The 72,089-nt window shown below is 30.6% G+C and overlaps 2 protein-coding genes and 1 non-coding gene across 31 annotated transcripts; 2 read left to right on the forward strand and 1 right to left on the reverse strand.

Annotated features, from left to right (window-relative positions):
• Nucleotides 1-12,985: 12,985 nt before the first annotated feature.
• On the forward strand, nt 12,986-13,092 carry LOC149516803 (small nucleolar RNA R71). The gene has a single exon (XR_016345450.1). It is a non-coding gene; the product is annotated as a small nucleolar RNA R71 (small nucleolar RNA).
• Nucleotides 13,093-21,834: 8,742 nt separating this feature from the next.
• On the forward strand, nt 21,835-24,724 carry LOC111317079 (mediator of RNA polymerase II transcription subunit 23-like). Of its 21 annotated transcripts, XM_089765851.1 has the most exons (8): nt 21,835-22,093; nt 22,186-22,216; nt 22,504-22,559; nt 22,649-22,666; nt 22,747-22,870; nt 23,543-23,691; nt 24,263-24,313; nt 24,388-24,724. In XM_089765851.1, the coding sequence occupies exons 6-8, from the start codon at nt 23,601-23,603 to the stop codon at nt 24,564-24,566; spliced, it is 321 nt and encodes a 106-aa protein (XP_089621977.1). In that variant the 5' UTR covers nt 21,835-22,093; nt 22,186-22,216; nt 22,504-22,559; nt 22,649-22,666; nt 22,747-22,870; nt 23,543-23,600; the 3' UTR covers nt 24,567-24,724. The 21 variants fall into 21 exon arrangements, 16 of the variants coding, with proteins under 16 accessions (XP_089621977.1, XP_089621972.1, XP_089621974.1 ...); XM_089765846.1 differs by having other exon boundaries at nt 21,835-22,216; XM_089765848.1 differs by having other exon boundaries at nt 21,835-22,203.
• A 7,013-nt stretch (nt 24,725-31,737) lies between these two features.
• LOC111311340 (uncharacterized) lies at nt 31,738-60,121 on the reverse strand. Of its 9 annotated transcripts, none has more exons than XM_022910718.2 (11): nt 59,735-60,121; nt 56,691-56,759; nt 55,351-55,446; nt 55,011-55,135; nt 50,381-50,576; nt 47,103-47,278; nt 46,226-46,355; nt 36,075-36,235; nt 33,268-33,338; nt 33,069-33,162; nt 31,738-32,183 (listed from the first exon to the last, which is right to left on the reverse strand). In XM_022910718.2, the coding sequence occupies exons 1-11, from the start codon at nt 60,026-60,028 to the stop codon at nt 31,988-31,990; spliced, it is 1,608 nt and encodes a 535-aa protein (XP_022766453.1). In that variant the 5' UTR covers nt 60,029-60,121; the 3' UTR covers nt 31,738-31,987. The 9 variants fall into 9 exon arrangements, with proteins under 9 accessions (XP_022766453.1, XP_089621982.1, XP_089621983.1 ...); XM_089765856.1 differs by having other exon boundaries at nt 33,042-33,162; XM_089765857.1 differs by lacking the exon at nt 56,691-56,759 and having other exon boundaries at nt 33,042-33,162.
• Between the last annotated feature and the right edge of the window lie 11,968 nt (nt 60,122-72,089).

Genomic DNA, 72,089 nt, shown 5'->3' on the forward strand with positions numbered 1-72,089 from the left:
CAAAAGTCTAAGTTCTTATATCTAAATGAATGATTACTTGGAGTGAATTGCAAAACAAAGAAAAAAAAAGATTGAAAACAATATAGGCTTAGATCTTACTCAACCAACTATCACTTGGTAAGTAAAAAGATGGTGATCGAATCAACAAGATCTAAAAGAAAATAAGATTTGAAACTCGAAAACAATGAATAGAATTGAAGCATAAGAGAAAGTTTAAGGCAAAGAACATGAAAACCAAAAATTAAGATAAAAGAGTAACTATAGCCGAAACTTGTATTGCTTAAAAGAAAGACTTGAAAACAAACATAGCATGAAACCAAAAATATAGTGAGAATATGGAAGTGATTGTCGAAACTTGGAAGTAACAAAAAAATATTGAAATTGAAAGGAATGTATAAAAGCTTTAAAGAAAGCTAAAGCTTGAATGCAAAAGTACTTCTATTAAAAGAAAGTTTAGAACACAACTTTGTTATTGGCAAATTGGTCACCTAAGGCAATAACTAAGAAAACATTAAGAGAAAACTAAAGAGAAGTGAGAGAGAAGAATAGTGAGAAGTGGAATTTTTTTACAAGTGAAGAGACCTAGCCTATTTATAGGCATAGGTTCAGCAATGAGAGGATAGGATTATAAGAGTTTGAATTTAATTTAAATACTAAAAGATGAGGTTCATTTTCATCTTTAAAGAGCTTGACTGGTCATGGACTCTTCATGCTTGAAATGCTTGTTTGAATAAAGGTATTGGGATATCATTTAGACCATTTGATCTTCCTTAAAGTTCATCATGCTTCAACATCCTTAGTAGGTTCGACTAAGGTAGGATTGCAAGACAAAGTATTTAAGTTTGATCCAAACTCCTACAATTCAAATAGCTAAAATCCTTGTCCATGTATAACTTTTCAAAGAGTAAGCAAAATAGTCCACTTTGAGCATAAACACCTTTGGTCGAATCTATCTAGTGTCCATGTAAGCTTGATCTTTTTCATTCGAGCTTATCTCCTCCAAACAAATGTAATGAAGAAATGAAAGTCCTTGTGTGCTTGAAATTGCATGAAATCCTCTTTGAATCTTGATCTAGCCAAATGGATATGTCTTAATGCAAGTGAAATTTTCCAAATGTACATGCTATGACTTAGCCAAATGATGAAAGACTCTTTTGATCATGCAAACTCTTCATTTTGGCTTAATGGATCAAGTGTTTGAAGACCAACAAGGTTCAACTACATCTTTGCATTGCATGGCCAAAAATCAACTTTACATGTGAGCTTGCATAGCCTATATAACATTCATATTACATGGTCTTAAACCCTAAAGAATCAAGAAAACATCATTAAGGCACCAAAAATCAACCAAATTTTAAAAAATTTCACCTATTTTAACTTGTAAAATCACTATATAATTAGGTGTTATTATACCCTCACACTTGAATCTTTGCAAAACTCTGAAATCAACAATACTAAAAATCACTATACATTCTCTCAAAGTCAAAAATTACATAAATTTTCATTCATGCTCTATCGCATAATACAAAGTTAATTACAAATATAAATTCACAAGAAATTCCTTCAAAAAGTAAACTCTCAGTGTTTTATGTTCTCCATACATATGCAATTAATCCATCTTCAATTCATGCATACAACTTAAGTAAAAAGAATGTAAAACATTTCATCACATTTCAACTTAAAGATAAAATAAACTTCATAGGTTCATCTTCCCATTCCCTTTCCATTAATGTTAGACTTACATACTTAAATCAAAATCAAAAGATCTTTAAGGCTTGTAATGTAAGGATTGGGTTAAGATAGGAAGAAGGAATTTTAGGCTTAATAACCCTAAACTTACTTTCTTGAAATTTCTTGGACTTTGAATTAAACATTTGAGAACTTTTCTAAACTTTTGAACTTTAAGGCATCATTTATTTATTCATTTATTTTTTGAAACACAACCTTTTTCAGCTTTATTAGGCTTTGTCTTGCTTTCATTGTTTCTTTTCTTTCATTCTTTGCACCTCTCGTTCTCCGAAATACATAAATGTGTCCAACAATATGAGTAAGCACATTTAGGTTAGGTCATAACAAAAAGAAGGGATAATAATCGAAGAAAAAGATTTTGGCTTCATTATGAGGTTAAGATAAACAAAAAAAATGATAAATATAAAGGCTCAAAATAAAGGTACTAGGGATGTCTCAAAATAGTGGGCTTAAAAAGCTCAAATGGTCCAAAGAAATGCTTAGATTATCTTTTAAGTCAAACACAGCCTAGGATTTCACCTCGAGGGGTGAGTAGATAAATTCTAAATTAATATTCATATCCTCAAACTTTCATGCAACTTAACATTTCATAAAACTTTCACAAGAATCATAAAATTTCATTGAAAAAGAATAATATCACTTACATAAAAACCATATCCAAAGAAATGCATACTTTAGAATTCATTCCAAGCTTTACCATACTCATAACTATCTTATATCATACTTAAGTCAATCTTTGAAAATCTATGCCAAACTCACTAAGTTTGCAAAATAATGAAATCTAGCATGTCAACTTGCTTTGAAAGCAAAAATGGGTCAAAATTTTCAAAAATCTTTTAAGTTCCAAAAAGCATTCTATTTTCACCCCCCCTCACACTTACTTTAAACAATATATCAATAAAATAAGTACAAAAGAAAAGAAATACTCCTTAAATTTACTTCAAGGTCGAATCTTCTTTATGATCTTCATGAGGCATTATCCTTGTAGCACTTTCATCCCTACAAAACTTAAAACACAAAAACAATTAAAGCATACCTATCCTAATAAAATAAAAACAAAGAAAACATGAAACGTTAAAGTAAAACTTGGGCTACTTCCTAAGCAGTGTTAGTTTCAGTCAATCTTGATCATCCCTAAATCGATTATTTAATCAAGTACATAACTTTCACAACTTGTTTCATTGGTTCCCCTTGGTAAATCTTCAATCAATGCCCATTAAATTAAAAGGTTACTTTTCTTCCTCAACCATAATTTCCATAGCTCCATAAGGTAAAACTTAAGTCATAATATAGGGTCCACTCTATCTTGATTTCAATTTATAAGGAAATAGTTTTAATCATAAATTTAATAGCAACACTCTTTGATCATGCTCAACGTTTTTTTTTATGATCTTTTTATCATGCCATCTATTCACTTGTTCTTTGTATAGCTTGAAGTTTTCATAAGCTCGCAATCTAAATTCATCCAACTCATTTTAATGTAGTAGCCTCCTTTCGCTAGCTAATTTCTTATTAAGGTTAAGGTTTTTTATCGCCCAATATGCTCTATACTCCAATTCCACAAGTAGATGACAAGCTTTACCGTAAACTAGTTGGTATGATGACATTGCTAAAAGGGTTTTAAATGTTGTTCTATATACCCATAAAGAATCATCTAACTTAGCAACCCAGTCTTTTATAGAGGGATTTATAATCTTCTCAAGGATCATTTTATCTCCTTATTGGAAACTTTGACTTGCCCATTGGTTGAGGGGTAGTATGCAGTAGCTACCTTATAGGTCACTCCATATTTAGTTAACAATTTTTTAAAAATCTTATTACAAAAATGGGTACCTTCATCACTTATAATAGCTCTAGGTGTACCAAAGCTTGAGAAAATATTTTTCTTCAAAAATCTAAGTACCACCTTAGCATCATTAGAAGGTGAGAGTATTGCTTTAACCAATTTTGAAACATAATCTACTATTAGCAAAATATAAAGATTCCATAAGATGACACTAATGCTCCCATAAAATCTATTCCCTAAACATTGAAGATTTCAACCTCTAGAATACTATTAAGTGGCATCTCATGTCTTTTAGTTAGATTTCCAACCCTTTGACATCTATCATACTGAGCAACAAATCTATATGCATCCTTAAATAAGGTATGCCAATAAAAACCACATTATAATACATTTGCTACCATTCTTTCCCTTTTATAGTGTCCTTCATACTTCAATGCATGGCATTGTCATGAGATACTCTCCATTTCTTCCTTAGGGACACATCTTCTTTGTACCTGGTCTTTACATTGCTTGAACAAAAAACATTTCTTGTACATAATATTTAACATCATGCAAAATTTTTTTCTTTTGTTCATAATTCAAATTAAGTGGAAGGATATTACTTATAAGGTAGTTAACTAAGTTGGCATACCATGACGGTTCTTAGATCATAAAAAGTTGTTCATCTAGGAAAGACTTCTGAATAACCTCTTCATCAATTACTTCCCTTATTATCCTTGACAGGTGATTTGCCATATAGTTTCACAACCTTCTTTTCTTTAATTTTCATATCGAATTCTTGTAAAAGCAGGATCCATTTAATCAATCATGGTTTTGCATCTTTTCTATGATCAAATATGTAATAGCAATACAATCTATGTACATAATCACTTTTGTTCCCATCTAGTAAGATATGAATTTTTCAAGGTAAAGACAACAGCAAGCAATTCTTTTTCTATTATGGAAAAATTGAGTTGGGCATCATTGAAGGTTTTATTGGCATAGTGGATAGAATGAAAGATTTTTTCTTTACATTATCCTAAGATAGCTCCCACTGCAAAATCACTTGCATCGTACATCAGTTCAAAGGATTGCTTCTAATTGGGCCATGAAAGAATAGGTGCCATGATCAACTTGTCTTTTAAAGTTTGAAATGCCTTTGCACAATTTTGGTTAAACTCCAACTTGGCATCTTTTTCTAATAGTTTGCATAATGGCTTAGAGATTTTTAAGAAATCATGGATGAATCTCTTATAAAAGCCAACGTGCCCCAAGAAACTTCTAATCTTTTTTACCAAATTTGGTAGGGATAATCTTTCATTGACATTTATTTTTGCTTGATCAACCTTAATCCCCTTTGTAAATACTTTGTGTCTAAGTATAATTCCTTCTTGCACCATTAAATGGCACTTCTCCCAGTTTAGCACTAAATTGGTCCATATTGTTAGCTTTATAGGTGAGATGGTGATCCAAGAGGGGGGTGATTGGATTTCTCCAAATTCTTCCCAAACAAATGATTTCAATATAATTGAATGAAAATTAAAACAATAAGCACTTTTGATGAAAATATAATGCTAACAATAACAATTAATGAACCTAAAATCAAATATAAACAACAATAAATTGTAAGGAGATAGCGATAGAGAAATCAAACACAAAGATTTATAAAGGTTCGATCCTTCTTTACAAGGTACTTACGCCATCTCTCTTAGTTGTCCACACCATGGTTTCAATCCACTAATTGAAGAAAATTTGTTACAGGATACAAGCTTATCTTGTACTAAATATCTATCTTTTTCTCAAGGCTTAGATAGCAACCTCTACCCTTACAATATCAAGAGGATACCTCACCTCTTATTCTCTTCCACCCTTGTATATCAAAGGTAATTTTGCAAACAATTGAACAACCTCTCTAAGGCTAAGTGTTTGCTAAGTTTAAGTACAAAAAAATGATGAATGAGCAACAAATATAATTTGGATACAATAAATACAAAGATATGGACTTTAAAGCTCTAAAAACTCTTGATTCTTTAAAAGAATGAAAATATGGCTTATTGGTTCTTGCTCTTTTGATTCATCAATCCTTTTGGTGTGTTGGAGTGCCCAATTTATAGAGAAATTGAAGAAGTAGCCATTGGGGAAGCTTGGGAAGTGAAAATAGTTGTTGAATGCCTGAAAAAAATAGCCACTGGTGTAATTCCGCCCAGACCCAATCAATCCTTTCCTTGAGGGGATCGATCCTGTCAATGGTTAGGTGGTTGTCTCCTATTTTATACTCTACTCACTAATTTGATCATATCATGCATTATATAAATCCAAATCATAAACTATTTAAAGATTTAGAAACTAGACTTAAAGAGCTTTCTATCCATATAAAATTCACCACCTAATTGATTAAGTACGAATTATAGTGAATTTTCAAATTTACCCTTTGTGCAATTTTTATGATGACTACAGAGTGTCTAGTAAAAATTCAAAATCTTTTCTTAGAATGATGTGCAATATACTCATAAATCATGCTATCATAAAATGTGCTTAGAACCTAAAAGATCAATAGTAATTAATCATAAATTCAAGCACATGCATACAAGCTTATACCAATTGTTAAAGATATGTTATGGTAAAGCATACCAATTGTTATCACAAAACAAATCAAACAAAATTGTATTATAAGATTTCTCCTCAATTTCAAAATAAGGATTAATCAATATAAGGCACACATAATTTTGCATGAGAGGTACAAGCTATATCAAGGATAGGCACATAAATATCTATGAAAAAAAAATCTTTAGCAATTTTAATATCAATTGTTACTACTTGTTAGCAATTTTATTCAACAACTTTTATAGAAAAAACATACTTTAAGCATATGAAATATTCATTCAATACATGCATAAATAGTAATCTTTCATAAGCTATCCTATCCAAACAAGAACCAAAAGCTCATATGTATATAATAAATCATAAGCACTAATGAGCAATGAGGTTTAATTATCATCATGTCATAATAAAAATTATTCAAGCATATTCCAAACATGATGAGCACATAAGCTATAGCAAAGAAATAATAAAAGTATAATTATTCAAATATATTTCAAATTATTTCAATGCATAGCAAAGTACTTAACTCAAACATATACAAGTATTCAATCATATATTTCAATCAAAATCATATAAGCATATGCAAAATGCATAAGCAATAGACCTAATTAAAAAATTATGCAAGCATTTAGGCATAATTTGGTACATGCCATCTCAATGATCTCAATCAATGAACATGTATATAAATTTCAAATTTATAATTCATAATCTATGAGTCAAATCAATTTAAAGATCAACAAATCAACATTTCTAACTCATAGGCATGTTCAAAGATTCATCTTAAACAAATATTCATGCAATGAAAACTATTAATCAAAGCAATCAAGAACTAGGCATGAATATCAATGAAGGTGAGTTAATCAATACAAGCTTTCAAAAATATTAGAACAATATCTACCAAGTGGCTTGGTGATTAATTTGTGCAATGTGTTCATATGTTCTAGCAAAAAATCATATATTTTCACATATCAAAGCAAGCATGTATATGTATCCAAACTCATACATCATGCCATAAAGTCGATACATTTACCTTTATCCATGTCAAGCTTTGTTGTTGCGCTCATTGTAGTTGAGTGAGGCTTTGAATCCTCTATTTCGCATCATTTAAGCTAGTCTTTGGGCTTGATTGATGAGGATAACATGATTTGCTTGCTATGCTTGAATTTCCAAAAATATAGGCTCATTCATGCTCATTTTAAGTTCTCCTAGCATAGACTTCGAGATATTTCTTGATAAAGGATTTTCATTAGAAGCACCAAGAAAATCAATTGATAAAAATTATACCAATTGTTCGAAAATAATTCCATATTCTAAGTCATTATAGGCAAAAAAAAATTTATTCTCTAAGCACAAGTTGCCAATTGCAAGGCAGATATACATACTTAAGCTAGAGGCCATATATCAAGTTAAGCATCAAATATCACAATATTGGCACTAAAGCTAAAGTTCTCATGTAATGTGCAAAACATGAATCCTTTCTAGATCATTTAGAAATATTGAACACAAAGAAGACATATTCAATATTCATATATATTCAATAAATCACCAAAAATATGCCAAAATAAATTTTAGGCCATATAAAAACTAAAAACTCAAGGAAAACATATTTATCATAAAAAAAATTCAAGAAAATTTTAGCATAAAAGCATAAATATGTCTACATAAATTATAGACCATAATCAACAATGATTTAAGCTAAAAATAAGCATCATAAGAAAATCACTCACTAAGTCATGTTGCAAGCATGTTAAGTAAAGCTTAATCATATTTATATAGGCACACACTTGACAAGAGTAATAGATGAACCAACAACACACATTTAAAAAAAAATAGTCCATCAATTTAAAACACAAAACAAGAGATAAAAAATTTAAGCACAAGAGCAAGCATATTACAAGGGTGTTTCACAAATTAAGAAATAAACAATTAAAGTACTTTCAAATCATAAGTATTAAGGACAAGTTGAATCAATCATCATATGAGCACATATCTTGACCAAAAACATAGATGAACAAAGAATCAATATATATCTTTTAAGCACATAAAGTTCATCAATTTGTCAACACAAAAGAAGAAATAAATCTTGAACTAATAAGGATAAAGAATTAAAGTATATTTCAAGATTAAAAAAAAAATCAAAAGATGAACAATCAAACATCAATATTTATGATTTAAGCACAAGACGATCATCAATTTCTAAAATCACAAATCAAGAGTTAAATCAATTATGTATAACACAATCAAGTTTAAAAAATTCACAATATTCAAGCATTGTAAACAAATTGAGCAATTTTAAACATCATGGTCATATTGGCATGTTTAACAATTACAAATCAATATGTATAAAAATCATAAAATCATTTTCATCATGCTAAAACCATTCAAACAAATATATTTATATAGAATACTATAGGATAAATCATTCAAAACTTAATATGTCTAGGATTTGATTTTTGCTTGAAAAAATCCTTAAAAGATCTCATAACTAGTCAAGCTCATATATATAAAATAAAATTGGTATATTCAAGATATATCAACAAAGCATATACCAATATCCATTAAGCATTCTATGTTCAACAAGAATAGGCAACCAATTTCATATTCACTTAAAATAAAAGTTTAGATGTTACCCTTCTCTATTGTGTGTCTAGAGTATTCAATCTTCAATCTCACATTGTAGCTCCTTGCTCTAGCACACCTACATGAGACAATCTCATTTGATTTTTGGTACCCAAATTGGTTTGTGTCCTTGGAAGTTAGTCACCAAGTCTCTTGTTCCTTTTCGAACCCAAACTTGCTTAATTCTAAATGAAACTTTTCTTCTAATAGGATAAGTATGCATAGTGTGACCATGAAAATTATAAAAATTGCATTTAATGATTTTAGAACTTAATGAACTCTTTAAAAGCTTTTGTTTTTCATTTATCAATTCATCAAATTTCTTTTTCAAATCAAAATTTTCTTTTTCTAAAAATTATTTCTACTTTGAAAGGTTTTTAAATCTATTTTCAACCTTTCATTTTCCTTTTCTAAAACATTTTTTGCATTCTTCAAAAGATCATTTTCAACATTCAATTTTGAAATCATTTTCTTATGTTTCAAATGCAAATTTTCAAACTCAATTACTAAATCATTATAAGCATCTTGTAACTCATTAAAAGTATAAGAATTTGAATCATAAGAGTTAGAGGTTACCTTTGGTTCCTCAATAGCCATGAGACATGATGACTGTTGGTTGGAAATTAGTCTTTCATGTAGCTCATCCAACTTCTCCATATCTCATTTGAGGTTGAGCATTTTGAGACCAAATTAAAGTTATAATCATCTAAAGCTCCATAGAGAATGCACTTGGCCTTTGCATCATCTATTATTTGCTTCATATATTTTGCATCTTTGGAAGGAGAATTAAGCCCTTTTTTCCATCACATTCCATACTCTAAAATCTTGGGCCATTATGAACATCTTCATCCTCTTTTTCCATTCATAAAATTCAAATTTATCAAACATAGGAGCTTTGAGGACTTCCTCACCATCTTGAAACATAAGTTGAGCCATAGGATCTTTACTCAAGATGGTTAAACCTACCAAAAAAAAAGAGACCAAAGCTTTGATACCAATTGTTAGCTTTATAGGTGAGATGGTGATCCAAGAGGAGGGGTGAATTGAATTTTTCCAAATTCTTCTCAAACAAATGATTTCAATATAATTGAATGAAAATTAAAATAATAAGTACTTTTGATGAAAATATAATGCTAACGATAACAATTAATGAACTTAAAATCAAATATAAACAACAATAAATTGTAAGGAGATAGGATAGAGAAATTAAACATAATGATTCATAGAGGTTCGGTCCTTTTCCACAAGGCACCTACATTTTCTTTCTTGGTTGTCCACACCAAGGCTTCAATCCACTAATTGAAGAAAAATTCTTACAAGATACAAGCCTATCTTGTACTAAATCTCTATCTTTTTCTCAAGGCTTAGATAGTAACCTCTACCCTTACAATATCAAGAGGATACCTCACCTCTTGTTCTTTTCCACCCTTGTATATCAAAGGTAATTTTGTAAACAATTCAACAACCTCTCTAAGGCAAAGTGTTTGCTAAGTTTAAATACAAGAAAATGATAAATGAACAACAAATATAATTTAGATACAATAAATACAAAGATATGGACTTTAAAGCTTTAAAAACTCTTGATTCTTTGAGAGAATGAAAATATGGCTTATTGGCTCTTGCTTTCTTGATTCATCAATCCTCTTGGTGTGTTGGAGTGCCCAATTTATAGAGAAATTGAAGAAGTAGCCGTTGGGGAAGCTTGGGAAGTGAAAATAGCCATTGAATGCATGAAAAAAATAATTGTTGGTGTGATTTCGCCTAGACCCGATTGATCCCTTCCTTAAGGGGATCAATTGGTTCAAGTTTTATGCCATTTCATGCTTAAAAAACATGACCCGATCGATCCCTTCCATGAGGGGATCGATCTTGTTAATGGCTGGGTGGTTGTCACCTATTTTGTACTCTACTCACTAATTTGATTATATCTTGAGTTATATAAATCCAAATTACAAACCATTTGAAGATTTAGAAACTAGACTTAAAGGGCTTTCTATTCTTTAAAATGCATCACCTAATTGATTGAGTTTGAATTATAATGAATTTTCAAATTTACCCATTGTGCAGTTTTTCTTACAACTGTAAAATGTCTAGCAAAAATTCAAAATCTTTTCTTACAAAATTTAGATTTAGATTTTGTTTAATCCATTAGAAAGTAGACTCCAAGAGCTTTCCAACCATATAAAATTCAAATATTAAAACTTTGTGAATTAATACAAAAAAATAAAATAAGTTCAATGTTGAAAAACTTTGTTCTTGTAAAACAGCTTTCTTAAGTTAATCTTTTTCCCAAAACCAATATTATCAAAATTGTATTAAGTCCAAAATAAGTAAATTCACTTTAAAAACAACAATTGGACTTTCATTTAAGCTCAAATAAATAATCTTTAAAGATATATTTGGTTTGAGAAATATGAAACCAACAAAGGTTTCTTTAAACTTTGAAAATCATATTATTTATTTAGTATCAAAATACAAAACTTAAGAAAATGTACTAAATAAATCTTTTTCAAAATTTTGATCAAGTTTATTTATCTTTAATGTTTTGTCATTTCAAAATAAGGATTAATTCAAGGCTAGCACATATTCACCTTTAAAGTACCTTAGATATAAATCGACAAGACATAAGTCAAAATTATCTCTAAAGACTAAGAAGTCATCCATAAATACCTCCAAAATATCTTCCACCATGTCTAAGAAAATTGCCATGATACAACATTGAAATCTTGCAAGGGCATTACAATGGCCAAAAGGCATTCTTCTAAAAGCAAATGTGCCATAAGGACAAGTAAAAGTGGTTTTTTTTTTTGTCTTACGGGGTGATGGTTATTTGATTATAATCGAATTAGCCATTAAAGAGGCAGTAATACGCTTGTCTGGCCAACCTATCAAGCATCTGCTCCATAAATGATAATGAGAAATGATCTTTGTGAGTTGCTTTATTCAATTTCTATAATCCATGCAAACCTTTCATCTAATAACTATTCAAGTTAGAATCAACTCATTATTCTCATTGATGACCACTGTTATGCCTCCCTTTTTTAGTACACATTAAATTGGGCTTACCAATGAACTATTCGAAATATGATAAATGCTTCTCGCATCTGACCACACCACTTTATAACTTTTTTTTACTACTCATTTCATAGCAAGATTCAAATGTCTTTGTTGTTCAATTGTTGCCTTGTAAACATATTCCAATAAGATCTTATGCATGCATATGGTGGGACTAATACCTTTAATGTTTGTTATCAACCAAGTAAATGCCTTTTTATGTTTTTTCAACACTGCTAACAACTTATCCTCTTGCTCCCTACTCAAGGTTGTAAAGAGGACAACCATGAAAGTAGATGCTTCGCAAAGGAACTCATACCTAAGGTGAAACGACAATGGCTTCAACTTCAAAACTAGGGGTTCCTTAACGGATGGTTTGAAACTTAAATTAGCTATTTTTACTTTGCAATATGGTTTTTAGCACAATTTTATGAATCTAACTTCCTTTCAATTTGCTCAAACATTTACATCTTTAGATGTCTTCATGTTGAAAATTTTTTTTTGATCATGCACTCTTATTGTCAGTTCCCCTTTTTACATATTGATTATGACCTTTCTAACCCTTAAAAAAAGGGTCTCCCTAATATAACTAGTACTTTGACACTTTTGTTGACATCTAAAACCACAAAATCAATTGAGAACTTTAGTTTTCCCACTCATACCATTAGATTTTCAACTATACCCTCAGGATGTTTGATAAACCCATTGGCTTATTGGATAGTCATCATGGTTGGTTCAGGATTTACCTCACCAAGTTTCTTGAAGATAAAGCATGACATTAATATTTGCCCAATATCATATAATGCTTTATCAAAATATTGATTACTAATAATGCAAAAAGTAGTAATAGTCCTTTGATCCCTAAGTTTTGGTGGAATTTCTTTATATATAATGGTGCTACATTCTTGAGTCACTACTACAATTTCATAGTCCTCTAAATGCCACTTCTTGGACAAAATCGCTTTAAAAAACTTAGCATACTTAGGCATACATTCTATGGCTTCAGCAAAAGGAATGGTGACTTGTAGGTTTTTTAATAACTCAACAAATCTGACAAATTGTCTTTCCTCTTTTAGCCACTAAAATCTTTATGCAAATTAACTTTCCTTTTTTTTAGTGCAATGTTTCGAATCTAAAGTGGTTTTCATGGATGGAGTGAGACCATTGTAAAAGATTTGTATCTAAAGCCATTGGAGAAGGTCATGGTGTAGGCACTTTTTTAGCAATTCTTTAAATCTCTCCCAAGCATCATATAGATTTTTTCCTCCCACTTGTATGAATATAGTGATTTCATTCCTCAATTTGGTAGTTTTGGTTGGTGGAAAGAACTTAGCTAAGAATTTATGCACTAAATCCTCACAAGTTATAACGAAGCTAGATATTAGTGAAGACAACCAACTCTTCGCCTTGTCCCTAAGAGAAAAAAAAATCTTAGTCATATTGCATCATTTAAAACACCATTGTATTTGAAAGTATCACACAATTTTAAGAAATTAGATAGATGAAGTTTAGGGTCATCGCTTGGTAGCCCTCTAAATTATACAAAAATCTAGACCATCTAAATTATTAAAGGCTTAATCTAGAAGTTGTTTGCTTGAATGGATGGCCTCTGAATGAATGGTTGGAAACCATCTTGATTAGGGATTGCATAATCCTTCAAGGTTCTTTATCCTTCACTATATGTAGTTGTCACTAGTGTAGGTGCAAGTGGTGTTAATTGCTTTTCCCTTCAACATTAAAAGTACTTTCAATCTCTTAATCAACTAAAGCTAAGTCACACTTTTAGATCGTGCATACAAATAAGAAAAGATCAAAATAAATAAAAACAAATGAAAATAAATGTTTAGATTATAAAAGAGTAGAGATTCCTTATTGATATTGAGTCGAAACACCACTATAATCTTCGACAACGATACTAAAAACTTGACTATCTATTTTTGTAATAACTGTAAGTGCATAGATCAAATTAAGTAATAAAGTGATAAGTATTAGAGTATCATCTCCCATAAGGATTATAGAATGAATTGGTAGGTGGATTCAAGTACCAAAAGTAAAAGTCTAAGCTGTTATATCTAAATGAATGAATACTTAGAGTGAATGGCGAAACAAAGAAAAAGAAAGATTGAAAATAATATAAGCCTAGATCTTACTCACTCAATTGTCACTTGGTAAGCAAAAGATGGTGGCCAAATGAATATGATTTAAAACTTGGAAACAATGAATAGAGTGGAAGCATAAGGAAAAGTTTAGGGCAAAGTACTTGAAAATAAAAAATTAAGATGAAAAAGTAATTATGGCCAAAACCTATATTGCTTAAACGAAAGACTTGAAAACAAAGATTGTATGAAACCAAAAATAAAATGAGAATATGAAAGTGATTGTCGAAACTTTGAAGTAACAAAACAATATTAAAACAAAAAAAATTTGCATAAAAGCTTTAAAGAAAACTAAAGGTTGAATGCAAAAGTACTTTTATTAAAAGAAAGTTTAGAAAACAATTTTATTATTAGCAAATTTGTCATCTAAGCTAATAACTAAGAAAACTAAGAAAACTTTTAAGAGAAAACTAAAGAGAATTAGGGGAGCAGAATGGTTAGAAATGGGATTTTTTTGCAAGTGAAAAGACCTAGCCTATTTGTAGGCATAGGTTTAACTATAGGGGATAAGATTACAAGAGTTTAAATTTAATTCAAATGCTTAAAGATAAGGTTCATCTTAATCATCAAGGAATTTGGCCAATCAAATATTCTTCATGCTTAAGAGGCTTAGTTGAACAGGGATCTTAGGATACCATATGGGTTGTTTGATCTTGCTTGGAGTCCATCATGCTTCAATCTCCTTGTTCTAACCTTGAATTGATCCTTATTTTAAAATGACAAAACATTAAGCTAAATAAACTTGATCAAAATTTTGAAAAAGATTTATTAAGTACATGTTCTTAAGTTTTATATTTTGGTACTAAATAAATAATTTGTTTTTCATAATGTAAACAAACCTTTCTTTGTTTTTATATTTCTAAAACTAAATCTATCTTTAAAGATTATTTATTTGAGCTTAAATGAAAGTCCAATTCTTGTTTTTAAAGTGAACTTATTCATTTTAGACTTAATACAATTTTAATAATATTAGTTTTGAGAAATAGATTAACTTAAGAAAGTTGTTTTACAAGAACAAAGTTTTCCAATATTGAACTTGTTATATTTTTCTGTATTAATTCACAAAGCTTTAATATTTGAATTTTATATGGTTGGAAAGCTCTTTGAGTCTACTTTCTAATGGATAAACAAAATCAAAATCCAAATTCTCTAACAAAAAGATTTTGAATTTTTACTAGACACTTTGTAGTTATTTAAAAACTTTATAAGAGATAGTTTTAAAAATTCACTATAATTCGTACACAATGAATTAGATAATGAATTTTATATGGACAAAAAGCCCTTTAAGTATAGTTTCTAAATCTTTAAGCAATTTTTTATTTGGATTTGTATAACTTAAGATAAGATTAAATTAGTGAGCAGAGTGCAAAATAGGAGACAATCACCTAGCTTTGACAGAATCGATCCCCTCAAGAAGGGATTGATTGATTTTTTACCTATAATGCATCTTTTTGCTCTAGGTTAAAGAAAGAATCGATCACCCTATGTAAAGGATCAATCAACCCCTTGATAGAATCGATCCCCTACATAAAGAGATTGATCGAGTCGTGCATTTGCAAGGCGTGAAATGGCATAAAACATGAACCAATCAATCCTCTTAGGGAAGGGATTGATCGAGTCTACCCAAAAGCATCTCCAACTACTAGTTTATCATCCTTCAATGGTTATTTTCTCTTTCCTAGCTTCCTCAATGGCTAGTTTTTTAATTTCTTTATATATTGGCCATTCTAACACACCAAGCAGATTGATGAATCAAGAGAGCAAGAACCAACAAGCTATATTTTCATTCTCTCAAAGAACTCAAGAGTTTTAAAGCTTTAAAGTCTATATCTTTGTATTTATCATATCCAAATCATATTTGTTATTCATTTTATCATTTTCTTGTATTTAAACTTAGCAAACACTTAACCTTAGAGAGGTTGTTCTATTGTTTGTAAAATTACCTTTGATATACTATGGTGGAAGAGAACAATAGGTGAGGTATCCTTTTGAGAGCTTTATAGTGAGATTGGGTAAAATACTATAAAAGGTAAAGATTTCTATCTTAAGTTTAGAGAGAAAAAATAAGTTTGTATTTTTAATTCAAGATTAGTGGATTGAAGTCTTAGTGTAGACAACCAAGAAAAGAGGACGTAGGTCCCTTATGGAGAATGACCAAACCTTTATAAATCTTTATGTTTGATTTCTCTATCCTTATCTTTTTATTTTCATTATTGATTATATACACTTCTAGATACATAAATTTATTGTTATTTGCATTATATTTTGATATTGGTTTTAATTTCAAATCAATTATTTTGAAATCACTGTTTGGGAAGAATTTAAAAAAATCCAATTTACCCCCCTCTTGGATCACCATCTCACCTAAAAAGCTAACACCTTGGTAGGTTCAACTAAGTAGGATTACAAGACAATGTTGTTAAGTTTGACCCAAACTTTTGTAATTCAAATAGCTAAAATCTTTCTCCATGTATAACTCTTCAAAGGGTAAGCAAAAGAGTCTTCCTTGAGCACAAACACCTTTGGCCAAATTTATCTAGTGCCTTTGAGAGCTTGAACTTCTTCATTTGAGCTTATTCTCCTCCAGTCGAATGTGATGAAAAAAATGAGAGTCTTTGTGTGCTTGAAATTGCATGAAAACCTTTTTGAATCTTGATCTAGCTGAATAGATACATCTTAATGTAAGTGAAATACTCTAAATGTACATGCTATAACTTAACCGAATGCTGAAAGACTCATTTGATCATGCAAACTCTTCTTTTTGGCCAAATGGATCAAGTGTTTAAAGGCCAACAAGGTTTGGCTACATCCTTACATTTCATGGTTGAAAATCAACTTTGCATGTGGGCATGCATAGCTTGCATGGAAATCATATTCCATGATCTTAAACCCTAAATAATCAAGAAAACATCATTAAGGCACCAAAAATTAACCAAATTTTAAAATTTTGCAACTATTTTAACATGTAAAATCATTATATAATTAGGTGCTATTAGTGCACTTGGTTGTATGACTAGTTGCTAAACATAAGGATTTTGACATATGATATTTATGGATGGATGTTAAGGTGGGTACATTGGATAAGGATTGTATGGGGTAAAACCTTCAACTTTTTACATTTGATGCATTATAGCTTGAACATCTCATTTTTTTCTTTTTTTTCTTTTTTTGTTGTAGCTTTTTTCTTTGCATTAGTTGCATCATCTCTTTCAAGTTTCCCATTCTTCCTGGTGTTTTCAATTATTTTCCTAAAAATCACCATATCAACAAAATTCTTGATGGTGTTCCTAATCATCTGTTTATAATAAGGAGTTTTAAGAGTATTGACAAACAAATTTGTAGTCTCCTTCTCAATGAAAAATGGTTGGACCTAAGCAACAACAACCCTCCATGTCAGACATATTCTTTGAAGCTTTTAAAATCTTTTTTCTCCATATTTGGCAAAGATAACTAATCTTGAGCCTAATCTATAATATGCTTATATTGAATAATGAATGCCCTTGCCAATTCTTTCCAAGAATAAAGTGGGTTATGTTTAATTAAACATACTACCTAGCAGTAGAGCTAGTGAGACTATCTTAAAACATATGGATCACAAACTTTTCATCATGGCTATGAACAATTAATTTATGGTAATACATAGTAACATGAGTCATAGGTAATTTTGTCCTATTATACTTTTCAAATTCAAAAACCTTGAATTTAGGCGGAATTACCACACTAGGTACCAAGCACAGCTCAAATGCATCCATAGAGTCACAAAAGTTTATTCTTTAGGCTACCCAAATTCTTTTCTTTATTAAATTCATATTTTAAATGGATGAGTCATCTGTGGCATTAAAAATTCTTATTGTTAGTTTTTCTTGTTCGTTAGGGTCATCCAAACTAGGAACTTGAACATGATCAAATGCTTTCTTACTAATGGTAGGATTAGTGTAAGTTTGGAACAATCCTTGGGAAGTATGGAATGATCTTTGGGGAGTTACAGATAGTATTCCAAGATATGGATATAGATATGCCTAGAAAAAAGAAGCTATTATGCTTGTGCCCTTTAAGATATTTGGACTTGGTATAGGCTAAACCTAAGAGAAGAATATAAGAGGTCCTCAACATCTTGGAATGGATGATCTTACAAACTGAGAGATTTTTCAATGACTTTTCCTTTGTTTATCTTATTGAGCATCTCTCATAATCTTTTCTAACTCTCCTTTGATTTCTATTTAGGCTTTTTCAACCTTTTCAATTCGACTAACTTGTTCTTACTCCATAAGCTTTGCTTACACTAAATGTTATATGGATGTCAGGTAGGCTACTCGGGATTTTTTTATGATTGAGCTATCTTTAAACCTTTTGTTGCCACAATTAGAATGATAGTTACATAGATATTCAAGCTAAGATTCATCCTATATGCATGAATGTACAAATAAATGCATGCATTGAATGTTAGCAATTTAATGATGCATGAAAGCTTTGAATGAATATACGCACAAATCTAATGATGCATAAATGAATGTGTTAATGTTTGCCACTTAATAATAAATGACTAAATGAATGTGTGCATTAATGTTCACCACATGATGATTTAATGATGCATGTGTTAATTTTTGGCACATAATAATAATGAATGAATGAAGTAATAAATGCATTTAATAATTTAATGGTGCATGATTGCATGTACTAATGTTTGGCATATAAAAGCACACAATAATGATGAATGAATGAAGGAATAAAAGCACATAATAATTCAATGATGCATGAAAGACTAAATAACAACAAGGTCTTTTCAAATTTATCATAGAATTCATACAAATGACATTGGAAATGTCTTTTCATGTGTCCAAACTTGGGCAACATGTTAAATAATGGGTGGATATGGTTATAACCTAGGGTTAACTTTTTATGGTTCACTACATGCTTAGTTTGGATTCTTTAAACTAAAATGTCTCCAAATTGTCTCTTACTGTCATTCATGTAAGACTAGTAAGGTATTCTAATCCTCACCCCTAACATGCTACAAGCAAAAAATGTTCAATTTTAGTGAGAGTGATTGGCTAGCCATTTTTGAGGTTAACACTTCACAAAACTTAGGTACTTTACCCTATCCTAAAAAGGATAAAACTGAGGTGTAAAGTTTATGCTATGTACATGTATGTGCTAATGTGTGTAAAAGAACAACTCATTAAATGCCCAATAATTGTATACAGAATTAAATGAAAAACAACAAAATAAAAATTAATATACAATTAAAAAATCAAAACCATTCAATCAAAACATAATGTAATATAAAAACAATTACTAGCTTTACTTTCAAAAGTCTTCAGTGGAGTTGTTAAACTATTATAATGTCCAAGTTCGAAAATTCAACCATTAGATACAAAACTAGGAGTCATCACCAAATTTTTTTTTTAATTAGATGTGATTGGTCACCTAATAAATCTATCCTTTTAAAGAGGTCTAAAGCTTCACTAAAGGTCCCTAAAAAAGTAAGTTTTGGTCTACGTTTTAAATTTAAGTTTGAGAGTAAAGTTACGTGTGGGAAAGATTTAACACCGCACAATACCTATTCTAAAAATAGTGCCAATTAATCTTATATTATCCTAATATTGGTCTTAATTTAATGGTTTTATTTATTTATCTTTACTGTTGATTATTAATTAATCTAAATTTTATTTTATAAAAATTCTTTTATTGGAAAATTCTAAAAAGTCCTCCCAATAAGCTTGATAAAATTAATTTAAAAAATTCCTCACTTATGAATTCTTAAGGTGATCATTATTATGTTTCCTACTTAATTTCATTATAGGAATTCAACTTACAATTAAAAGTTATTATTTATTTAAATTTATTTTAGAAAAAATAAATATAATTCCATACATTAGAAAATCTCCAAAAAAAAAAAAAATCTTTCCAATATGCTTGGTAAATTTGGAAAGATTCCTCACCTAAAAATTCTCGAAATGATCACCTTCATGTTTTCCTCTTAATTTTATGACAGGGAGAATTTTATTTATGATTTAGTTAATTAAAGTTATTTAAATTACATGATAAAAATACAAAAAAAATCAATTCATTAATTATTATCTAACCTATATCTTTTTTTTTTTACCTATAAAATAATTAGAAACATTCCTAAATTGAAGAATTTAAATCTATACAAAAAGAAACAAATAAACAAGTAAAATATATATAATAACAAAGAAAATAAATAAATAAAAAGCAATCAAAACTAAAAAAAAAAAGTAAAAATAAAATAAACAAAATTATAAAAATGAAAAAAAAAAAGTGGGTCGACTTATAACTGCGAGAAGACACACAAGTTATCAGGTTAGATGCGCATACCTTCTACCTTAAACGATAGCATTTCTTTAATGCTATAAAAGACCAAAATTTTTTGAATCCTTACTTTCCTTGACTACTTCTCTCACTAGAGTGCCAAACCTTTGCCTTCTCTAAACATTCAACCAAAAAACCAAAGAAATCTAGAAACCGCCGCTAATACCAGATTCTTATTGCCGCCATCTACGCCATACATTGTCCCTCATCAAAAACCTAATACCAAAAGAAATCTCTTTTCTAAAAAATCTCAACCTTTCCTTCCTCTTTTTCAAATCCAAATTCTCTAAAGCTCTATAGTCACGCCTAAATCTAAAACCAAACCCAATAATTCCTCCACAAAAAAAAAAATTGAAAAACACCTTTAGCTATTGTTTAAAACTCCAAAACCACCTACTAAATTATACTTTTCTTCTGCTTGAACTAGAAATCCGAGAATACCTCAATCTCAAACAAATGCAAAACCAATACCCATTACTAGAACAATTTTTTTTTTTTTTTGCAAACTCTTGTGATTTGCTTGTGTTTTATTGCTGTCTGTTTATCATGGCTATTGTTGCATATTTTATTCTTGTTGCATAGTATGAATTGAAATTATGATTTTTCTAGGCTTCTTACAACTGGAATTTTGGCCGATGGTTGTAATTAAAATTGTGGATGAATTCTGGTTTTTCTTTTTTTTTTTTTTTTCAATGTGTTTTTGGTGATCAAATTTTATAGGGAATTAATCCCAATTCTAAGATGACTAAATCAGTAGGAATTTTAATCTTAATAAAAATTAATCTTCTTACTCCATTCAATTTTCTCATTTTGTAAAAGATTCAATTCAAAACAATTTATTGTTCTTATATCATTGAAGTTTTGGTGCATGAGAGAGTCTTTGATTCACCATGACTCAATCCAAAAAAACTCTATTCCTCAAGAATTTAAAATCGAACCCCTTTTGTTTCTTCTCTTAGATTTTTCAAAATTTCCTTTTTTATTGAAAATAAGAAAGTAAATAATAAAAGATCAAGAAATTAAAATGAAACAAAAAAAAAAAAAACAAAGAACAAAAAAAAGGATAAAAATGGATCAAACATTTGAATTAGATTTACCCTTATTAGCTAATTAAAGCCTAAAACTAAAAGTGAATTTCAGGGCTCAAAAATATTTTAAAATACCTAAAATAAAATGAGATGTTTACATAATATTGTTATGTACCTCATATGTGTGTATAAATATATTTATATTGTTATAAACAAAAATCATGTTTGAAGCGTAGAATTATTAATAAGATAAGATGATAATCAATTTATATCAAATTTAATTTGTATTTAAATATACAAATAAAGATTATAAGTATGATTAATATCTTTTTTGCATGTAATTATTCAATTCTCTTTAAATGAAAAAAAATATTTTTAATTTATAAAATTAAATTTATATATTTAATTATATTTTTAAAAATTATATTAATAATTTTTTTTTTAAATCTCGTTTCATGTTTCAAATTGTCACGTTTTTTTTTTTTTTGAAAAATCTCTTTGTCTCACTCTCACAACTCTCCATCTCTTCGATCTCTCTCACTCTTCACTTTTTTTTTTTTGAAATCTCTCTCACTCTCACTCTGATCACTCTCCATCTCTTCGATCTCTCTCACTCTCTGCACTGTCTTCGATCTCTCTTCGATTGCTACAAACTCTGCTACAATCTCTGCTACAGACTACCAATCTCTGCTACAAGCTTGATTTGCTAAAACTTCGATTTCCTCTGCTTGTAGCTAGTTAAACACGATTTCCTCTGCATTTCTTCGATTTCGAGCTAATCACTCTCTGTAAATCACTTTTTTCATCTATTGTTTTTCAAATCCGACTAATCTTTTCTTAATTTTTTAAAATCCCTAATTTTTTTCCTCTCTAGTTTCAGCTCAATCGTTGTGCTAAAGTTCGTCAATGCCGTACTTCCTCTCTTTCTTCATTTTGATTCTGATTTTGTAATGAACGATATGTTTTTGTGTATATGTTTGCTAGAGTTATTTGGTTCAAATTAATGGTGTCTGAGTTGTAAGAAGAGGATTTGGCTTATGCTGCAGTAGTAGAAATTGTGTAGATTGAAAATGGAAAGGGTGTATCACATGGGTTTCCTGTCAACTGCTAATATCTGTTGATATCTCAATGGCTTTATAGTCACAAAATTCATGTAAAATTTAGATACTGAAATTTGATGCTTTTGCTCATGTTGCAGCCACTGAACTTGTTACCAGATCAATTAGAATGATGATGGAATCAGGCTGTGAAGAGGTACACGAATTTTTATTACTTGTCTTACTTCATCAAATATTTATACAATGGTGGATGTATTACTTCATCACATTCATATGGAGCTTCAGCATGGGCATTCCTTGCAGGTTTTCTAGCCATTTTCTCCGTAGTTTCATTAACTAAATTATTGTTTTGTTAAGTATTTCACCCGAATTGCCTTTTCCAGGACCTTATATTGAAAACTTGTGCAAACCTTGCCTTTTTTGTTTGGACCCATGAGCTAATTCCTGGATATATTGCTTCTAGCACTCAGTGACTGTGATGATGATCCCCATGCCCTGTGTATTGTGGTATGCTCCGCTGAAATATTTTACTACTTTTCTCATGAAACTTTTGTTCATATATGCAGTTGTCTGAATTGATTGTTGTGCATAACAATTGGCCTCATATAAGTTCCTGTCTTTGTCGTAGTTTTGTTTCTGGTCTCAATCCTCAGGAAGCATGACTAACTTGGTCATCAATGAGCAGTAGCAATGGTTTTTGAAGTCTTGTATTATACATGAATTTAACTGGCCTTTTATCCTTCTCTTTGGATCTTTAATATGGAGACTACTATTTTTTTTTATTACTGTCTATGAGGAATCTGTAACTTTTTTACTGCAACTTTGGTCTTTTGCAAGGCCTTTTCTTTAATACTGAGTAGCATCGTACTTTAATGTCATTGAGTCAGATTATTGTGTTCACATGAGGTTCTGATAGCAGTTCGTTTACTTCCTATATTTTTCTTTTATTCTTCTATCTCGACTCTTGATTTCATTTTCATTCTCCATTATACCATGCTGACTATTTATTTGATGTCATCTTGGAGATTTTTGAAATAAATTAATTTTTATCTTGCTTGAGTTTATCTAAAAGTTTGTAAAGTTTAATGCCGCAGATTCTTACTACTTCTAATTAAGGTAAACTCTTGACTTGTTATTGTTACTGCATTGATGTTCTGATAACATAATTATAAATTGCAGATAAGCCTACTTGACGGGCAAGAACTTCAACAAAAGGTGAAATTATATTGTTTGAGTCATGGGCCTCTTGAGCATTGGCTTTACACTGGAATGTTTAAGCGCACTGACTTGCAAATGGCCCTTCGCAATCATCTCTCATGGAAGGACAGGTGAAATTTTTTTTGAAACTTGAAACACTCCAAGGTGGAGTCTAAAATTTTATTTATCTGGTGATATGTAGAGCGTTGTACTTAAACTAATATATACACTAATATATAATATATATGGTTAGGAATGGATTATGCTATGTGCCCTGTTGAGATAGATACTTAGTAGAGTATGTTGCTCTGTATTTTCTGTTTTGTTATTGATGTTTAGCATTATAATTGACACTGCTCTTTCTACGCTTTACAGGTATCCTACATTCTTCGATGATATTGCAGCACATTTGCTTCTAGTCATCCCATTAATTGTTTACAGACTTATTGAGAATGATGCTACTAACCAGCTGACAAGATTTTGGTGATGTGTTCTCTATTTTTAGCTTACACCCGTTAAGATTTACATTTGTTTGTGACATTCTTGCATATTTCCATGGTCATCTACCTGGAAAACTCATTGTTCAAATATTGAATGTATTAGATCTTAGCAAGGTAATTACACTTTCTGCTCCCTGCTCTTTCCATTTACCTTGTATACCCACTGGTTTCTCGAAGCTTATTGGCTTCAAATTTGTTTCAGATTCCTTTTTCCGAATCATTCCTGCAGCACATTGGTTCATCAAATCCTACGGTATGCCCACCTCCAGAATATTTTGCAACTCTTTTATTGGCTTTTGTGAATAATGTAATACCCCCATTAAACAGCAACTCAAGAAGTGGACCAATGGGAGATGCTTCCAATAATTCTGTCTGTGGTCCGCATAACAAAGCTGCAGCAACACCGCAGTCTGGGCCAGCAAATGCTTCTGAGGGTCAAAAAGCATTCTATCAATTTCAGGACTCTGGGACATAGTCTCAGCTGGTTCTCGAACCAGATGTCATAGAATTTCTCTCTTCCAATATCTGCTTCTCAGATTGTGTCATCTCTAGTTCAAATTGTTGTTAACATACAACCAACACTGATTCAGTCAAGGCCTGTGAATTCCCATAATTTGTTTTGTGTTGAATTCTAATATCAAATACTGAAAATGAGCGTGGTTAATGTTGTGTTTCTGGTTGTACTCTCACTAGCTCTGGTTCTCGGTTCAATGTGTTCAAGCAATATGTTTTCCATGTGTACAACACTAACAATAAGGACAAACCTTATAAATTGAAGATGAACAAGTTTGTAGACATAACAATAACAACTAAAGGGATTTGGCATTTTTTTCTTTTTGGGAATATGAAAAATTTATTAAAAAAATAGACTGTTAAGGGGAGTTATAAGTGATAATATAGTTCACTTAATAAATATAAAAATTTAAAATAAAATGTGATTTTTATTAGCATTTTAAAAAGCATTTAAAAGCTTTTTTACTTATAAAAGTAATTTAAAGTGTTGTAAAAAGTCATATTGACAAATACATGTATAACTTTGGCATAAGTGGTTTGATTGTTGGAAAATTTTCACTGACATTTATCTAAATGATGGTCAACCGGCAGTTAAATAACTATCGGCAATAATAATATCAACACTTTTTTAAAATTTTTATAGGGACTTATAAGTGTTAGTAAAAATAAATTTTCTTCTTATGTGATCTTTCAAACATCCTTTACAGGGTAATTAATATCCCAATACCAATATCTTTTAGGAGATTTCTATGCATATACAAATTGTCTATCATGCTCGAAATACTCAATTGCTAGATTTCATTCAAGTTAGCAAGGTTGCATCATAACCTATGTGGGGAAAATATCAAGTGGGGTATGTATCTCTTTTTTATGGTCAAAATTGATGGTGATATCCATCTAGATTTATGGTTTAGGTAGGATCAAAGTTTTGAATAGTTTCATCTTGTTCTCAAAGTTTTCCACATGTCACCCATGATTCAGTAATTAGGGCAATGAATTCTTTAGTTGAAATTTGTATTAGGATGTTGATGCATTTAGAGATTTTGTTTGCGGTTTCAAACTTGACAAAAACACTTTCACTAGAGTTGCACATTGGTAGATTTGTGGCATGATCATAGATTTTGTATGCCATCTAATAGTGGCCTGTTGTTTTATGCTATTTTCATCTGTGTTCTAACAATTTGAATTTGGACTTTGAGAGCATCCAAGAGAATGGGGTCATGGAAGGATATGTAGTTTGAAAATACTATGCAAAATAGTTCTTGCATTGAAAGTTGTTTAAAAAATTCTTAGGACAACAATTTTGTTCTTTGAATCTTTTGCTAAGATGAGGGATAAGGAAAGTAGAGATCTTAATGGCATTAGATGCATCAAAAGCATTGACGAAAGACTTTTAGTAAAAGATAAGGAGATTAAAAAGAGATAGAGAGATTATTTTGATAATCCTTCTAATACCAATTTTGAGCATGATATGGTGGGTTGAACAAACCTTTTCAAGATATAAATCATCCGTATAAGTGTAATATTAAAAGCTACAAGGTTAAAGAGGTTTTGAGAAGGATGAGATTAAAAAAAGTTGTAGGATCAGATGGAATCTCGATTGAAGTTTGGAAATGCTTGGATAAAATAGGAATAAAATGATTGACGGATCTTTTCAACAAAATTTAATGTATCCAAAAGATGCCAAAAGAATGGAGGAATAGCACTCTTATGCCTTTATATAAGAATAAAGGTGATATACAAGATTGTTCAAACTATCGAGGAATAAAACTTATGAGTCATATTTTGAAACTTTGGAAGAGAGTAATTGAATGTAAGTTGCGACTTAATATCACTATTTTCAAAAATCAATTTGGGTTTATGCCAGAACGTTCCACAACAAAGGCGATCCACCATTTAAGGCTTTTATTAGAGGGTTTTCAAGTGAGAAAAAAAGATCTATATATGGCATTTATTGACTTAGAAAAAGCATATGATAGAGTTTTTCGAGAGGTGCTTTGATAGGCCTTAATGAAGAAAAGTCCCTTTAAAGTACATCAATATAGTTATAGATATGTATGAAGGAGTGGTAAAGAATGTGAAGACAATTAGGGGCATGACAAATAGTTTCCCTATTACCTCAGGATTACATTAAAGCTTAGCAGTAAGTCTTTTCCTTTTTGCATTAGTTATAGACGAGTCCATTGGACGCATCCAAGATAAGATGTCATGTTGTATATTATTTGCCGATAATATAATCTTAGTTATGGAAACTTATGATGCCCATAATGCGAAATTAGAATTATGGAGAAGTACATTGAAGCCTAGAGGTTTTAAATTGAGTAGATCTAAAGTTGAATATATAAAATGCAAGTTTAGCAATCACAAGAAAGTGGGTACTAATGTGATTAAATTAGATGGTAAGGGATTACCAAAAAGTAGCTAGTTTTGACATTTGAGATCAATTATTCAGAATGATACTGAGATAGAAGCAGATGTCAAATAAAAGATTCAAGTAAAATGGGCAAAGTGACAAAATGTGTCGAGTGTGTTGTGTAATCGTAACATCTCTTTAAAGTTAAAAGCAAATTTGTTTAAAGCAACTGTAAGGCTTGCATTACTATATAAAACTAAATGTTAGGCTGTTAAGAAATAATATGAAAAGAAAATGAACATAGTGGAGATAAAGATGCTTAAATAGATGTTTAGTAAGACTAGAAGAGACAAAATTAGAAATGAAAATATTCTAAAAAAATTAGGAATAATCCGAATTGAATAGAAGATGAGAGAGGGTTGTTTGTAAGGGTTTAGACATGTGAAACATAGACCTAATTGTGCATTGGTTAAGAGAATTAAATCTCTAAATCTAGAAGAGATCAAAAACATTTAGAGGTCAACCACGAAAGATTGGATGCAAGTAATAAAAATCGATATGATAGTTAAGGAATTAGATGAAAAGGTCCTTATTGATACAAATAAGTAGCGTAATAGGATTCAAACTACAACTTAATTTGATTATCTTATTAGGTTTTTCATATAACCAACCTTAGAATATACTATATAGAGCTTAGTGTGTTGTTATTGTTGAATCTTGTATTCAATAAGGTCATTTTGGTGCAAACAAAAATATTGTTTCTTCATTGAAATTTAATGCAAATCTAATAGCATTAAAGTGGATATGAGTATATGCTTGAGTTATCTATTATTAAAAAAATTCTAAAAGAGTTTAAAGATTAACAAAATGTTCTTGAGTTTTTACTTAAAGTACCAATAATAAAAATTTGAGAATTGCACATTCTTTTAAAACTTCTTGTTTATGGTGGACAAGAGTTTTTTATGAATCTAACAAAAAAAAAAGTCAAATATTTGGAGAGTGTTTTAAGGATTCATAAAAGGAAATTTTATTTCTTGGATTTTCTTATCATGCCATGTAATTTATTTCACAAAAGAAATCTAGCTTAAAAGCTCGACATTTTCTAAGTATAAGAGAATGCAAAGAGAAAGAGAATCTAAAAGAAGGTTGAACCGGATTTTGCATCATGATTGCTAAGCAGCCTAATAACATCATCACAACTAACTTACTCGTAGTTCAAGCTTTTGTACCACAATGAGGAATTGGCTACCTTTCATAAAAAGATACCATAAACAAGTAGTCTGTGGTGTCAGGTTTGAAGGAATTGGAGTATTCAATGGGATCTTCAAGAGGAACACTCAAGTAAAAATTTTTTTTGGTGAAATTTGTAAAGTTTATATTAAAAAGGTTAAAAAAAATCAAAATCAAAAGTTAAAATTAAAATTAATAAATTGAAAAATTTTATTGTACAAATTAACTATATAAATTTTGAAAAAAAATAATAAATTTTAATATATATTTTTGTAATCATTTTTAATAAAAATTTTAATAAAATTTTTATTATTGAATAAGTATTAATCAAATTTAAATCTTATATAATACATAAAAGCCAAAACTTTTGGTAAAAATGGAAAATATTGAATGTAGATGGCTTATACTATTAACACATAAACAATTTTTTATCAATCGTCACGTTTTCTGTATTAATTATATTTATCATATTTATTTTTTTAAAATCGATATGAATTGATTTGACTTCATAAAAATTTTAAATTGACTTATCTTATATATAAGATAAAATATCGAAATTATAAATCAAATTTTAAATGAATAATACATTATAATAAAAGAATTTCTTAATGATTCAAAAAAATTAATAAATACTATAATTATGGTCATTAAACATTTTTTTAATGATTCAAAAAATTAATCTCATATAAATATATAAAGCCAAAACTTTTGGTAAAAAAAGAAAATATCTAATGTGAATGGCCTATAATATTAACATGTGGATAACTTTTATCAATAGTCACGTATTATGTGTTAATTATATTTATTTATATTTATTTCATTTTAAATTGATATGAATCGAATTGATTTCATAAAAATTTTGAAAATTTTCAATGCATTAATTATATTTATTTTTTTTAAAATTTTCAATTAACTTATCTTATATATAAGATAACATATCCAAAATTATAGATCAAACTTAAATCAATGATACATTATAATCAAATAATTTCTTAATGATTAAAAAATTAATAAATATTATAATTACGGTCATTAAACATTTTTTTTAATGATTCAAATAACTTCTATTGAAATTTAATTAGAAATATTATAAAAAATTTAATAATAACAATAATTATAGTCGATAGTTTACTCTTAATTAATTAATTGATACATTCATATTTGATTAAATATAATATTCAATTTAATAATGGATGTTATTCATGTATAAATATATATAAATAATATAATAATTTTATATATTTATATAATATTAATGATATATTGTAATGTTAGATTTTTGTTTTTGTTATAAAATCAATCATACATTATAATGCTAGATTTTATATATAGAGATTGTGATCAAGAAACCGTGCATCCCATATACCATATCCTATATAAAAATAACATAATGATTTTATATATTTATATAAGAAATTTGACATGTGGATAATCTTAGACAATTGCCACATGTAGTCCACATGCCCTGTAGTTAACAAATATACATTCTTAATTTAATAAATAATTTTTGAAAAAAATAATTACTATTATTCACTTCTAAATAACTAATATTTTTGCTTTCAATAAATAAATTATTATAAAATACATTAAATCACTATCAATCAAATTAAATTAAATTAATTAGACAAGAAATTTTTTTTTTTTATACTTTAAGTTTTAATTGGTTACAAATTAAGACAATTTAAAGTACACCATAAATATATATATAGTAATATGTAAATTTTTTTGTGAAAAGAATTCGACATTAAAGATTAACGTGTTTTTGCTTTCTTGGTATAGAAAGAATTAAATTAATTAAATTTCGATTTTTCACCAAAAATCATAGAGATTTTCCTTTTGTCATAAATAGTTTATGTTGCCTATAAATACCATCATATGAAGGTGAATATAGACGTGGGTTTTAAACATTGCCAGCTAACCTTTCATTTTTTTTTCATTTTTTATGCAATAATCAATATATGTTAAAACATTTTCCTTTTACGTTCTTTTTTTAAACATAATTTAATCTATTTGCTGCCTTAGTATATTGGTTTGTAGTATATTTTATAGTATACTTCCTTGGTTTTATATATTTTATGTTTTATTTATTTTTTATTATTAGATTTTACATTATTTTGATTTATAATGTTATTAGATTATTTATATTACTTTGGATACTCTAATTTTTTTTGCAAACCCATTGACATATCTTACTTTTTCGTTAAGTTATTTTAGTACTTAGTAAGTTTATTTTGTTATTAATATCTCTAGATTAATGGTATGGTAAATGATTTTATTTTTTAAATTATTATCGCCTTTTCTTAATAGTTTTTTTTTTTTTTTTTTATGAATAAACGTTTATAGGAATATCTATGAATCTCCCATATATAAGAAAAATGATATTTTGGAAGAGAACAATATTTTAGAAAAGTGTGCACTTTTTTGAGGGGGTAGTATTTTTTTTTCAAATGGAAAATATATACACATGTATATTTAATTATATATTTTTATACTTTTTTTTGGCAATTTCTTTAATTAAGTCAAAGAGCATTATTATAGATGAAATACTATTTCAATGTGAAATACTTTTTATATAATGTTCTTTAATTCAATAAGACTATATTTTATAAAGTCCTTTTTTTTTTTTTTTCTAAATTGGCATTATTCTTTAGTATTCAAAAAAGTATTAAAAATCAAAACCAACTTTCATGATATAAACTATCTTTAACAATATTTTTGTGACATACAAATCTGCATTTACAACAAAGAAATTGCTGTTATGAAAAAAAGAAGAATTTACTATTAATGATGTCAATTAAAGTTTTATTATCTTTTATATGAATTTTATCTAAGAGTAATTTAAGATAAGTAACAGAAAATAATTTTTTATTCAAATTAGTTAAAAAAAAAAAGTTGACTATTGATAAAATTATAACTAATTATTCCAAAAATATTCAAGTTGGAATAAACATAAATAATATTAAATTGGAATAAAAGAATTTTTTTTAAAAGAAATTTTTTAAAAAAATATTAACTTATCTTAAATTGGAATAAACATAAATAATGCAAAATTAATAAAGTAATGTTAAGTTAATCCAAAATTTTTTTATAAGATATATTCACTTTTTTTTCTTTAATAATATTACTCATTGAATGTTTTAAAATTTTATTTTTTTAGATATCACATAAATATACGCATATGTAAAATTTGTATTTATTATTAAAAATATTATTTGTGTATATTTATATATATATATAAAAATATTAATCCAAACATCACACAAATCACAAATTAATTATAAAAACTATTTTCAATAATTTTTTTAGATAATATTGATATTTTCATTAAATTCTATAAATTTATCGATTTAAATTTTTTATTAAAATTTTGATTAAATTATTTCTTTTAAAATATTTCACAAACTTCAGCGAAAAAATTTATTTTAAGTTTTTCCCATTCTAAGGGACTGCTTTTCCATTCGGCCTTTTCAGGATCTACCATCGCAGTGTTCCACTTCTGCCAGGATTCTAACGAAAAGGAAGAAACTGCCACGTGATTGCTTCTCATTGGCTGATGAATAGTTTCGGTTTTAATAGATAAATAATGCATAATTAAGTCATTAATTGCCAAAATTATAATATCTTCAGCTATTTAAGCAAAAATTTGGTAGCAAGCACAGAACATGGGGAGCACCATTGATGAACCTGGCTGCATTAAAGCAAAACTCGACTTCAAGGACCATGCGAGGGACTGATCTATACGACAGATCGATAGTAGCATGTCTAATACAAGTTTAGAATCTGTTAGGTTCCTCAATTAATCATGCCTAGATATCGCTTCTCGGTGCTCTTTTAGTTTCCTACGATGAGTTTCTTTGTCTCAACCACATGCAGTTTTTTGGTCCTCCGCATACATGTAAAAATACAAGTTAATATGAAAATCGTAAAATATGAAACTGTTACCATGCAATCTGGCTTGCCACGACACCACAATGACGCTGATATGTCTGAACTAATTGATGCAAACCCTTCTCGGGACTGCCCTTGCCTGCACATTTTTATGCAAAATGGAAGTTCTTTAGGAAGGGAAAAAACAGAGAAGAGCACAATAAGAACATACCCACATAGTTAAGGGGCATTGCATTCAAAACAATTTATATTTCTTGAATTTACTTGTAAATCAAAAACATATATCTGAGCTCAATCCACTGCAAACACACAAGTTACACATCTGATGTCTTCGGTTAGGCATCAATGATGTATATTAAGACCATAACAGTGCTTGATATGTTAATGCACTGTATCTAAATTAAAGAGGACAAGTAGCCTCAAGTCAAATGAACATTCAAAAAAAGAGAACTTAGGAACATGTCTAGTTCCATGTGTTTGCTTTCTTACTTTCAAGAGTTTCTAGATGTTTTACATTTTCAAAGTGTCCAATGCATGTGACTGTGCTAGGCTTTTCCTATTTATGAACAAAAGAATGAGGCAATACCAGTATGCTTTTTCTATCCCGTAAATGTGTTTGATCAGATCTACAACTTTATTGAATATGAAGAGATATTTCAACATACATGGTTTAATCCATAGTTCTCTGAATCCTCCAAGGGGAATAAAACACCTACATTTTTGCTGCACTTAAGCAAGATAAGTGTTTGTGGTTGTGGGAGAATGTGATTCTTATTGATCAAATTTTCAGTTCCAAAATATCAACCAGCACTTAATAGGAACCTTTCTTACTAATTGGATACCTTGAAATTTTATGCTTCAATTCAAATTTTATAAAAATCAATGATCAAATTAATCTAAAATATAAAAGAACATGAATGCCAATAAATGTAATAAACTCAAGCATGGATTTTCCTAGGCTTTAATTTGGAAGATCTAAGATTTCAGAAACAATTACATATAAGAAGCTGTCAGTAAAATATACCCTAAGAAGGCCTTAATTGAGTTCCACAAAAAAGCAACACGGTTGATCCTTTTTCTTGAAGCACACTCTTTTGGTTTGCTTCCTTCATGCATCCCTGGAAGATAAAATCACATAAGAACAAATTTAACATATAATATTTTAAAATACATACACCGATAAGCTCTTTCAATTAGGTCATAAATGAAAAAAAGACAAATACCATGAGAAGGATAGCTTTTGCTAGATGCTTTGAGTGAAGCCAATTCCTCAACAAGTGCCTGTTCTTTGTTACTGTCATTGCCATCATACCAAGTCTTAGATTGCAAAGGAAAATAAACTTTCTCACAAGACAATTAGATAAGAAAACTATGGTGATAATCAAATTATAAAAGCAAATGCAAGTACCATTTAACACTTTGGAAACCAAATACTTAAGCACTAAATTACCATGTTTTAAAATCCAGACCAGAGGTTGAACTGGTAGAGGCTCAGTTTCCCGTTCAATTGACTTAGTTCAATTGAAAGGGCTATATTATAATGAAAAATATGATTTTACTATTAAACAAGTGTTAAAAATGGTGATAGTTAACCAATAATATGCATATCACTCAGTGGTTTGGTGATTAGTTGAAAGCTAGACCATAGGTTCAAGTCCTACCAATTGAAAGATTTTCTTTTGAAGACTTTAGGGTTTACAACTTGGGCTTTTTTGTATTTAGGACTAATAACTAGTTGATGATTATATGGGTTTGAGGCTATTGAAACCAAAGTATTTAATTACTTTTTGAAGGAAGAAAATTATTTGAAATCAGTAATAGTTAAAAAAGATTATGATAGATGAAAAGTTTCGAGGGAAGGCTATTTTTATTTAAAAAAAAAAAGTAAAAAGACATCTTATTTAAATGAGAGATTATGATAGGTTTGTTGTGGAATTTTATTAACATTGTGCCTCTCTAAGAATTGCCAATTGATAAGTTAGATGCTTATGCCCCATTTGGCATTGAAGTGAAGCTGCTTTCAACCTTACCTCAATGCCCAAAAACCCAAAGATTTTGGCCTTTGAATCCCATCATCTATATTTTGTGGTCCGTAACAGCCAATTTCTTAAAAAATTACTTTATATCCTGGTCTTTCTGGACATTTTAACTCATCATAACACTTATGCATAGTAATGCCAAACATTCAAAATTTGAAATCACATTTTTCCATAATAGTTTTCAAACCCCAGTTTTCCAACTATACCTTCAAATTTGTGATTCATTGAACATGGTTGACAATTTATTATTAATTTTGACTGGAAAAGAAAAAAACAGTTAATCAAGCACTTTGACGATGGAAAGACAGTTAACTAATCTTTGATGAAACTTTGTATCTCGAAAAGCAACTCATTTATAAAAGCATAGAATTTAGCTTTTCTAGTTAACTAAGGGCCAGCCTTAACTGAAATACATCATTAGCATTGCAGGCTCCTAGATTTCATATCTACAAGGCCAGAAACAGAAGGAAATATTCCTTTTTTCTGCAATTGGTCCTAAAACAAAAAAGAGAAGTGTAGTTCATGGGAAGGTTTTAGGGACATAATTAGACATTAGGATATCAGAGAAACACTGCAAACTCTAGGTGAGAGATGTGCTCCAGTAAAGTAGTAAAAATAAACTCTTACATCCACAATAAATGGTTTCTATTGAGTAGCGCAAAGGATGCGCTGATTGAATCCTATCAAGTGAGAAAGCTCTTTATCTAGAAGTGTAGGAAAAGTTCATGTGGTGTGTAGATTCAAATTTCTGATCATGTTAAAGTTTTTTCCAGCTTGTTGATCCATCAGCATAGTACAGACACTAAAGATCTTAAAAAAGAAATTTTATGACCTCATCTCATCAATTAACTGTTATTGGGATCTAAAGGCAGTAGAGTAACAGTTCACACCATGAACATAAGTGGACTAGCATAAACTGACAATTTGAGACTATTTGTTACATCTACGTGCTACCTAATATGCTACTTCATTCAGAAATTCATGCTTTTTCCAGTAAACAATCCTCAGCTGAATGAGATTCATGAGCTTGCCTTGCTTTTATATGAAAAGAAGAAGGGTAAAATATTAAAAATGCCCTAGAACTTCAACATTTTACTTAGATAAACCCTTATACTTTTATTGCACCCAAATAAGCTCTTTTATTTTGATTTGTGAATAAGACCTTATTTCAAACTAATTACTACAATTTTTTTTAGTTCTCTTTAATCATGTAAAAATTGACTCTTTATATAAGTTAAAGTTTTACTTCAAGCATTTATGATCGTGAGAAACTAATGTCTTACATGCATTATGTATAATGTTAAGGGCTTATTTAGGTACAAATTAAAGGTTAAAAGCTTATTTGAGTACAATAAAAATATCGGGACTTATTTAAATAAAGTAGTAAAGTTCAAGAGCTTTTTTATTATTTTAACCAAAAAAGAAAAGAAAAACAATATAGGTATTTTCAAAATCTGGTGGAGAATCTCTTAGGTTTTTATATCATAGAGTTACTTTTGATCAAGATTATATTTGGTAGTATGTGTTGTTATTAGGATTTTGGTTTGGGTCATTAAATACTTTAGTTATTTCAGTTTCGGGTAGGTTTTGGATGACAAACAAAATTGAGTATTGCAATGTTTCTCCTCTGTTTATTATTCTGGTTTTCTCACCCTTATTCTTCTTTCTTCCCAATTTCTTCTGCTCCTCTCTAATTCTAATTGTCCAAGTTATCTCTTTTTCCTCCTGTTCTATGTCACAATCACCTCATTTCAACGTAATCTCCCAAAGCAAGCTTTCCAAGGTTTAATGTCAATGTTAATCGCGTAACAAACAAAATTTTCACAGGTCCCCATTTGTAACTACAGAACTAGGTCTCAATAATAAGGTTATCTCAACACCTCTTCTGGAGTGAAAAGAAATTTAGAAACATTGTCCATTGAAACTAAACTACTGCACTTGTAACTTTTAAAGATGCATGAAGGGGTAAGCTGGTATTACCAGATAAATACCTGATATCTTTTGGGATCAGAACATTCACAATAAAGTGATGATCACCTCTAACTGAAGGTTTATTGATATCTGGAATTCCCAGACATGAAAGTTTCACTCTATCACCAGGCTGAATCCCGGAGGGGATTTGAAGATCTTTAATACCTTCAACGGTTTCCACCTGAAGTGATTTTAAGATTAATGGTTAGAAATTAAAGATCAGAAAAGATCTCAGACACACACAAAATTCAAGACCAGAAAGGTTTAAATTTATAATGAGCTTGCTCACTCACAAACCTAAGTTAAACTAAAAAATAAATAAATACATGCTTAGGTTTAGGCTACTTGATATGAGCTCAAAAATTCCAAGTGCTTAATATGAACTCAAATATATCCAAAAGGAAGTACTTTTTAAGTGGTTTTATCCTACATTTTTAGTTTTGAGTCTATTGCGGCCTCGTATTCAAGTAGGTCTCTCCCACAATTGCCATGTCATTTTAAATTGGATGTCTAACATGATATCAAAACTCGAGTAGTTTGTTACCTCATTGTCATTGCAGCCCCAATTTTTAAGTTACTTTATATTAGACTTTCTAGTAGACCAATACTTGAGAGAAAGTCCTCAAGTATTACTATCCCACTAAAGTTTCCCGGATTTTTTTTTGTGGCTCTATATTCAGTTGGGCCTATCCACTTATTCCACCTATAGCCAATTTAATTTTGAGTCAATTTAATTTTGAGTTGGATGCTTAACAACTATCGAAAGCAAAACAGTTGGTTCTAGCCCCCTAATTTTGAGTTGAAATAGGTTCTTTTGCACAAAAAAGTAATTTTCTAAGTGCCTTGAGTGTAAAGCTAGAGAAATCAAATTCATGGATTGTGAATTCAAAAGCTTCAGACTCTATGACTGGGGATGCATCTATATTCAGTAAATACAACCCATATCATGAAAACTTCACAGTTCGAATTGTTGATGAGTCATTTTCAAAAGTGGCCAATACAAGTTTTGTTATTATTTTCAAAGAGATAACACTTGATTCTTTTCTATTTGTCCCAAATCTTAGTTGCAATCTACTGTTTATAAGCAAACTTACAAGAGACCTTAAGTGTGTTACTAAATTTCTTCCAAATATATGTGAATTTCAAGACTTGAACTCGAGAAAGATACTTGGCAATGCTAAGATGTATGCAGGACTCTATATTCTAAGAGCTAACAATTCTGATAGACAATATCAGAAGACCTCTTGTGTGCCTTCATCCTCTAGTAATAATATAGATAGTAATATCATGTTGTGGCACTATCAGTTAGGTCATCCAAACTTTTTGGACCTCAAAATGTTGTTTCCCTCATTATTTAATAAAAATCCTAACAAATTTTAGTATGAAGTCTGCGAACTATCCAAACATACCCATACCACATATCCTAACCAACCATACAAATCATCCCATCCTTTTTCAATGATACACTATAACATTTGGGGTCCTTCCAAAGTAAATAACATTACTGGTTCCAGATGGTTTGTCACATTCATTGATGATCACACCAAGTTTACTTGGGTATTCTTATGAAGGAAAAATCATAAGTGGGCCAACTATTCCAAACCAAAATCCAAATGTTGAGAACCAACAATGGGAGAGAATACTACAATTCAATCCTTGGATTATATCTAATGAAGCATGGTATAATTCATCAAAGCTCAAGTGTCGATACTCCTCAACATAATGGTGTTGCTGAAAGAAAGAATCAACATTTGTTGGAAGTTGTATCCCTCATGATGGCTGCTCATGTATCTAAGTATTTTTGGGGTGAGGCTATTCTTACCGCTATATATCTTATAAACAGAATGCCTTCTCGAGTCCTGCAATTTCAAACCCTTTGCCAATCTCTTCTCAGTTCCTATCCTCACCTTTGAATCATCTTGTCTATTCCCATTAAAGTGTTTGGATGCACTACACTTGTTCTTACCAGCCAACAAAACCAAAGCAAATTAAATCCCAAATCCAGCAAATGCGTACTTCTCAGATACTCCCCAAATAAAAAAGGATACAAGTGTTACTCACCAGTAACAAAGAAATTCTACCATTCCATGAATGTTACCTTTTTTGAAAATCAACCTTACTTTCCCAAAACAGCCATTCAGGGGGAGAATTCAATCACACAAAAATATCAGCTTTGGGAAGATCTTATTACTGAACCACCAAACACTTCTCCAACTCCCTTTCAAGTCCAAAACATCCAAGCCCTAAGTCCACACAAGGGAAAACAAACAAAGAGTTGATTGTCCATTTAAGAAGACATAAAACTCAAAAAGATCTAGGAGAATGTATACCTTAAAAGCAAAACCAAGAATCTGAACCGATTCCAGAGATACTTGAAACCAACGCAAGTAACACTCTTACTGAATCTGATTTAATTGAATTTTTTGATGATCTTGATCAACCGATTGCTCTAAGGAAAGGTGTGAGATCATGTACTCAACACCTAATTTGTAATGTGGTTTCTTATGAAGGTTTATCACCTAGTTATCAGGCTTTTGTTACCACACTAAACAATATGCAGATTCCCAATAATATTCATGAAGCACTCGTGCAACCAAAATGGAAGATGGCTGTTTTGGAAGAAATCAATGCCCTAGAAAAGAACAAAACATGAGAGATTTCATAATTACCCAAAGGGAAAAATCCAATTGGGTGCAAATGTATCTTTATTGTCAAGCACAATGTAGATGGAAGTATTAACAGATTCAAAGCTCGCCTTGTTGCAAAAGGATTTACTCAATCTTATGGTGTTGACTATGAGGAGACATTTGCTTCAATTGCTAAACTTAACTCAATCTAGGTGTTATTATCATTGGCAACAAATCTAGATTGGCCACTCCAACTAGATGTCAAAAATGTATTTCTTAATGGTGACCTAGAAAAAGAAGTTTATATAGAAATCCCTCTAGGATTAAAAAACCGGGACAATTCTAGCAAGGTATGTAAACTTCAAAAGTTTTTATATGGTCTCAAACAATCCCTACGTGTATGGTGTGATAGACTAACAAAAGCAATATAGAAGTATGGTTTTTCACAATGCCAGACCGATCACACCATGTTTGTCAAACATTCACCTTAAGGAAAAATACCCATTCTTATTGTCTATGTGGATGACATTATTCTTATTGGAAACCATGTGGAAGAAATTAACAACCTAAAGAACCTCTTAGCCAAAGAATTTGAAATCAAAGATTCGGAACAACTCAAATATTTTCTTGGCATGGAGGTAGCTCGCTCAAGGAATGGCATCGTTGTTTCACAACGTAAGTATGTCCTAGATTTACTAAAAGAAACTCAAATGCTTGGATGCAAACCTGCTGAAAACCCTATAGACATAATGAATAAAGATTCGGAACAACTCAAATATTTTCTTGGCATGGAGGTAGCTCGCTCAAGGAATGGCATCGTTGTTTCACAACGTAAGTATATCCTAGATTAAAGGAAACTCAAATGCTTGGATGCAAACCTGCTGAAACCCCTATAGACATAATGAATAAGGTAGGAATGGAATAAGGAAGTCCACCAACAGATAAGGGCAACAAAGACTTGTTGGGAAACTGATCTACCTCTCTCATAAAAGACCAGATATTAGTTTTAAAATTAGCATGGTAAGCAGATTCATGAACAATCCAACCAAGGAACACTTAAGGGCTGTGTATCGAATCTTACAGTATCTAAAGAAGAGTCCTGGTAAAGGGTTATTTTTTAAGAAGACATCATGCTAAAATGTTGAAATTTACACTGATGCTGATTGGGCTGGATCTGTTACTGACCGAAGATTAACTGCTGGTTATTGTACCTATGTGTGGGAAAATTTGGTTCCTTGGCGAAGCAAGAAGCAATCTGTAATGGCTAGAAGTAGTGCGGAAGCTGAGTTTAGAGCTATGTCTCATAGCATATGTGAGGGAATTTGACTAAAAATGTTGCTACGGGGGTTAAAGGTTTTTGCAGAAGAATCCATGAAGATATTTTGCGACAACAAAGCTGCCATAAATATAGCAAAGAATCCTATTCATCATGATAGGACTAAACATGTAGAGATTGATCGTCATTTCATCAAAAAGAAGATAGAGGAAGGAATTGTTAGATTAGTTTATACTCCCACATGCCTCCAAATTGCAAACGTATTCACTAAACCTCTCTCTCAAAACAATTTTGAGAACTTGAAGTCCAAGTTGGGCATGATTGACATCTACCACCGAGCTTGAGGGAGTGTGGAAATCTAATCTTCATTATTACTCGATTGATTGACTTTTTATTTTAGTTAAGTCTCTTATTTTTAGAATAAGGAATGATTTGCGTAATTACACCAAATCCATTAGATATTTTCCTATTATGTGTAGAGAGAAAATTACTCATTTGATTAGCTGCTTTAATACATGAAAATCTTGGGTTTTAAGGCTGAGAATATTTAGTCTTTAGCCTATATATTTTCATGCAATTCTAGTATTGTAATAAGAAAAAATATAAAAGAATAAAACAGTTTTATTCTAGAGATTTCTTCAATAACTCATGCCTTTTTCCTTTCCTTTCTACTTATTTCATAATTTAGATGGAGTTATTGATCTATGTTAAGAATAAAGCATCAAATGGGGCTTCTAGAATCAAAAGCTAGAGGAATTTAAATCTATTCCAACCATTGTTGAAAATGGCATATAGCTATCATCTTCAAGCATTATTTAAAACTCATGATTTTTCCTTTGCTTTCTACTTATTTCATAATTTGAAAGGAATTATTGATATATGTTAAGAATAAAGCATCATATAGAACTTCTAGAAAAAGTAGGTTGAGGACTTTAAACACATTCGTGCCATTGTTTTGTGGGTTTATTTATGGTTCTAACATACTTAGTTAAAACTTATAAGGGGTTAATAAAAATATAATTTTAGCATTTTACAACTTTGTTCATTTCAATGAAAAATGATTTTCGAAAGTTATTTTCAGCATTTTCCCATGTTTGAATATCAAAAAATGATCAAGTCAACCAAAAAAATATTTTCCAGTCAAAGGCAAATAGTGCCAATTTTAAGGAAAATGTCTTGCGCATTGAAAATCAGGAAGACAATTTCCTCAACTCATCTCATTTATCTTCCCTTTTTGAGATCCCTAAAAAAACAGGCTAGAAACACTCACAAACCCAACAAACTCACAACCCAACACCGGTGGCCAACACTAAAGCAACTGATGACAACCACTGAAGCAATACCAACAGATCAACATAAAATTCGCTTAGAATTTGTGAATTGTTGAGGTAATTTTCCACGTTCTTATGATATGAAAACTTCACCTCCCTTTGCTATTATTCCTCCTCTCATTGCATGCCTTCAAAGCTTGAACCTCTATAAAAAAAAAAAGCAAAAATTTGGTCTTTTCCAAAAAGGTGAAGAGGATGATGAAATCGATGAGCTACATGCTACAAGAATTTACAGGTAGCATAGATACTGTAGAGAGCTCCCTTTATGTTTGTTTATCTGTGACTTTTTGTTTTGGGCAAGAGCCAAGTTTTCCAACTAGTTTTTTAAAAAAAAAAAAAATCAAGAAATTCATAAGCATACCCTAGACAAAGATTTTATTTACTTGCAAGGATAAGTACAGAACAGAGCATTCCTTGAGCTACTTCACATTCTCTTCATCATCAGTGGCATCATTTTGGTGGACCGCTGTTTCATGTGGATTGAGGCAGAGACATAGGAAGTAAGAACATGTTGGGTGTTTTTCATTTGAAACAAGCACCATAAATTAATTTTCTCTAAAACCATCCTAAAAATGGAAAATGAATTTTTTTTGGAAAATATCTTTTAAGGAAAAATTTTATTTTCCAAAAGTTGTTTTTGGTTGAAACAAATGGACCTTTCAAATTGAAGCTTATTTTTTTTATTGATTTTTAGTACAAGTATTTCCTTTTAATGTTTAGTCTGTGGGATGATTGTGTGTTCACTTTCTGAACTTATGTTGTACAACCTTTAATAAACTAATTTATCAATTTGTGGAAAATTGTATATTCAATTTGGGATAATGCTCTACGCAAAGATTTTTACTATATTAATTCTTTCTAATATATTTGTTGATAGATTATGTATGAAATCCAGATCAATTTCCTAATTTGTTGGGATATATATTTTGGGTCATTTATTTGTTTCTATGTTTGGATGATTGCGTCCTGATTTTATGGGTTTTTTTGTAGATATCAATTCCTCTATATATTTGGGGATTCTTTTTAATAAAATTATACTCAGAGAACATTGTTTTTTATCTCTGTTTTCATGATATCAGTGCAAGGTTTGCTCTTGTTTTTTCTTTTCTAATGGCCAAAACAACCATAACTGGTGCCTCTCAAGAGAGTAGATTAGAGATGACTTCTGAACCAATTACTGCATTTACTCCAAAGTGCACAATTGCACAGAAAGGTAACTATCTCTATGCTTTGGGTGCAAAATCAGATTCTAAGAAGTCTTGGATTATAGATTTTAGGGCATCCGACCATATGACTGGATGCCATGAATTGTTTTCAACATATAATCCATGTTCTAGAAACCTTAAGATTTGTATTGCTGATGGATCACTACCCTCTATTGCTGGAAAAAGGAAACATTAAAGTTTCTAATATGACACTATTTTCAGTTTTGCATGTTCCTAATTTAGCATGTAACTTAGTGTCTATTAGTAAATTGACAAAGGACTTGAATTGTGTGGCTAAGTTCTATCCTTCATATTGTAAGTTTCAAGATTTACTTTCGATGAGGATAATTGGCAATGCTAAGGAGCATGAAGGCTTGTACTACTTTGAGGATCTACAACAAGTGAATAAACAAGCTTTGGCTCTAAGTGGTGAATCTGTTTCTAGCTCTTTGAAATTATGTTATGGCACAATAGATTAGGACGTCCTAGTTTTCCATCTAAAAACTCTTTTTCTTTCTCTTTTTAAGAATAAGGATGTCCTATTCCTTTCGTTGTGAAACTTGTCAACTTGCCAAACACACTCATGTTCCTTATCCTAGTCATCTATATAGATTTTCTATACCCTTTTCTTTAGTTCATAGTGATATTTAGGGACCTTCACAAGAAAACAACATAACTGGAACTAGGTGGTTCATGATTTTTATAGATGATCACACACGAGCTTGTTGGGTTTACTTATTAAAAGACAAGTATGATGCTAAGGCAATTTTTTAGCTATTGCACAAAATGATTCAAACACAATTTTAAGCCCAAATCCAAATTTTTCGCACAAACAATGGGAGGGAATACTTCAATTCAATTCTTGGTGATTATCGAAAAGAAAATGGGATTTTTCACCAAAGTTCTTATGTTAACACCTCCCAACAAAATGGGGTTGCAAAACGTAAAAATCGCCACCTATTAGAAGTTGTTTGTGTGATCATGTTTACCAATAATGTTCCTAAGTTTTTTTGGGGATGCTATTTTAACAGCCTTATACTTGATCAATAGACTTCCCTAGTAGAGTTCTCAATTTCAAAACCCCATTGAACATGTTACTTGAATCATATTCACAAACTAGGTTGTTTACTTTTTTACCCCCAAAAGTCTTTGGTTGCGCATTTTTTGTTCACAACAAAAGTTCATCTCATGGGAAACTAGAACCTAGAGCCATAAAATGTATCTTTATTAGGCACTTTCCTACTCAAAAAGGGTATAAGTGCTATTGTCCATCCACGAAACAAACATTTGTCTCATTGGATATCACATTCTTTGAAAATCAACCCTTTTACCCAAAACCAACTCTTTAAGGGGAGATACTAGGTGAAGATAGGCTTTGGGATTTTTCCAATCCATTTCTTGTAACATCTGCTGTTCCTATTATGTCACCAACAGAAGCTAAGTTGCAAATAGGGACAAATTCATCTATGCTTAATCCTCAATAAAAAACAGAGCTCCATGTTTATTCACGAGGTAAAAACAACCTCGGGAAGTACAAACTTTTGTGCCCTAGCCGCATTGTCAAGAATCTGATCCGTAAGTAAATTCTGAATCAAAAAATGCTGAGCCTACAACACCATCACCAGTGAATATCAATCCACAAGATTCTGAATTACAAAAGGTTATGCCTACCACACCATCACTAGTGAATACTCCACCTGACATTCTAGACATACCTATAGCACTCGAGAAAGGTGTAAGATCGTACACTCAACACTCATTGTCCAATTATCTATCCTATAGTTGTTTGTCTACGGCATTTCGTGCCATGAGATAAAAGATTGAGGTAACTAAAATCCCACAAAATATTCATGAAGCTCTAAAAATCTCAGAATGGGATGCTGCTGTGCTTGAAAAGTTGAGAGCATTGAAAGGGAATGAGACTTGGGATATTGTGGAGTTACCTAGAGGAAAAACACTAGTTGGATGTAAGTGGGTGTTTGCTATTAAGTATAATTCAGATGGTGGAATAGAGAGACATAAGGCCTGCTTATTTGCGAAGGGATATACTCAAACTTTTGGAGTAAACTACACTGAAACCTTTGCTCCAATTGCTAAATTGAATATTATAAGGGTACTGCTTTCACTAGCTGTTAATCTTGACCGGCCATTACACCAAATGAATGTCAAGAATGCCTTTCTTAATGGGGAGCTGGATGAAGAAGATTATATGGATTTGCCTCCTAGCTTTGAAAGGGGAAACAATGATAGGAAGGTATGCAAACTGAAGAAGTCTATCTATGGTTTAAAACAATCACCAAAGGCTTGGTTCAATCGCTTTGCAAAATCAGTAAGGAAACATGGATTTAGCCAAGGACAAACTAATCATACTCTTTTTTTCAAACACTCACAACATTGAAAAAAGACAATTTTGATCATTTATGTTGATGATATTATATTGACAGGTGATGACATTGAAGAAATAAAGACGCTAAAGAAAACTCTTGGAAAAGAATTTGAACTTACGGATCTTGGACAACTAAAATACATTTTAGGGATTGAAGTTGCAACGAGCAAGAACGGCATTATTGTTTCCCAAAAGAAATATACGGTTGATCTCTTGAAGAAAACTAGTATGCTTGGCTATAAACCAGCTGATACACCGATAGATCCTAATGTGAAACTTGGAAAGAAAAGGAGGAATTCTAGTAGATAGGAGGACAGATTAACGAGTGGTTGGAAAACTGATCTACTTGTCTCATACAAACCTGATATTGCCTTTGCAGTTATTGTAGTAACTCAATACATGCACTCTCCATTTGAGGAGAATCTTGAAGCTGTGTATCGAATCTTAAGGCATTTGAAGGCCACACTAGGTAAAGGTTTGTTATTTGAGAAGAATGAACAAAGAAATGTGGAAGCATTTACAAATGCAGATTGGGCAGGATCAACTGAAGACAGAAAATCCTGTACAAAGGTTTGAGGTAATCTTGTCACATGGAGGAGCAAGAAATAGTTTGTTGTTGCTCAAAGCAGTGCAGAAGCAGAATTTAAAGCTCTTGCACAAGGAACTTGTGAACTTATTTGATTGAAGAGACTTTTGGGAGAATTGAAAATGATAGCTGAATACCTTATGAAACTGTAGTGTGATAACAAGGCTGTTATAAGTATTGCTCATAATCCGGTGCATCATGATCGAACGATGCATGTGAAAGTTGATAGGCATTTTATCAAAGAGAAGATTGATATGGGAGAGATCTATATGACCTATGTTCCTACAAAGCAACAAGTAGCAAATATCCTAACAAAGAGACTACATAAACCAAGCTTTGAGACTCTTGTTGACAAGCTGAGAATGATAAATATCTATTCTCTAACTTGAGGGGGAGTGTTGACAGATTATGCATCAAATCAGGATCAAATTGCTGATTTGTTGGGATATATATTTTTGGTCTTTTATTTGTTTTCATGTGTGGATGATTAGGTCCTGATTTCGTGGGTTTCTTTGTACATATCAATTCCTCTATATATTTGGATTCTTTTTAATAAAATAATACTCAGAGAACATTGTATTTTATCTCTGTTTTCAATATTTTTAATTAAAAAAAAAAGACTCCAAGAAAAAGCTTATCCTTCACCTTACAAGGAATTGAAATGCTTTGCCTGATACATTCATTTTTTTTAATATACCAGCCACATGCATCAAGGTTGATGATTAGATGAATAGGAGGTAAGAAAGAGACAACGTAGTACCTTCACCACTGTCCCGAGTATTGCCTCGGTGTAGTCAATATTGATCTTTGAGTAAAGATTAAGGCCATCCCTCCAAATTCCTTGCTTTTCACCTATATGGAGGACTATGAAGAGATCACCATCTAATCCCCTAGAGAGCAAGAGAAAGAAGTGGTTCTATTATCGTACAATAAAAGTTTACCTGGTATAAAACATTCTAACCAAAATCTATAAGATGAAACAAAGGTGAGAAAAGAAATTAAATCATTAAGATTTTCAAAAGAAAAATATGACTATGGAAAAAAAAATAAGATGCCCAAATCTCAACCTGAATCTTTTTTTTTTCTCTGTACTAAGAATGTAACGGCTTAGGAGCCATATTGCATTAAAAAGATTAACAAAAAGCCGTATGTCAGAGCACTCACCTACAACTTTTATAGTGTTACTCTTGGATAACAGTGAAAACAAATGAAAAGATGAACAAGAAATTAAAAAAATGACAGAAAACAATAAAGAGGAGAGAGTCATTTACATCAATATTGACGAAAAAGCTTCATGAGCTTGAATAGTTCCAAAAAAAAAAAGAAAGAAAAAATATAGCTGTTTTTACCCACAACAAAAATACCCTCTTTAACAAAAGAGAACCTACATGCTTTACTTAGTCATATTGCTTTCCACTTCACTCAATTCTATCCCTAAGATCAATTATACTCAATTTGGGTGCTATTTAGCCCATTACATAGCAGAAACCAGAAAATCACATTAAAAATCTAGAGTTGACTCACCCAACTTCAGATCTCCAAATGAATTTATCCAAATAAAGACAAGTCTCTATATCCAAAGACCACGCTTGTAATAAAAAATTCAACTCAAAGAGAATCTCAACTAGATTACTTACCTTTTCTTATCAGAATTGCCCTCTCCTTGTATTCTCATTATGGAACCATTGCTAACACCAGGGGGTATGGTAACTCTCATACTTCGTTTCACCTTTACTTTACAGCTGCCACTACATCTTCGACAATGATCAGTGATTATCTTGCCATTACCACCACAGCTTGAGCAAGTAGAAACCTAGAAAACATATCATATTATCTATAGAACATATGCAAAAAATAGGGACTGAATTCTAAAATTAAAATTATAGGAGGGTCAACTAACATATTGTTAAACAATTGCATTTGTGCTTACTAATTATAATTTTGCATTTAGACAGAAAATGTTCAACACGAAAATGTTATTAGCTTTAACTGGGCTAAACATCCTTAGCTATAAACCTATGAAGCATATGCATGTCAACAACCATAATGGGGCTAGCATAAATATAAAACTCATGGGAAGTAAGAATGGATAAGATTATTTAAATCTTAAACAAAATGGTAAAATAGAAAAGGCAAACATCTATTTAAGTCTCAAAGCAAGAAGGGGAAGGCTTATGAGTTTAGACGTACACAAACTGCATCATGTTATTACCAAAAAGATAACTTGCTGCCTTTAGGAATAATCAATTTGGAGGTATAGTGTTTCTGTTACAAACCATTGCTTGGCCTTCATTCACATAATGGAAATCATAACTTCCATATCACACCCTCTCAACTGTTTGCTAATCATCCCAAAAATATTTTAAAGCAAACCTTGAACCCAGATGTGTAGACTGTCAACTTTTGAAAATGATAAACTTGAAAGAAAGATATTCTACATCCAAAGGCAACCAGAACAAATAATCTCTGTTACATTTAACACATTCAAATAACTGAACCCTTCTTTAGAGGATTACTAAATTCCTCCTAGACAATTACTGAAGAAGTACAATTAAGATAAAACCTTCTCCTTTCTCTTCATTGAACCCCAATAAGATCCGGGATAGCACTCTTCACTTCTCATCTGTCCCTCCATTCCTCTCCTTGACTCTCCTCTCCCTCTCAAAGACAGGATAAAGGAATCACCAAGATGATAGAAAATACAAAAACACTAAATGCATTGTACTTCAAGTAAAATTAGTCTCGCATGACTGTTTCAATTCGTAGCTTCACCAGATAGCCATTAACTTGCAAATTCCACAAAGTCCTTTGATTTCCACTCTAATGAATATAATGACATTATTTTCTAGTATTCATCCATAAGGTCTACATCCTTATGGTATTATGCCCAAAACACTGGCAGATCAAAAATGAATTCAATAAAAATTTATATTGGAGATTCAAAAGAACATCCACATTGATTAACCTTATCAAGTATCAAGCTATGTAACATGTAGGGTACACGTATCTGATACGGCTAAGCATTCGACTTGCCTTTCACTCAAAAGTTTTGAAATCACATAATCTGCTAAAGAGTCCTACATAGGATATGGTTACATGGATATGTCTTCCGATAATGTCACCCAAAAAAAAAAAGACATTGGCAATTAAAATAAATAATAATAAAATTACAGCATTAGCACATGATATGTAAAAGGAGATAATAGCTATCCAGCATATCAATTGAGGTATTAATTATTTTTTAATTCATGAGGATTATTAAGTAACTTTTTTCATTCACTAACTTCTAAGGAGACAAAATTTTGGGCTACTACTATTATTGAACAAAATACAATGGTCAAGTTTAAGAAAACTAAATACTAATTGGCTAATGTTAAACCAAATGAACCAAGATTTATTTTTAATTCAAAAGCAAATTTTAGACAAAGGAGAAGCCCCACCTTTCTAGATAATCGACTAGTCTCTCTTTAGCAAGTTAGACAACTAGATGGTTGGAATTTTTTTCATGATTTTAACAAATCTTTTACAGTCCAGAAGCTACTTTTTGAGGACTAACTGTAAAAGGGATTAATCAATGAAGAAAGACAAGAAGTAAAATAAACATTAATAGAAAAGATTTTTAACTTTTACTTCAGGCATACAGCTTGCATTGGGTGTCATTGTTTCGAATTTTGTTAAGAATTGTAGAGCAGTACAGATATGGTCTCATCAAATATTAGTGACCATAAACACTTTATCATACTGGAGACTTGCTTTGCAATGCAGAAGATCACCAGAAGGGACTGGTATTAAGGGCTTTTAAGCTCAAAACAAATTGGTTGTAAAAAGGCTTCAGTAGAAACGTTGCTATTTTTCATGTTGTATGATTTTGAGGATTCTTGAGGCAGTAGATGTAGGACAAGGGAAGTCCAATCCAGCACTAGTGCATTGCCTATCATCTACCTAGTTTTGCTTGGTAAATATCATCTCAACTCTTTTCTCTACCCGATTTCACACTTTTAATTCTAAAAGCTTATTGCTTTCCTTGAATATCCTACAAAACACTATTCAAAACTGCCACCTACTGGGAAAACACTTTTTTCCTCATTTTCTTCTTCTATTTTCTTTTTTCTTTATTCCTCTTCTTCTCCATTCGTCTTTTATCACCAAGCACTAATTGGCACCAAGAAGTGACAGCCCTTTGTTCTTTCCTTCAAATTCCTTTTCTTTAAATTTTGCTTCCTTTTAAACTTTTTTGTATGTCTTCTTTTCTTTTTCCTACCGAATCATGCTATTTCTTATGATATGGATGCACAAAAATTTCCTTGCCAAAAAGAACTAGAACATGCTTTATTCACTCTCTCTCCCCATCACCTTCATAGCTAATGCCGATTATAATGAAGGAATCCCTTTATCCTTTCCTCTCCCCCTCTGGTTCCCCCATCTCTTCTTTTATTTTTCCATCTCCTTTCAACCTGTCTCTCAACATTTGCACAAAGGCAGAAAAGGAGAGAAAGGGTGAAATCAATTTTCTTGTTTTTATTGGACAATAGGAGCCAAAGATTTAAATGGAAAAATAGGGGGGGGGGGGGAGGGGAGGATGGGTTGTGGCAAACCAATTCTCTGCATGTGTCACAATCCTGATTCAACCTCAATGATTCTTGTTCTTCTTTCCCACTTTAAATGGATTGCCAAATTCAAGTAGAAGTCTTGAGTTTTGGCACCCAATGAGCTCAATAGGCATCATGAATTTAACCTATGAACTCAAGTTCTACAGTTAGTAAGTATGTAGATTGTCAGGTACAAAACTACTATAGTTCCCTGCATAAGTTGGCAAGAAAATCAACAATAGAAAAAAAACAATTTAGAAACAAGAAAAATTGAAGAATCAGCAACTATTGCATCATCAATCACTTTAATGTTGATGTTAAAATACCTGTGATACCATTCCAAATGGAGTCCTTTGAGATTTCATTACCACTCCTCTACCTCCACAGCCACTGCATGATTTTATGCAACTACTACATTTAGCACCTGTTCCACCACAATCATCACATGTTTCAAGACAGGAGAAGTTAATTTCATGCTCTCCTCCAAACACAGATTCTTCAAAGTTCAAATGAAGGTCAAACCTACAATATTATGAAATTCAAAGTTAGAAAATGAGAATTATGTACCCAAAAGTCAGTTGTGCACCAAATCAATACAGATAAAAAACAATTAAAAGGGAAAAATATGGGTTATAGCTCCTTTTTAATTGTAATATTTTATAGATTTAGGGTTATATTAATAACTTTACATTTATATTACAGTTTATGATCTTAGTTTGCAGTTCATTTACCCTATAATGTTGTGTTGAACTTAAGCTTGGTGGTTCTCTATTTGCAGTCTAAGCATTTTCTTAAAGTTCTACTAGGAATGGTTCTAGTTCTTCTAGGATAAGGGTCGGTAGGAGTTTCTATAACCCAATGTACTATTTCTATTGTGAATATAGAATATTGGAAGAGAATTTCCAGCATTGTTGCTATTATGATTGTTTGATGCAATCAACTTTAGGTGTGACTCCTAAAGAACTCTAAGTGTGAAGCTTTATATCTTTTCTTTCTAATTGATTGTCTGATGCAATCAACCTTTGGTCGTGACTCCTACAGGAACCCTAGGTGTGAAGCTTAGGTATCTTTTCTCTTCTTCTATTTTTTTTGGTTAAATTTTCCTTGTTATTCTTATAAATTCAGATAGAAATTTGCCATAAACCTTAAGCTCGTAAATGTCTTGCATCAATGGGAGTATAAGGGAAGATAAAATCAGGCATGTGTGCAAAAAGAAATCAAGGGTTCCATCTCAAGGACAAAATAAGAAATGTTTGACAAAATTTAGAGATGCAAGGAGAAGACCCACAAAAACTCTTTCAATAGGCAACTTAAAGAAGATACCATGTCAAGAGTGAAGAGCAAAGAGAATAAGGGTGAAAAAAACAATTTTTATTTAGCATACTTAAGGAGATAGTCCAAAATAAAACACAATTATAAAATATGATCCATGTAACTGAACCATGTAGAGGAAAAGGTTTGGTCTGTTCTTTTACTTTGTTATTGATTTCTAGTCTTTGGATAGTCCAAAATAAAACACAACTACAAAATATGATCCTTGTAACTGAACCATGTAGAGGAAAAGGCTTGGTCTGTTCTTTTACTTTGTTATTGATTTCCACTCTTTGGATTACAATTTTAGTTAGTTACTCATCACTGATTCCAATTTCACATTGACATTATTTTGGGTAACATACCTTTATACAAGACAATTTTCCTAGCAATATTACATTTATCAACAAGCAGACATGTTCTCCAATGAACCCAAGAAAATGCCAACAAACTAAAATAACAGAACTACAAAATTACAGAAAAGAGATAGAGAGACAGAGTGGAAGGTGAAGAGGGATCCAAAACTGCACTTTTGTACAGTTGCAACATCTGCTTGTTTTCTTAATTAATCTTGTCATTGCTAATTGCATGTACTCTCTTGACCAGCTAAAAGTGTCGTGCTTTTGATTAGGTCATACCATTTTCACAAATTACTCTACAGATTGCATCAAATTACCACATGGACCTTCGTAACAAAAAATTTACCCTTTCTGGTAAAAAGAAGATACTAAATATATTTTGTATGAGGTAGTGAATAATAAATTTGACTCAACAGAATTAAGTTATATTTTAAGCATAATAAGAAAGAAAAAAAATTAAAAACTGAAAATAACTACTCATGTATGAAAGTATAGGGCATTATATGCAAAATGCATCAACTTCTCCAGAATTTTGAGGATTAACCATGTACATCCCAACTCTACAAACTTTTTACATATCTACAGAACATAACCCAACATTCGTGTGGAGCCTAATCTATCACTTAGCTTGTTGCATGCATATACAATTCACGTAGGGAAACCCAACTACCTATTTATTTCTGGAATATTTTCACAAATTTGATCTCTCTGCCTTCTCACTTTCTTTTCAGACTCTTGGCCCCTTCACTTCCCTTATTCTTTCCTGCCTATGTTCAGTTCCCTCTTCCCTAGACCTATGTTAAATCCAGAAAGCACGCCAAGTAGCAATTTAACTAGTCAATTCACAGGGCAGTTTTGCAGCATCGTTCTTCGCATTATTATGCACATATTGTAGTTGAAAATTAAAAAATGAAACAAATATTCATTTCCTTCACACAGTCACATTAAACATAAAGGCTTAAAAAAAGTATAAAGGCTTAAACAGTAGAAAAGGGTTGACTTACACCAGTACAGTTCATAACATGATAACAAAATTCATGTTTCAATAGATCCAATCTTTAAATTTACGCGGAACATGTCATTATTTTAACTCAAAAGAATTCATTATTAACATTATTACTGCAACCTTCCGTATAATTCATTCACACTAATTAATCCCATGTTCAACAAACATTGTGATTTAGTAATAACTTATTCTAATTAAAAAGAAAATAGCATCCTTGGTCCATCCTCATCCTCAAAAATTTCATTTCCAGGTTGCCTATCTATCCTAACTCCTATGATAACAAAGAAATCCTCACTAATGAAGAACTGGGCTTGAGAGAAGAAATAAATATGAGCAACCTCTCAAGCAATACCTACCCATTGCACCCAAATTTGGATCAGGCCATTAACATCAACAAGCACCAAATTTGCATAATTTTCCCCTTTCCCTGTAGGCTTTTCGGTAATAAACAAAAATGACCACGTTGGTCAGTGATCCCCTTTGTTTAGTTTTTACTGTCTATTTCTCCCTGTTCTTGTCCTCTTTTGAGTCTGAAAAGCCAGACCTCTAAACTAACTAAAATATTTTGCTCATTGGTTAGGGAAAATATTTAGAATTAGGCTTGAATCATTGATGGTCTGGACGTGGGATTCAAAAGTTGATGTGGTTCTGACTAAATTGGTGACAGCAGCATGAAAGAAAAGAGGTCATTATGGGGCTTGATACTATGATGTTGAAACCACTATGTTGTTTTTGATGGTCTGGGTTTGAGAAAGAAACAAGGAATGGAGGAGCACTGTAGCTTCATCAATGGTAATGGACAGAGGGGGTGTTAAGTGGCAGTGCTAACAGTGGAGTGTCAAAGATATATGACAAACAAGAAAATGAACCGAAATTAAAAAAAAAAAAGACTTAAATTAATTATAATTCAATGGTTTAGTCACTAGGAAAAATAAAATAAGTTAAAAATACGATGCATTTTTCAAAAGTTACCCAGAATCACCTTTGCCACCATCTTTACTATTCTTTTAAACCACCTGCCTGTAGTCAATAGGGTATATGCATATAGTCAACAATGCAATGGATGCCAATATAAACACTGCGACATGATTAGGTGTAAAAAAACTTCACGGCCAATTAATAACACATAAATATTCTTCAAAGACCCAAGCTATTAACTGAAACTAAAACTCTTCAAGCACATTGAAACATACAAAAGCTTATAGTGCAATTGGATGAGGAATTTTCAAATTTTGAAGAAATTTGAAATTAAAGCATTTTAAAATGCATTATTTCAAAATGCTAGCATTTATAATTGCTTTGCTTGGGTAAATATTTCTTAAAAGAAAATTTAGTCTGTTGGAATTTGATGAAATAAAAATAGTAATAAAAGAAGAATAATGATATTAAAGATAAAAAAACGACATATACATGTGCAATATGAGTATCATTAGATTTGTAAAAATGTAAAGATATTACTAATAATATGAAAAAATTAAAAAATGTATATATTAGTTAAATAAAATAACAATTTTCTAGTTTAATATTTTATGGTGGGCCATGTGCGGTAAAGATATAAGAGATTTGAAAGAATTTTGAAAAATCACCTCTTTAGGTGGAATTTCAAGAGAGAATTTGTGGTGCTCAAATTCCCTCTTAAAATTTTTAAATTTTGAAACTCTCTTATTTTTACCCAAACAACTAAATGTATTTTTGGAATTTTAAAAACCTTAATTGAAATAAAATCCCTCCTCCAAATACTTCATCCAAACACACCCTTAGGATGCACATTGACTTTTTGTTGAACATGGAGAGAGAGAGAGAGAGAGAAGCAAAGGCAGATTAATCTTTAAGCCTAAAACAAAGAGGAGAAATGTTTATGGTCCAGTAATTAGGGTAACGGGCACATATGTCCTTTTGTACTTAATATTTCAAAACAAATACATAGGAAACTAGCAAGTTGGTAGAATAACTAGTTTTCTCCAACCTATTCTTGCCCACAACATTTATTTAAAATGAAAGTGAAGTTGAAATAAAAAGGACTGCAATAAGGAGTTGCCTCAAGTTCATGCACACCATTCCTGACCTCTTCCAAGCTTCACTAGAGCAGTATTTAATTTCTGAAAGTCAATAATCAATCTTCTTAGCAAATTGCACACCACTAGAATGCGTGTGAAATGTGATTGACCTTATAAAATATATTTTGACTGCTAAGAAAATGGGCTGTAACTTTTATATCAGACTAAAAAGGGCAGTATTAAAAAGTGATGGCCAACAACAACCATCTAAGTATATAGTTACCGAATGTCAAGATCGTTGTTTCCTTTATTTCTAAAATCGAAGTTAAAGCCTCCTGGTTCATCCATTCCACTGAAGAACCCATGTGAACCGCCAAAGAATGCATTATACACTTCAAATGGATCAACCTAAACATGAAAATTGATCTATCATAAAACATGAAGTATAATCATGCATTAGAAAATCTTTCACACATATAACCACAAACCCCCCCCCCCCCCAATGCATTGAACCCAAAAAATTAAAAAGGGGCAGGGTGGGATAGATGAGAGGAGATTACAAGTGAACATAAAACAAGTCATTTGATACTTGTAGAGAGAAGTAGAATTCACCATGATCTTACCCCCGGTGAAGCACCACCCGATCCATCATATCCTCCTTGTAAACCTGCCTCACCATGGAGATCATATAAAGATCTTTTCGCATTATCTGATAGGACCTACATAAATTCTTCATTATGACAACATAGAAAAGAAGAATATATTACAAGTGCAATAAGTGCAATACTATCAATAGAATCCAACAAAATTACAGTGCTTTATCTACTGCCTCAATGCAAAAGTTTTGGAAACTGAAAAAAGTCTTGAGTGCAGAAAACCCTATTAGATCAGAGAAAGAGTGAAGATGAACAAAATTTTACAATAAAAATTTATCATAGTAAATAAAAACCTATGCTGCTTGGACTCAGGTCCAGATATGTGTCTAAGCGCCTGATTCATCAGTTGCCTTAAATTGAAGATACAGGGATATGGTTAAAAAAGATGAAAGTAGGATACAGGTGATGGTACTCATTATCAATTTAATAAAATAGGATATGTTTATTCAATTTTATTTGATTATATATATTTGATTGCTTCATTATAAATGATTGAGTGATCATATTAATTTATTGAAGATGTGAACAAGGATAGAAATGGTTTTTCCTTTAGAAAAAGAGAAAGAATATTATAATACACTCCTTTTTCTTTGAATCACAAGTGGACTTTTCAACTACTAATATGCAAATAGGCTTTATAATTTTTCAAAATGGTTTTTGAGTTTAAAAGCCTGAACCCTTAAAAACCTATTAGGCCATAGGAAGCTCAAAGGCCTAAACCATCATTTAACTCTAACTTTAAAATCATAAGCTTTCAGGAGTGAATTCTTTCCATATTTGGTCTCTTTGTGCAGGGCCTCTACCTCGTTCTCCCTCATTTCACTACAACATCTTTCTACCACTACTCCCTACTTCCACTCTTTCCAGCAACACCCTAAGTCAACCACCCATCTCTCTTATCTTCTACATTCTCTCTCTTCTTGCCATTTCTCTCCCGACCATCTTCTTTTTCTTCCTTTTTCCGGCATTTGACTTCTTTCTTTATTTTTTATTTCTAGCATCTAGCCAACAAAAACAAGATTTGAGAAAAAAAAATTGAAACTAGCATCAAGCTACTCTCTGCTGCCAAAGTGTTGAAGTTATTTTGCCATGTCAGACACATCGCATATCATGTCGATGACCATGTCATGTCAACATGGGCACTCCATTTTTGAAGTGTCTGACCATCATAGGTGAAAGCAATGCACTACTAAAAGAAAAAGATTTTAAAACAACAGTACTTACCTCATATGCAACACTTTTCCATGCATCATAGGTGAAAACAATGCACTACTAAAAGGAAAAGATTTTAAAACAACAGTACTTACCTCATATGCAGCACTTATCTCTTTAAACTTCTCTTCTGCACCAGGACTCTTATTCATATCTGGATGATACTGTTTTAAAGGGTATATCAATTATTTCACAAGATGTAACCTAAAGAATCAATAAGTTAAACATAAAATGGCATAATCCAACAGCTTGGACTTGACATCGTAGTTCCTAACCCTCCAATGAAGGATCACATCAAAGGTTTAATATCCATACCCCTCTCTCTCTCTCTCTCTCTCTCTCTCTCTCTGTCTCTTTGCGCCTTGTCAAATGTGAATACAATATAGTAAAATAAGTAGGAATAATCCAATTGATCCAAACTTGTGCCAACATATATCATATTTAATCTTTTTCAAATTACTCAAATTGAAAGAGCTTTAGGCGTGCTCAAAAGTACAGCTTGCTTCAAGTAACAACAAGAAAATATTCACTTTTCAGACCAAGAATGTTCTTAAGCCTTACAAACATATGCAATAAGGGCAGGTTATCCCAAAAAGAAACAACATTCATTCTCTATTCTTAAACAAACACTATGCTAACGATAAGGAAAAAGGGACATGGGGAAAGAAAATAGCGGAAGACTGTTGAAACTCTTTTTCCTTCCTCTTGCTTAGTTAAGATAATGGAAATGGAATGAGGGACAGTAAATGAACTAAAAAGTGGATATATTTACTATCTTCTTAAACCTTATTATCCCATCTGCTTTTCAGTGAATCCTCTTGCCTAGGGAAGTCTATCCACCCAAATCTGTTGCAAGCTATATCTTCTTCCTATTCAAAGAACCACAGCCAGAACAATTTCCAAACATTTAGTTTCCCCAGAACAGTAAAACGATTTCTCCTTTTTTTTTTATCTCATTTTTGTGGGGTAATTGGATTGTTGGTTGTCAGTCATTCTTTGCCATCCTAAATGGTGGGATCACCATAAACTACCCAAAGTGTGGGCCAACAGCATTGCCCCCCACCCCCACAAAAGGAAAAAAAAATCTTTTCTATATCTCAATGCATCAGAGACAAACTAAAGGCTAGAAAGTATTTAGGGCTCCATCAATTGAGCAGTTTTATATATATAATAAGACAAGGTTTTGTTTATTGCACATCCATCTCCTAATCTTTTCTTGGACTGGCAAACCTGTCTCTCATTGTCCAGCACAAGTCTCTTTTACTGAATTCAATGCAAGCTGAGCCTTTCTGAATCATATTCCAAAATCCTGAAATTTAAGCAACTCTTATAGCGTGTCTATTATATACAAGTGTTTTGCATCCCTGCACCTATTTTTTGTAGATTTTCTACTATCATTTGCTGAAAATTCTAGCAAAAATTCTTCTTATTTATAGGCATTATTTCACCTTCAAACCCCAATAACTATATATCCATTCATTAAGTATAATCCTCAAAATCCTGGTTTTCTTAAGCGAAAATCATAAGCTGTTCATCATAAACCTGGCCTACATGCAAACCCAGATAGTCTAGTGCACTAGATGCAATAGATAGATTTTAAAAGATAGTACTACTAATTTAAGGGTTTTGAATTGCTTTCTTTATCTACATAATTAAAGAAACCTTGGTTTTTCTACATAATTAAGTAAAACTTGACTCTACTGGTTAATAAACCTTGGACTGATCCCATTGGTTAGAGCCAAAGATAGTCCATAGCTTCAGATCAAAGTGACAATGAGGATCCAAAGACATTGAACGCAACTAAAATACACTATTCCAAGTATCTAGAAGCTTGCATGCATGTCTCAAAAGAAGAAAAGAATACTCACTATCTAAAGCAACTAGGTAATTAGTGTGACATCAACTTGAACTCTCTCTTTTAAAATTTTATGAATGAATTGAATTTCCTCCAGCTTGATAACTTGACTTTTCCCTATTTATTGTCTCATCTTCGCTCCTTTCAAACAAAGTTACATAAAATAAGTATCACTTCCTATCCTCATATATAGTATACTAAAGTAGAAGGGCAGGTACTATCACTGGTACGGTGCCTAGCTCATTTTGCACTTTCACCTGTTTGGTTGACCAAATAAGGTGAACATAGTTGCTCCTTGTATTTTTCCTATTTTTTCTGACTTTAATGTGTCAATGGAAATAGGCCTCCAATCTTTCTTTATACAAATTTGGGCTGCTTCACACAAATTTTTAGTTTATTTTTTGAATTTCTCATCACTTTTCAATTTCTTTTTATAACTTTATTTCTCAGCATCTTTAATGCTCTTTTATTTTTAATAAATCAAAATGACAACTCTTGAACTTAAAACTTGCCCAAAATAATTCCTTACCTCAAATTCCACAACATATAAGTAAAAATAGTAAGAGATTTGTGAGTTTTTGAATTTTTGCATGAACATCAAGTCCAAACATGACATGAATAAAGAAAAAAAAAATTAGATGGTAGAAATCAAGAGGTGACAACATCAAGAAATGTAAAAGCGAGAATCATATGGAAGTGGATAATTTATGGTTAATTCAGTCTTCCAATGGTTGAATCTCATAATAGAGGATGATATATGGTAATGGTATGTAAATATTAAAAAATTGACAAGTATTTTAGCATCTTTTTTTTTGTCAAGCTCTCAAGGACCAAAAATTTTGAAGGGTACAACTACATTATTAGGAGTAGAATCTATAGCCAAGTTTTCGTTTCTTTGATTTTTTTTTATTAAAAACTCAAATGCACATCGTTTTCTAAAATGTTTAATCTGAAATCAAATCAATAAATTCATTAACCTACTCTTTTTATGTTTTATTTCATTCCATTGATCATGAAAAAATTTTTAAAAAATCCCAACACAGCAATGCACGAATGTTATCACTTCTTATTTTCAAAAGCTCGATCACATTTTCTTTTATTTGCAGCAAACAGTTCAAAAATAATCAATGAGAAGCAACGGCCTGATAACATTTCAATTAGAAAAAAAAAATGTTTTCCATAAGCAAAGAAACGATAAATTCTATTTCTCCCAAAAGATAGAATAATATCACCGAAATGCGAATTATAAAACAAAGACCAAGCTAATTGGAAAAAGCGACGAACCTTGCGAGCCAGCTTCCTGTAAGAGGCCTTAATCTCTTGCAAAGTGGCACCGGGACTGACGTTCAAAGTGGAATAATAATCGATGCCAGAGCCGGCGGCGGCCCTGATTACGCCGCTGCGACGGCATTTCCTCTTGATGACACCAACGCGATACCTAGGGGTTTGGGTTTTGCAGAAGAATTGAGATTCGTTCCAACCCAATCCCAAACCGTAGCTTATACTGCCACTGCCAGGAAATAGAAACGAATTGTGTCCAATTGCACAACTTTGAATTGGACAGGAGTTTATGTGCATTTTTTTACCTTATCAGAAGAGTGGGGTTTAGCAAATTTTTTGGGGGTTTTTTTATCTCTCCCAACGAGGTCTCTGTTTACCATTTGAGCGGGGCCAAATCTACCCCCACTTTTTCTCTTCATAACATTTTATTTTTTTCAAAATTTTTTATAATTAAAATTATTTAATTTTCAAAAAATTATAAATCATTTCGAAAATATCTTTATGAAAAGTTTTATAACATTTTGAAAATCTATTTTTAAAAAATAAGATAGTAAAATTTTTTAAAAAATTACAAAAACTAGAACTTTTTTTAAAAATTTTATTAATTAGTGTAATAAAAAATAATTATTATAAATTATAAATTTTAAAATTAATAAAAAGTTAATTTTATTTTTTAAATTTAAAATTCACTTTTTTTAATAAATATTTTTTTAATATTAATTATTAAAATTTTATAATAGTTCTAATTAAATTAAACTTCTGTAAAAAATCTCTTTATTTATTTGTTACGATTGGTTTTTTCATTCATATATTAGATTTTAAAAAAATTATATAGTATTAAATAATATTATTGTAAAACTTCTAAAAGTTTTCAACTTTCAAACATTGATCAAATTTGATAATTCCTTCATCACCTTTTATAACACCAATACATAAAATATTTAAGTAAAATTTCATAAAATTTTATTATTTTTTTAAGGTCAAATAGTAAAATTAACTTATTTTTTATTAATTTTAAAATTTATGATTTTTTAAAAATAATTTTTTATTAAACTAATTAATAATAATTTTTAATAAAATTTTTTTATAATTTTTTATTTCACTATCTCACCTCTTGGAAATGGATTTTCGAAAAGTTATTTGACTTTTCAAAAATCCATTTCAATAACTGTTCGAAAATTTATTTTTTAAAAGATTTATAACTTTCCTAAATTTCATTACGAAAACTTGAATGAAAGAGAAATGGTAATTAAATAATTTTACTTATAAAAACTTAAAAAAAAAAAAAGCTTGAGTGTGAAAAGAAAAAGGTGGTGTGCATTTAACACCTTTCATTCAAATTTTTTTCTGGTTAAATTATTTACTACTTTATCCTTGACAAAATCGTTGCTATCAAATTGAAACACATTTAAAATAAAATAAAAAATTAATTTAAAAAAAATCATTCGTTTATATTTATGCCATTGTACATAATCAATATTTGAATTTGGTAAGTTAGGGTTTTTTTTTCCCATAATTTGGTACGCTAGGTTACAAATGTAAATGAGAAAGTAATGTTTGTGAGTTGCTTGAACTCGATTAAAAAAAATTAAATTTGATTCAATCATTGTCAATCGAAGTTCGAGTTCGATTAGCTTAATTTATCGAGCAAACCAAATTCAAGCATACTAATGCCTTACTCCAGTGGCTTGCGAACCTATTCTGAGCTTTAGTAAGCCTGTGTATTATCACATCGCTGGTCCCAAGTCTGGATAATACACAAGCAACCTTTTTTGCCCAAATATAGTCAAACCATGATGAGAGACCAAAATAAAAATTTTCGTTAGGTTGTCACCTCCTAGCGGCACGCTACATCAAAGCCCAAATGTATTGTTAAATGAGTAAGGGTTGTTAAGTCGTCATTCGAAAATGACACGCCATATCTTCGCCCTGGTGTGGTGTCAAATAAGAAAGGGTTCTCATGTTTTAATGGATAAACATGAGTAAAAAAGTTAGTCCATAAGGGTAAATTACGCTTAACTACTTAAAATATATAATCGTTAACTAATAAACTAGTAAAGATAGGAAAGTTCATGATTAAGAGAGAAATTAATATTATATGTTCCAAAAAACTAAGTGGATGAGGGAAAAGGCTAGAGAGATAGAAATATGTGACTCTAAGCTTTGGTACTCAAGTAAATATAAGAGTAAAAATGGAGTGGAGATAATTGTAGATAGGAATTTAAAAGATGATGTGGTTGAGGTTAAAAAAAATGAGATAGAATTTTACATGTTAAACTTATATTAAGAAGGAAACTATTAATATCATTAGTACTTATGCCTCACAAATAGTTTTGGATCAAATGAGTAAGAAAAATTTTGGAATGATTTAGATGAGGTAGTGCCACCCATACCAAATGGAGAAAATTTTTTTATTGGAAGTGATATGAATGGTGATGTGCATAAGGATTATAATGACTTTGAAAGGGTGCATAGAGGATATGCTTTGGAAAAAGAAATGATATCGAAGGTAAGATTCTAGAATTTGTTACTACATTTGTTCTAATTATATTAAACACGTATTTTAGGAAAAAAGAATCACATTTAGTGACTTTTAGGAGTGGCTCAAACGCTAGTCAAATTGATTTTCTTTTTTACAAAGAAAAAGGATAGAAGTAGTTGTAGGGATTGTAAGGTTATATCGAGTGAGAGTGTGACAACACAACATAGAATGCTAATTCTAGATATCTTTAACCTTTTAAAGTTCAAGAAGAAACGTAAAGTCATGAACAATGTATTAAGTAGTAGAATTTGAAGGAGATAAAATGTTAACTTTTAGGGATAGATTGGCAAAAGAGGTTAATTAGAAGCTTGATAAAGATATAGAAGTATTATGGGAAAAATTTTCTATTAGAATTCAAAACGTTGCTAAAGAGACACTTAGCAAATCTAAAGGTCGTGTACCATTAGGAAAAGAATCCTGGTGGTGGCATATGAAAATGATAATTAAAGTTAAGCGAGAGTGTTATACGAATTTAAGGAGTAATAAGGATGAAGCGAGTTATCTAAAGTATAAGATAACAAATTAGGAAGCTAGAAAAGTTATTCGAGATTCAAAAACTAGCATTTATGAAGAATTATATAGAAAACTAGAGACAAAAGATGAAGAAAAAGAATTGTTCAAAATTGCTAAGATGAAGGATAAGAAGAGTAAAGATCTTAATGGCATACGATACATCAATGGTGGTAATGAAAGAGCTTTAGTGAAGGATAAGGAGATTAAAAAGCCCTGGAGAGATTATTATGATAATTTCTTTAATGATAATTTTAAGCATGATATAGGTGAACTTAACATACATTTTAAAGATATAAATCATGTGTTTACACCTAATATTAAAAGTTATGAAGTTAAAGAGACTTTGAGAGTAATGAAAGAAAAAAAAGTTATAGGACTAGATGGAATCCCGATTAAGGTTTGAAAATGCTTGAGTGAAATAGGGATATGATGGTTGATGGATCTTTTCAACAAATTTGGTGTACTTCAAAGATGCTAGAAGAATGGAAAAAGAGTACTTTAGTGCCTTTATACAAGAATAAAGGTGATATACAAAATTATTCAAACTATCAAGAAATAAAGCTTATGAGTCATATTGTAAAATTTTAAAAGATAACATTTAAATGTAGGTTGCGACACGAAGTCACTATTTTTCAAAAACCAATTTGAGTTTATGCCAAAATGCCCTACAACAAAGGCAATTCACTTATTGAGGCTTTTGTTTGAAGGTTTTCAAGTGAGAAAGAAAAATCTACATATGGTATTTATCAACTTGGAGAAAATATACAATAAATCTCTTCGAAAGGTGTTTTGGTGAGCTTTAATGAAGAAAGGTGATAACTCTATAAAATAGAATTATTTAGACTTGTTTTTAGTGCTTAATGAGTATTTTTGCTTAGTTCTTGGTGAAATAATGGCCTTTTTACTTCTAATGTGCTTAATTTGTTGTTTTGTAACAAATCTTAAAGAAAAGATTGAATCTTGAAAAATATTAGAAGTTCTAGATCAATCTCAAAATTTTCTTGATACATTGGAATGAATCTTGGATTGTTTTTTATGTGTTCTTATTGATTTTTTGGAACTCTTGGAGTGAAAGTGTAAAATTGTTCAAAATTTGCTTAGCTGAAGCATTGGGAGTTAGAATTGTTCAATCTTGGTGAAAAATTCAAAAAATTTATATAAATCTATGATAGCTTGTGTAAATGCACCTATATGAGATTACTCATTGATGACATAGTAATAAGTCATTTCTTATTAGCCAGGAGAAATGACTTGGAAACTTATGTGTGTATACACTTAATTTTATTCGAGCAAAATTTGACCATTTATAAAGCTTTTAAAATCCGACCTAGTCAAAATCCAACTTTTTTTTCTAATTTTGACAAGTTTTTAAGATTAAAATTGGAGCCAATTTGACCTAAATGCCCTAAAGTCAAACTTGGTCAAACAAAGTCAAGCTTAATAAAAATTGGTCAAAATTGGTCAAAGCGAATAGAACTCGGGTCAACTTTTAAAATTCACAATTGAATTGAAAATAATGTTGTTTTAAACTGAATATAAGATTTTTTAAAGCATTGAAAAGTTTAATTGCATTTTAAGAAGTGTAAAATTATTGAAATGCCTTTACGGATATCTTCGTAATTTGATCTTTTTAAAATCATATTTTTGTGAAAACTTTAAGGTCATGATTTTTATAATATTTTATGATTTTTGATGCATTAAAAATCGAAATCACACCTTGAAAATGTGAAATTACTAAAATAATCTTAAGGGTATTTTCGTAAGTTAATTTTCTTGAGGTTGGAATTTTACGAAAAGTTCTAGATTATGATTTAATATTATTTGATGATTTTTGGTATATTGAAAATCTTAATCGTATCTCGAAAGATGTGAAATCATTCAAATATTCTTTAGGGGTATTTTCACGAAACATTTTGGATCGTGTTTTTAAATTATTTGATAATTTGTGGTTTCTTAAAAACCTTGATAACACATCGATTGGTGTGAAATAACTAAAATACCCCATAGAGGTAATTTCTTAATTTGATCTTCCTGAGGTTAAATTTTCACAAAAAATTTTTAGATCTTAATTTAATATTATTTCATAATTTTTTATGCTTTAAAATCACAAAAATGAAGAAGGGAGTATTGTTTTCCAAGAAAATGGCTTAAAAACCGAAAACTTTCTAATGGGGATAAATTGGTCTTTTCAAGTGGTTCCAACAATATTAAAAATTCAATCTTTAGTAGTGAACATTTTTAACCATAAGATGATCTTGAAAGACTAGATCTAAGGGTGAAATGTGGCTTCTTGCAAAAAAAAATAAGGGAGAATTTTTAACAATTATATAAAATTTTAATCTAAGAGCTTGCATGCATTACGAGAGAGTGTGAAAAAACTAAGAAATAAAACTATGTGAAAAACTAAATGTATATTGAAAAAATGCTTATTAAGAATTATACAAGCACCTTAAGTTTATATACAACTAACTAGTGGGTAAGCTAAGAATCTAAATCTTCTTAAAACTGATCCTTTAATTGAGAGATTATCTATCTTAATTTTTTGTCCTTAATTCTAAGGATACAAATATTTAATTCTGAATATACAAATATAAATATACATATTACAATATTACAATCAGCTATAAATAAGTGTTTTTTCACACTTCTCTCAAGCTGTTGAATAGGTATTTTTCATTCCCAGCTTGGAAATAATTTCTTGAAATGTTGTACTGTTAAGACCTTTAGTTAACACATATGAAAGTTGAACCTTGGTTGATACATATGGTATACAAATCAACCCACTGGTTAGTTTTTTTTTATGAAATATCAATCTACTTCAATGTGTTTTATTCTGTCATGTTGCACAAGATTGTGTGCAATACTTATTGTAAACTTGTTATTATAGTAGAGTCTTATTGGTCCATCCCATTTGATCTTCATTATAGTAGTTCACAAATTCCTTGAGTCATTGCTCTGAACTCTACTTCAACACTTGATCTTGCCATCACATTTTGTTTTTTACTCCTCTAAGTCACAAGATTACCACCTAGAAAAATGCAGTAGCCTAAGGTAGATTTTTTATCAGTTACTGAACCTGTATAATCTTTATTTGTATATACCTTTAGAACTAGCCCCAAGTTTCTTTTGAATAAGATACCATTCCCAGGATTGGCTTTCAAATAGTGCAATACATGATAGACAACCATAGATGTATTTCTTTAGGACTATACATAAATTGACTTATCACACTTATAGCATATAATATATTAGGTCTAGTATGTGAGAGATAAATGAGTCTTCTAACTAATCTTTGGTACATCTCTCTATCTATAATAGCATCTTTATTAGCTTCTCTAAGTTTATGATTAGGATCCATAGGGGTTTTTATAGGTTTACTTGCAAGCTTTCTAGTTTCCTTCAAAAGATCCATCACATATTTTTGTTGTGATATGAAAATACCATGTCGTGAGTGAGCTACTTCAATTCCTATGAAGTATTTCAATCTTTCTAGCTCTTTTATCCCAAATTCTCTAGCCAAATACTATTTTAGAGATTTTTTCTCTTTGTCATCATCTCTAATTATAATTATATCATCAACATATACTAATAGAACTATGACTTTCCCTAAATCAGAGTGCTTGATATATAATGTGTGATCCCCCTGACTTTGCTTATATCTTATTGCTAGCATCACTTTGGCAATCTCCCAAACCAAGCCCTAAGAGATTGTTTAAAGTCATATAAAGCTTTTTCTAGCTTGCATACTTTGTTTACTTCTAGATGACCTCCAAATCCTAATGAAACCTTTATATATATTTATTTTTCCAAATCACCATGTAAAAAAGCATTCTTTACATCAAATTTTTGAAGCTGCTAATTGTGATTTATAGCCAATGATAACAAAATCCTAACTGTATTCATTTTGACAACTGAAGCAAAAGTTTCCTAATAATCTACTCTATAAGTTTAAGTGTAGCCTTTAGCCATAACTTGGTTTTATAGTTTTCAACATACGATTTGCCTTATATTTTACAGTGAAAACATATTTACACCTAACTGGATTTTTTCCTTTAGGTAACTCTACCAATTTTCATGTCTTATTTTTCTCTAAGGCCTCTATTTTTATTTTCATGGCTTGCCTCCATTTCTCACTACATAATGCCTCAGATAATGTATTTGGTATAGAAATAGTGTTTAGGCTCACAAGAAAATTTTTGTAGGATGATGAAAATTTTTCAAATGACATAAAATTAGAGATTAGGTATAATGGATGCTTAGTACTTTTTCTGGTTCCTTTCCTAATGGCAATAGGCAAATCTTAATCACTAGTCATAGTTTTATGAGATTCATGCTCATTTTGAGAAATAGAGTCAAAGGCTGCAGTTATCTTATTTTTCGAGTTAGGATCAGGGTTTTGGACTTACACTGATTCAAGATTTTAAACTTTTTTTTTAGTATACCGATAATTCCTTCATAAAATCAAGAACAATATTATTCTTTATCACATCTTCTTTGTTTGAAATGGGTTCAAACTTAAATTCAGTATTTGACTTGAACTCAAAAGAAACAGGTTTAGACTTAAAAGAACTAATGGCTAAAAAAAGAGGACAAATCAAGCAAAAAGAAATCTTTATCCTTATCTTCTATGAATGAAGTCTCCCCTTGAAGATAGGGTTGAGTAAAAAATGATTTACTTTATTCAAAAGTAATATTTGCAGGCACATAATTTTTTTGTAAGAGGATGGTAATACTTATACCCTTTCTAAGTTGATGACCACCCAAAAAAATGCACTTAATTGCTTTAGGATCCAACTTCCCCCTATTATAACTATGAACATGAACAAATAATGTACAACCAAATATCCTAGTGTGAGGTTGTTTAGTATTAAAGTTGCAACAGAATTATGAGAGTAGTTCCATAAGAGTTTTAAATCTCAAAATCTTTGAAGGTAACCTATTTTTATAATATGCATGGCAGTGAGAATAACTTTTCCCTAGTAGGATTTGGGTACGTTTACTTGAAATAATAAAGTTCAAGTTGTGGGTAATAAATGACTTTTTTTTCTTTACCACTCCATTCTGTTGTGTAGTATTAACACAAGATGACTTATGGATAATCTTTTCCTTTTGGGAATAGGTAGTTAAACTTTTGTTGAAATAATCTCTTACATTATCAAACCTAAATCTCTTGATTTTCACTTCAAATTGATTTTGGGTCATGTTTTAGAAGCTTAAAAATATACTATTCACATCTGATTTGAATTTAAGTGAAAATATCTAAGAGACCCTAGTACAATCATCAATGAAAAAAATAAACCACTTTACACTAAAAATATTAGGAATTGTAGAAGGACCTTATACGTCACTATGAATTGCTAATTGGAAAAGACACACATCTATGCTTTTCAAGTTGATAAACATCATAATGAAAATTTCAACATTTAATCCTTTAAATAAAGAAAGAAACATGTTTTTCAAAGTTCCAAACAAAAATGTCCAAGATGAAAATGATAAAGCCATATTTTATCTTTATTGAGAGATTTTTCATAAAAAAATGACAAAGGTAAATTATTCTTGATATTACTTGTTTTGCTTAATGTCTTAAGATAATATAATCCATCTTTCTTTTTAGCAAGTCTAATCCTCTTTCCCGAACTCTAGTATTGAAATTCACAATATGAGGGATAAAAAGTCATTTTGTATTTCATGTCTCTGATAAGTTTTTGTATAGAAATCAAATTAGTAGACAATCCAGGAACATGAAAAATATTTTTAAGAATAAACGAGAGATTAATTTGAGCATCTCTTAATCCTGTCATTGTAGTAAATGAAGCATTTGCAGCAACAATTTTCTTAATATTAGGGTATAGGGTATATGTACTAAACTTCTGTGAGGAATGCGTCATATGGTTTGTGACTTTTAAATCAATGACCTAATAACTTGTAATAGGCTTAACTGAGACATTTAATCCATGAGAACTAGAAACTTTACTTAAACTAGAGACTTTACCCAAAAAACATAACCTAGTAAGTTTTTTAAAAGTTTTCTATAGGCTTCTTAATTTCTCAATCTTTTCTCTGTCCAAGTTTCTTTGTTCCCAAGACTTCTGTAGTACTCTAGTAGTTTTATCAGTTGTCACTTATTCAAATTAGGTAATAGTGGCTGATTCTGTAATCTTTGACATGGTTATCTTTCTTAGAATTGAAATGAGCTTAACAATAAAGGTTTAGTTAGAGATAATTCTAGGCAATGAAAGCCAAAGAAGAAAAAAAATAAGACTGAAATTTTTAACAAAATTTGGTTATGAATGTCTAAAATAGAATTCAACAATAAAGGCTGAAAAAATTTTCTTCCCAAGAAAAGCCTAAAGCTCGATACCATGTGAAAAAACTAAAAAATAAAACTGTATCGAAAACTGAATGTATATTGAAAAATTGCTCATTAAGAATTATACAAGCACCTTAGGTTTATATACAACTAACTAATGGGTATACTAGGAAACTGAATCTTCTTAAAATTGATCCTCTAATTGAGGGATTATCTATTCTAATTTTTTGTCCTTAATTTTAATGATACAAACACTTAATTTTAAAGATATATATTTATAAATATATAAATATATATAGATTACAATATTACAATAAGCTATAAATAAGTATTTTCTCATAGAGAGATTTTTTCTTTTCATGAGGTCGGGATGGAAGAAGCGATTTTGCAAGAGGAGGAAGGGCTGGAACATGAAAAAACCAAAGAAAAAAAGAAAGGAAAAAAAATCTTGGAAGTTCACTAGCTTGGAGGTATAATTTTGCTAATTTCTATCTTGCATTGCTTGCATTTTCATCACATATCATTGCATTTTCATATTGGTTTTCCTTATTTTTTTTTTGTTTTTCTTGAAAAAAAGATTCTTTTTTGCTTGTGTTCTTAGCCTCAAATTTGATCCAAAATCTCAAACAACTAACTCATAGCATGATTTGAAATAAAGTTATAAAAAAAAGCCAATCTACCATTAAAAACCATTTAGAGGTTTAGCCAAGCATAGCTTCATCATAGTTGAACCTCCTTTTGGTTCTCTTTGATGATTAGTTTGCTTGTATTTTACATAAATTTTGGTTAGTTAGTGACCTAGTTAGTGTTTGGTCATGTTCTAGGTTTTATGGCTACCTTACTATTCCAGTTTACAACATGTTTAAAGGAATTCCTTTTGTAATTAAAATGTTTCTATATGATGAATGTCTTGAAATTTAATGCATGTTTGAGTTGAATAGAATGAAAGCATGGTTGTGAGAGGCCTTGAGGAGGTTCAGCCAAGCCATTCCCATGCTTGGTCAAAACTTTCTTCCTTTGTTTTTGCTAGAGGTTGGTTGATTCATATATGTTTACTTGCGTTCTTGCATTGTTTTTCAAGTTTCCAATATGTTTGATTAATTTTTCAAGAGATAAAATTGTTAGTTTAGTATACTTTTTGGTGATTTTTTTGTGTGTACTTGAATTTCAAAAGAAAAAAAAAATCATGGAACATGTTTTGAAAGTTTAAAAAATTTGAGTATTTGATTCATTTACATCACATTTTCACATGCACATTTAATTTGTCATATAATTTTTAAAATACCTAGATTTATAATTAGTTTGTTCCTTAGTTATGCATTTTTCATGCATCAATATTTACATTTCTACCAATGACATTTTTATTATTTGTCACATGCATCAATATTTATATTTCTACGAATGGCATTTTTGTTATTTATTTTTGTCATATGCATTTTCCATGAAACCTCAAACCACCCATAAAATCCTAAACCCTCAAAACCTTAAACCACCATGAAACCTTAAACTACCATGAAACCCCAAACCACCCATGAATCCTTAAACCACCCACTAAACCCTAAACTAAACCCCAAACTTTCACCTCAAATCAAATCCCAAACCTTAACCTTGACCTTACACCCTAACCCAGACCCCAAACAATTGAAACCCTAAATCGAACTCAAAGCCTGACCTAAACCCTAAACCTACCTTAAACCTACCCTAAACCATAAGACCTCGAACCAACCTTCAAACCCTAAAATCAACCCTTGATCTTTTCCATGCATTTGTATTTGCATTTCACTTTACTTTATTGTTACATGCATTTTAAATTACTATGCATTCATATTTTGTCATTCATATTCAATCATCATGCATCCATATTATTACTATGCTTATGCATATATGCATTAGTTTTATAAATAAAGTTTGTTCAAATAAAAGTGTTTTAAAATAAGATGATATCTCAAATAAATATAGCATTTGAGATCTAGCTTAACTATAGGGGGACTTTTAATGAATTTTATTTATGTGAGGTATTATCTCAATTTTGAGAGATAAATTGAAAATCTCTAAGTTAGAAATATTTTCGAAACTCTACCTAAATAAAAGAGAGTAGAAAAGATATGATGATACTTAGGAAATTTTCATTTTGATGAAAAAAATATTGTTTTGCTTTTCAAAGAAAAAAATTAAAATGTTTTGCTTTTCCAAAAGAAAAAAGAAAGAAAGAAGAGATTTGTATTTTTTAGAATAAAAAAGGAAAAAGAATTAATCTTAAACATTAAAATGGGACCATTTTAACCAAAGTATAAGGATAACATGCAAGCAATTGGTACCATCCTCGACAAGCATTGTAGGGGTTCTAATTCTTTCATATGTGTAACCGACTCTCGAACCCTAAATCTGATTTTGCAAACCTAAATTTGTTCTTTTTATAAAACCTAAATCTTTTAAATGTTTTATCAAAGAGGATAAAAATTTTTAAGCAGTCAATCACACTTTAAAAAAGATTGGTGGTGACTTCTTATTTTGATTTTTATTGAAAATGCTTTTTTAGGCCCTTACTTTCAAAATCCCTATTCGTTCGATGCTCAGGAACTTCCTTAGTCTCGAAATGTCATGACAATGTGGCATGATGACTTGACAATTCTGTTTAAATTGAAAAGTCCAAATAGCTCTTGATTTTTCTACATTGATTTGAAAATCTTATCTCTACTTGGATTGCACTTATTCTAACTAAGATTTGCATGGATATATAAAGACTTCTAAAAAGGATGGTGGCATACATATGATGTTTAAATTCAAAATTGATTTTCTTTTTTTAAAAAAGAGTCATACTTGAAGGTAAACTCCAAGTAGTCTCCAAGAATGAACAATATTTATTCCAACTTGAATAAAACTTTCCATAACACTTTCAACTTTTGATTTTCAAGAAGATTTAGCCAAACTTACATATTCAATTTTAGAGATTTAACTCTTTAAGAACTCATCAAGAAATAAGAACGAACAAG

The sequence above is a fragment of the Durio zibethinus genome, chromosome 9 (assembly GCF_047325235.1).
Source record: "Durio zibethinus cultivar Kanyao isolate XHJ-2024 chromosome 9, ASM4732523v1, whole genome shotgun sequence".
Taxonomy (NCBI): Eukaryota; Viridiplantae; Streptophyta; class Magnoliopsida; order Malvales; family Malvaceae; genus Durio; species Durio zibethinus.

Excerpts from the sequence above, each read along its gene's own strand:
- LOC111311340 (XM_089765856.1), bottom strand. The coding sequence starts at position 60,028 with ATGCACATAAACTCCTGTCCAATTCAAAGTTGTGCAATTGGACACAAT. Across the intron at positions 55,136-55,350 it reads CGGGTGGTGCTTCACCGGGG|GTTGATCCATTTGAAGTGTA; the intron begins GTAAGATCATGG and ends TTTCATGTTTAG. Across the intron at positions 33,339-36,074 it reads CTGATCCCAAAAGATATCAG|TAACAAAGAACAGGCACTTG; the intron begins GTATTTATCTGG and ends TGGCAATGACAG.
- LOC111317079 (XM_089765841.1), top strand. The coding sequence starts at position 23,601 with ATGGGCCTCTTGAGCATTGGCTTTACACTGGAATGTTTAAGCGCACTG. Across the intron at positions 23,692-24,262 it reads CATCTCTCATGGAAGGACAG|ATTCCTTTTTCCGAATCATT; the intron begins GTGAAATTTTTT and ends AATTTGTTTCAG. Across the intron at positions 24,314-24,387 it reads TTGGTTCATCAAATCCTACG|CAACTCAAGAAGTGGACCAA; the intron begins GTATGCCCACCT and ends CCCATTAAACAG.